The following is a 72,089-nucleotide window of genomic DNA, read 5'->3' on the forward strand; positions in this document are numbered from 1 at the left end:
TAAGTTACAAAGAAGCTATATAGGAGCTTACAAATATTAGTATGATAATTTATAATTGGCTACTAAGAGGCCTAGTTCAAACAGAACCCTTCCTAGAAGGTGGCTGCGTAGATTAGGTGCTCTTCAAAAGAATTATATTTGTATTTGAGATTTGAAAGTTCTATTAATAAAATAAAAGGCTCTAAGCGTTGAATTTTATTTATGAATTGTCTTAGTTACTTAATAGTTAATACTTTGAAATTATATTAAATAAATTATAACTCTATTATAAATTTATAATTACTAGAATATTTCATTACAAGTCTTTTGTTTTAATATTTTATAATTCTTTACTTAGTTTTCTAATTTTCATTTTAACATAGTAACATTTAAGTTTATTAAATAAGTCAAAAATCTAGCCGTTGCAAACTTTAAAAACATAGTAACTTTCAAAAAACTAGACGTTTTAAAAAAAAATACACTTAAGGCCCACAAACCCGTCCCGTCCTGTTCCGTCCCGTCCCATCCCGTTAGTTAGCGGGACGGGATGGGATGAACGTTTCGTCCCGTTTGTCCCATACCGTTTCGTCTCGTCCCGCCTCCATTCCTCTTAAATGTTGTCCCGTCTCGTCCCGTTAATTTGGTCCCGTCCCATTGGACAGCCATAGTGCGGACCGCGGTGCATTTTGTGTGGTCCGCGGTAGCTTCTTGCGGCCACATTTCATTTTGTGCGGTCCGCATTCTGCAATTCTGATTGTCTACAATATTATTCTGCAATGCTTCACTGATTCTGCTGATACTAACAAAGCTCAACTGAATGTGTTCTCTTTGTAGATAATGGTGAAATCATGAGGCAGATGCGATAAACAATACGGAAAAGGAGAGTCCTCCCGAGGTAGAGGAAATGGCATGATTAGATTGACCCCGCAAGCCCGACAAGCCATCAAAAATACCAAAAGGATCATCAGGGCTACTGATAGAGCTATTGACCAATCGAGGAGTGAGTATGTGCCTTCCGGGGAGGCATCCGACAGACTCTGTGCCAGAATATGTTCCTGACTGGCCGAAGAGGAACAAATTGAGGGATACACCTCCGGGCTCTCCTATTGTCCAAGCATCAGTGCACATATCTTCTGAGTCATCTGAGGGCTCAGCTGCAGGCAGTGATAATGAATATTTCACCTCACCTACAACTTCACTATCTAGGAAGGATCCCGTTGAAGAAGACGGATGAGGGGGTGAACCCCAGGTAGGAGGGGTAGAGAGAACCAGGAATCCGGAGGCATGGCAAGACAGGTTTGTGAGTGAAGTGGCCTACCCCAAGTTCAGAGAATAGTGGCCTGAGAGAAAGTTAATACCTGAGCGGAAATTTATCACACGGGACCTTTTGCCTCACAACCCCAATGCGTTGAGGTAGTTCAAAGAGAGAGCAGGCTGAGACTATTTCATAGGCCATGTGGAGGATGCCAATGAGCACTTAGCCAAGGAGTTCTACACCAATATTGCACACATTAAAAAGGGCACTACAGTGACTAAGGTGCGGAACTTGAAAGTAAAATTTGATGGCAAAACGATCAATGATTACCTGGTCTTCCCGGAGGAGGATGAGACCTTGTACTTAGACAAGTTAGCTTTGGGGGAGGATGCCCATTCGTGGCTAGCTAAGTACTTGGAAATCCCAGGTACCACCCCAGCATGATTGACAGCGGGGGTAAAAATTCTGAGGAGGACCCTTAACTTTGAAGCAAAAGGGTGGGAAACATTTGTTTGTAACAAACTAGACCCCACGACTCACGACAACTCACTTTCTATCTCGTGTGCTATATTAGTGGCATCGATCATGGCAGGGTACCCAATCAACATTGGGAATGTGATGTCCAAGGTAATTACACGGGTAGTGAACGAAGGTAAAGATCCTACCCCTTCCCCAATTTCCTGACCATATACTTTGAGGATCTAGACGTGGAGAAAAGGGGATTTGATGTGAAAGTGAAAGCAAAGGTCCCGTTCTCCTGGTACAGCACCAAGGGTCCTGATGACCCCAAGGACCCTAAGGGCAAAGCCACTACTTCAACTGGCCAGTCTGAAGAGCCAGTAGTAGTAGTAACTCCTACTCAGCCTCCCTCATCCACACCAGACATGGCCCCAAGACCCTCCACTTCTACAGCTCCAGATATCCCCTCATCTGCAGCATATTCTTTGACTGCCCACCGCCTGATCCAGATCCTTGCCAGTATCAACAACTGGATGCAGACAACCACTTCCAAGCTGTCTGTACTATCTACTTCGGTGGCAGCCCAGTCTGCACCTCCTCCACCACAGGTCCCACAGTCAGTGGAGGACACTCTCAAGGAGCTTCTGGACAACCAGAAGAAGCTCCTAGAGAACCAGAAATTGATCATGAATGTTGTTGATTCTCATGGAAAGGCATTTAAGGAGCTTACTAAGGGGGCAAAGAAAATAAGAAAGACTCGTGCTTCAAAGGAGTCGGTGAAGGAGTTAGGGGTAGAGGTAGAGAGGTTGAAGGCTGATCACTTGTCTCTAGATCTTTTATTACATGAGCCGGCTCCAGCAGCCCAGCCTTAGCCAAAGTAGGAGACAGAGAGGCCACCCAAGAGGAAGAAGGTGATTCCCCATACGGATGATGCTGTTATAGAATTGGAGGACCCGCAGAGGTTCCTCTAGCCATCCCCAGATTCCAGTATAGGCTCAGGACTTAGTACAGGCCCAGGTCCTAGTGGAGACATAGATTACAGGGAGCCAGTCACTGGTTCCCGAGTAGATAAAGGACCCAGGGACCCAGACTTAGGATCCTATGTGGACGGAGGGCCAATAAGGAGTTTCTTTTTCCTATCTATCTTGTTTTGTGCTTATTTTGGTTAGTTAGGATTGAGGACAATGCTAGCTTTCATTTGAGGAGGTAGCCCTACTTGGATGACTGTATATATGACATTACCGTTTTCTTCATGCTTTCTTTTTACCTTTAGTATGTATATAATTTTATCATTTTATTGCACTTTTCCTACTTTTTACTTTTGGTCTGTATATAAAGTTATGTTCTAATGTATATATGCATTTTCCCTTATGTATATTCGACTTAATCCCCTCTTGTGTATATTCATTTTACTTTCCGCATTTTTTCCTTTCATAGCTTATTGTTTGAATTTTTGCGTGCAATAAGCCTTTGGTTTTCTTAATGCCACAGTTCTTTCCAAAGGTGAAATTTGTGTGAACCAGGTGGTTTGTGAACCAGGTGGTTCTTCCTGATGATGGATGGCATGACAACCTTCTTAAGAGTTTGAGTATGTTTTCTTTTGCTTTTTGTGTAAATAGTAGCTAGTGAGTAATGGTGCCTCAGATAAAGCTTCACTTGGGCCTAACACATTTGCCTTTGATCCTATGGTCAAAAATAAATTGTTGTGTATAGGATGGTGAAAGTTGTGACCTTGAGACCCTTGTGTTGGCCGATAATCATCAAGTGGTTTTTCGGGACCATTGTGTTGCTCAAATCTTAGCTAAGGTTGTTGTGGGCCCCCGACTCTATCTCTTTAGCAATCCTATAGCTTGTGTGGTGAGAAGTTGAATTGCAAGTCCAAGCCCCGAGCCATTAGTCTAGAACTTGCCCTGAATGTTTGTCTAGGCAAAATCCTAAGTGTAATTTCACTTGAGACGTGATTATAGGCTCTCCTTGATCCGAATGATGTCTTGAACACTTCCATAGTCTACCAATGATAATATCCCTAGTCAACCCTTTTGAGCCATAGACCTTTTTCTTTCACAAACTACGATACAAGCCTTTACCCATTCTAAAAATACTCTCTCTTGGCACCCGATCTTTCCTTTGCACAAGGCAAAAGCATAAGTTTGGGGGGGGAGAGACGAGGAATGCAACAAAGTGGAAAAAGGTACAAAATGAAGAAAAGGGAAGGCAATGAAAAAGAAAGAAAATCAAAAAGACAAAAGGAATGATCAATGTAGAAAAAATGAAGGGATTCAATAAAAGTAAATAGATGAAAAGTGTGGAAAGTTGAGAAAGGAGAAAAAAAGATTTGAAATGAACAAAAAAAAGTGACAGTGTGTCTCTCTAACCCCTTAGAAAGAAGTTAAATGACTTAAAAAGTCAAGTGAATATGTGCCAAAATAAAACAAATTGAAGTGCTAAAGGGAAGATGGAACTTACTTAGACCAAACACTTCCTACCCTGAACCAAAAGCCTTCACTATATCTCCACAAAAGTCATATATAATCTTGAGTTGAATGAAGCTTACATTAGTGGTAACTTACATAAGGAGCAAGCTTATGGTACTTAGAGTCGGACTTGTGACCTTTCTTTGAGAGAGATGATTGTGTTTCCACTATCCTCGTTCTGAGTGCTACAATCTAAAAGTGAGGTCTACTTAGGGAGAGTTGAGGAGTATGAGTTTGGGTTCCACAATGAACAAAGTAGTAGAAAGGGTTTCTTTGATGAATTGAGTCAACTCTTGATGCTCTTGTGTCGAACTTAATCCATAGTGTTTAGAAGGTCGAATGTTGTTAATGATTCATTTGAATTGAGGGCAATTGTTAGTCCCAATTGATGCTAGATGAGGTCACTTTAGGTCAGTTGAATTTTCTTGGATTTACTCTTAAGGGATGGGTCTTATTTTGTTTGCTTGAGGACAAGCAAAAGCTTAAGTTTGGGGGAGTTGATAACTAGGGATATAGTTCAATTTACACTCCTTCTTACTTGAGTTTTGATTAAAAATGTGTACAAAATAGTCCCAAATGATTACATGTTGTACTTGTTTGCAAGGTTTGGTCAAAAAGGTAACAATTAGTCAAAACTAGCTCAAAAAGGAGTGAAACATGCACAAGTAACAAGAACAAGTCCAGGCACAGTGCAACAGGTCCACTGCGGTCGCATTCCATTTGGTGCAGTCCGCAGTGAGGTGATTCAAAGAGTGCATAATTCGGAAACTCAAACATTGCGGCCGCAAAGCATTTTATGCAGACCGCAATGGACTCACCGCGGTCGCACTCGATATTGTGCGGTCCGCAATAATGGGGTTCTGAGAGTTGGAGTTAGGAGATTTATTGCCAATGCGGTCCGCGGTCCTCTTTGTGCGGACCGCAAAAGAAGCCACCGCGGCCGCAGTGCATTTTATGCGGCCCGCGGTGGCCAAGTTCAGAGAGCAAAGATTTAAAGCCAAAAGCATCACCGCAGCCGCACACGATTTTGTGCGGACCGCACTACCCCCGCAGGGGTATTTTTGTCCAGAAAATTTGGCCTAGTATAAATAGTTTCTTTTCCCATTATTAGGTCATCAGTTGTATTCTAACTTTCAACTATGCTCGTGAACAGTAATTCTTAACCATTTTGAGTAATTTTAGAGTAGTTTTATCATTGAATCTTTGTAATTAAATCTTACGGGTTTTTCTTCATCTATTTCTCAGTTTTCTTCTATTATTATGTGTAGCTAGACCCATTAGCTAGGGTTGTGGTTCAACCCTAGTATGGGTAATTGATGAGTCTTGAGCTTTAAGGCTTGAATGTCTATGGGTGTTTAATATTAGGACTAATTTGTATTTTCCATGTTGAATTAGTGGTTGCAAATACTAATTTGTGCCTATTTGACTTGGGTTCTTCTTGAGAAAGAGAACTTGAGTCTAGGAAAATTAGTCCAACAAGGAATGAGGTGTATTCAAGAGATTGATAGCCCCAATTAAAGGGTTAAACCTAGAGATAGTAATACCCGACTTGAACCTAGATTGCTTGCACAAATTATCATACCCAATTGGTCTTGAAAAAGTCAATTAGGGCAAAATCACTCAAACTACCGAGAGGTATAAAGTGAGATGTTTAGTGCATTGGTTATATCGTAATCCCCAACATGACAACCTTGCCTTAGATTCGAGAACCCGTCAAGTATCCACCTAGGAGAAAGTCACGTCCCTAGTGCCTCCTTAACCATCTAGACAACCTTTCAAGTATCTTACTCTTAGCTTAATTTAGCATCTTATTAGCATAAAATTAGAAGTAATATCAAAACCAATGATGTTTGGAAGAGTAATTAAGAGCAATTACACATCTCTAGTTTAGATAGAAATCCAATTCTCATTTCTAGCTCCATGAGGATTCGATCCGGACCATCTCGGGTAAAAGTTGCTTCGACCACTCTCGTTACTTTGTAGTGGTGTAGGGTTGGCTCTGATCAGAAGCCAACGATAAAAAAGTCGAGACCTACAACTCCAGGGTCGACCAAATTCCGGGCACACCTCCGGTCCTGAAAGGTATGGATTCGAAGAAGTTCATACAAAGGCCGTTCCTAGAGGAAGCAGCTTCGAAACCCACTCCAAAGAAGTTCAGAATGCTAGACCTCCCAAAATACAACGGGACTGTGAGCACGTGATTTTTTCCCTATATGTATTACTCCAACAAATTCAAAACAAAATAATTTCTTTTAGTGTTTGCAGTTTTGTTAGATTTCATGGCATTTTCTGTTAATTATTTGCATTTGTCTGTGCACATTTATTTTATTTAATTCATGAAAAATACAAAAATATGTTGCATCTACATTTAGGATTTAATTTTATGTTTTAGATAAATTAGCAAATTAGTTTGTTTTATAAAAAATGAAAATCGCAAAAATAATTCATTTTGCCTTTTTTACTTTAAATTTTGAATTGTGCAATTTTTCCTTAAATTTAGGGTTTAATTAATTATTGTAAATACCATAATGAGTGATTAATCTATTTGGGTAGGTTTATTTAGTTTGAAAAATTATTATTAATTAATTTAGGATTTATTTTGATTTTAGGAAAAGAAAAGAATTGTGGATTGAAAAAGGAAAAAGAAAGAATGAAAGAAATCTGGGCTCAAACCCGATTTTATTGCCTCAGCCCAAGTAATAACCACTCAATACCCGGCCCAACCCACGCCTGACCCGGTCTGGATTTCCTCCCCAAACGAAATGACACCGTTTCATTTAGATGGATCCGGGCCGTTGATATCGCCTGATCCAACGGATTAGAACTGGGGGGGGGGGGTTCAATATATATATGTCCTAACGCACCCTACCTCTCCTCATTTCATCGTCCCAATACCCCCGTCTTTAGAAACCTGCCCCTCAAACCCTAGAAGCCGCCGGGATTAACCACCATTGATGGCGACGCCGACGTCCAATCGCCACCAAACTTACACCAAACACTCCCCTCCTTCTCCTCTTCCCGAATCTACAAATCCCCACTCTCGAATCCTAACCCAGCCTCTCAAATCTTGAGTCGAAAGAAATGACCGAAAACCTAACACATCCAAATCACCCCAAATTAACTTCCCAAAATCCCCATGGTTCCCTCTCCCCAAATCTCTAACTCTTTTCCCTCGAATCTATCCGGAATCCCTTAAATCTTAAATCTGAAGTCTGAACCCTAAAAGGCCTATTCTCGAAATTGGTTGCATGCAAGGTTATGTCTCGAGTTTTCTGAGTTTTTCAAGGCCAACGTACCACAAAATAATGATGCTCGCTGGTTCTTGAAAAGGAACAAGCGATTAACATTATCTTGGGTTAAGTTGGAATATCAATATTGATTCCGAGTCTATTTGGTAAGTTTCCACATTTCCTTTTTGTTTTGTTTGTTTTTTTGCGTTATTTCACATATGTTCTTCTCTCGTCTATTATTTCTGTAGGTTTAGGTCTCTTCTGTTAAATTTGTTGAATTTGTTTAGCTTTTGATTTTAGGTTCTTCTTTGTTTTGTTTTCTTTTAGAATTTTCAATAATTTTGTTGGTTTGTGCATTCTACATGTTTTAACTTCTGATTTCTATTTTAGTCGATAACTAATCTAGTTAAATTTGGTGTTAATTTGATAATCTTGTTAATTCTAGCCCATTTATAAGTCATTCATTTAGTCTAGATTTTTAAATTTATTTGAAATCGTTTAAATGCTGCTTTCCTCTGCATTCCATGAGATTATAGAATGATTTGGTTTATTTTGTTTGGGCTTTGGGTTTCTGACCCATTTGCAAAAAGAAAGGCAGCCCGTTCATTTAGTTAAGCCATTGGGTCAACTTGACCCATAGATTTCAGGGTGAAAACAGGGATCCTAAGGGGTAGTTTAGGAATTGTAAGTAGAGAATCTCTCTATAACTGATTGAGGAAGCTTCTAGGAAGCTGGGGAGGGGACTGTTTCGCAAAAACAGAATTTAAACTAGGGGTGTTTAAGCTAAAATGAAAATTAAAAAGGGACCAAAAAGGCAAAAAATGACCTCTTAAGGCCTGCCCTAATGCCTTGCCTATAAAGACATCTCTATCTTGCCTTTCAAGGCAAGGATTGGAAGAAGTTAAAAATACAGACCCAAGAGATAGAGAGAAAAAATACTGAAAATAAAAACAGCTGAGTTTTCTTAGAAAATTTGGAACTTCTGGATTTTGGTTGAAGACTAAAATTTCTACTTCTGGTTCGGAGTTTTGATTCTTTGGTGGTGTAGAATTCTTGGAAATTTCATGATCTTACTACTGAAATTAGGAAATGGCTTGAGTAGTTGAATTGGTTAAAATTCGGTTTGAAAGTCTTTACTGTTCCATTGGCATTCCTGAGTTGATTTCATCTGCTGAGTGGTCGAATCTGGGGCTGACTGCTATTGCCTGTTGCTGACCTTCTCATCTTTCTATTGTTTAGCTTTCCAGGTATTTCTTTGGCACTATGGACATCACCTAAAGTGTAATATGGAGTTTGAATTTGGAAATATGATAAAGTGACGTTATTGTTACTGAATTCCATTTCTTCTCCTTTCAATCTCATCTATGGATGTAATATTTAGCTCTAGAGATATTTGATTAGTATATTTGTCATGAATGGGGTATTATGATATGAGACTGAAGCTTTAAGTGACCTGATTCTTCTGCTTAACTATCAGATTTGTTTGAGAATAGTTGTAGGTTAGGGAAATGCTTAGTTATGTTTTATAGTATCCTGTTGGCCTGTGTTAAATTGTTTGTTGGCGTTCGAATGATATGGTATCAAACTTGATGCCTCAAAGTCATTGTTGCTTAATGTCGACCCCCCATGTCCTGCTAATATGAGCTTTAGTTAAGGCTCGGGCCTTCATGTTATTGCTTAGGTTAGTTAGGTTTTACTTACCAGTTAGAATCACATATTGTATAATTTCCAAAAACTGGATTTTGTCATCACTACAATCTCCTGTGATTGTCCATTGAATGTTTAAAGACTTAGTTAAGGCCTGTTGCATAATGCCGGCGTTGGCTTGTGTCTACATAATCAGTCGTTGCTTGTGTGCCGTGGGGACTCGATCTTGAGTCCTGCACCTACTGATTTCAGCTTCTCAAAGAAGTGGGCTCGTTCTGGGCCCAAGCTCGAAGGCAGCAAGATATTTTCATTTTGTTAGATTTTTCTTTATCTATAATTCAATGAATTGGAAAGTTAAAAGAAGTGAAGGTCGTACCAACTGCTTGCAATTTAACTCGCGCTAGGATTATTCGTGAAACGTGAGTGTTGGATCACATTAAAAGGGATATTGGATTGATTATGTAGACATGAATCCATTTAGTTGCGCTGGCCTGGAATTGAAAGGAATTAAGGTGTGCCGTGCCGAGTAAAACCTCAAGTTGCATGGCTCTCATTTTAGTTAATCATGTATTGATCCTTAGAATTCGAGGTGTGCCGTTTAGTTAAATTCCACGGCCCTCGCAAAGCTGCAAATGCGAAAGACTTTTAGGCGCGTTAGTTAATAATATTACTTTCCTAAACTCGGGTGCGCATTTATGTGACCCAAATCCAAATCCCAACAATGTTAAAATATGTCGAAAGCCACGGGTGCATTTATGTGACGTGGTTCGAGACGTATTTTAATAACGTTGCAATCTTCTTAATAATTAAATAAAGCGGTTAAAAGGTTAAAATGTATGTAGGTCTGAACATGTACTAAATCAGATAATTAAGCCGAATATAACAGTTGAACGACCGTGCTAGAACCACGGAACTCGGGAGTGCCTAACACCTTCTCCCGGGTTACAAAATTCCTTATCCGGATTTCTGGTTCGCGGATTGTTAAACAGAGTCAATCTTTTCCTCGATTCGGGATTGGAACCGATGACTTGGGACACCATAAATCTCTCAAGTGGCGACTCTGAATCTTTTAATAAATATAATTCCGTTTCGATTGTCCTTTAATTGGAAAAACTCCCTTATATACTCCCTTCCGGGGGTGTAGTAGAAAAAGGAGGTGTGACAGGGACCTCAAACCCCAATGAGCACATTACTGCATACACTTGCGCAGTGAAGGGCAATAACATAAAGGACGACGAGATCGAGTCCGTCTTACTAAAGAAGTTCGGGGAAACACTATCGAAGGGGGCCATGATGTGGTATCACAACCTAGCTCCTAACTCCATAGACTCATTTGCCATGTTGGCAGATTCTTTCATAAAGGCACATGCCGGTACCATCAAAGTAGCAATAAGGAAGTCTGACATCTTCAAGATCAAGCAGAGGGAGAACGAAATGCTGTGAGAGTTCGTATCTCGCTTTCAAATGGAACGGATGGAACTACCACCAGTCTCCGACGACTAGGCAGTACAATCCTTCAAGGTCTGAATGAGCGAAGCTTGGTGGCTTCAAAGCAACTGAAGTAGAACCTGGTCGAATATCCCACCGTGACTTGGTCGAACATTCACAATCGATATCAATCGAAAATCAAGGCCGAGGATGACCAACTGGGAGCCCCCTCGGGCTCGGTATACCCAAGCAGGCTTTTGGCGAAGGAGCCAAAGCCAAACGAAGAAAGGTACCGACCATACATCGACGACAAGAGGAACGCCCTAAGGCGCAACATACCCCGCAACGATCGAAGGATGGACTGAGGCCAGAATCCTCGGGGACTCAACAATAGAGCTGGCTTCGATAGGTACACAGGGCTGACGGAGGCATCGCTACAAAAAATAGCATTTAACGATGGATTTTAGCAACAAATTTAGTTCCGTCGCTGATTAGCGACGGGTTGGCTACAAAATAATAGTTTCATTGCAAAAAAAGCCAAAAAATAGTTAGTATATAATATAGCGACGGAATAGCGACGAAATCGAAAATTTGTCGCTAATTGTTGGCACTAGATATTGGCGCCCTCAATTTATCTATGGATTTAGCGACAAAAATGGAGCGACAAAATTTATTTAACTACAGCGACAGAATTAGCAACCAAAAATCCGTCGCTAGCCTTAATTTCTTTATCAAAATTTTTTAAAACACCTTGCTATGGAAATTTCCGTCGATAATGTACTCTTCAATGAAAAATAATATTATTTTTAGCGACGGAAATTGAGGCTTAGCTAAATCCATCGTTGAATACCACTTAATTATTTACCCTAGGGCACAAATAAGTAAAACATCAGTCTTTCTTCTAAAAGAGTAGAAATGCGCTGGGAGCAAAATTAGGACGGCTGGGAGCAAAATCAGTAGAAGACACACCCTGAGGGCAAGAACAAGAGCAAAAATCAGTAGTCAACGTGAATCTAAGGTTTGTAGATTGTAACAGATATGTTTTACAATTAGCAAGACTATGTTTCTGTATTTGGGTACTCTCTATTTGCTGGAAAGTGTTGAATTAACATTTTTGGGAGGTTAAAGACTTGTAATTTTTTGGAGCACTACTGTGAGTACTAAAAGTACTAAAATTAACGATGATGATGCTTTGGGTTCAAGCTGGATTGAACACCTAGTTGATGTCAATCTTCTAGATCCAGAACCTAAGGTTTGTTCTTTAAACTTTAGTGCTAATGTCCGGCATCTGACGCGCTTCTATGCTGACTAGAGGTTACGGTTTCAAATTTATGTTCCCAAGGGGAAAAATTATGGCATCTTTCCTTGATAATATTCAAAACTTGCCCCCCTTGCTAATGGAAGGAACAATTTATTATTCTATCAGTTATATTTCATGTCTCTTTGTCTCTTTTTTCTTTCTCTTGCTACTAGATTTTCGCAAGAATTTAAATAAAAAAGATGTTGCTCTAAAAAATGTATACTATAATTTATCATTTATTAACATAATCGTCAAAGTTTCTTAATTTTTTTTCCGACATGACCCTCCCCAAGATTTTTCATATTTTAGTACGTAAATATTTAATTTAGGCCTAATATAGCTATTTCAACTAATTTTTACTCTCTTATTTCATTCTATTACAAGAAAAATAAAAATTACAAAAATTATTCCATTAATATTTTGTAGTCATTTTTAATCTTGAAAAATACCAAAAAAATAGTTTATTTTAACGGTCAATCTTATTTTAATAGTTATTTTACTTAAGTAGGATTAATTAATAAATGAGATCGTATTTTAATCTCGTTCGCATGGAAAGAATAAACTTAGGCTCGAACAACCCATTTTTAGGCCTAATTTTGAACCTAACCCATAATTCTCAAGCCCATAATTCCTAGGCCCATACTTCTCACTTGATCCATACCCTTATATAATAGTACCTAATCCTAAATTAACCTACACGCCTAAAAAAAACTTGACAACCCGCCGTTTACTCCGAAGAAAAGCAAAAAGAACACAAAAAATACAATTCACCAAAAAAGCCGACAATCAACTGCAAAAAGGGACCTCCCCCATCGATGGTCTTTTCTTCTTCACAAACCTGAAGAAAAGCTTCAGAATTTTCTGAGCTTCAGCAGCCATAAACGACTCCATCTCCCACAACTGAACGAAGCTTCACACACACACACGTTGAAAACAGTGAGGAGTCCAAAAGCTCGTTTAACATTCTTTTCCGGCGAGTCTCGAATTTTTCTGGTTGAGTTTCGATGACTATTCTGCTGGTTCCTTGTCGAGGTTGAATCCATCTTGGAGCTCGTTTGCGAGATCTGTTCAGCGCCATATATTGAAGTGTTGAGTTCGTCGAGGTCCGGTGCATCGAGGTCGTACGGCAAGGAAGAAGATCGATCTTCAGATCTGCTTTGCCCAAGTATTTGAAAGTGAAACGAAAGGAAAAAGGAACAATGCTTTCGACAGTAGCAGGTAAGAGCTTTAATTTGTATTGGTAAAATTCAATTTGAATAACTCAGCTGCTTTAGGAATTAAGTTTTGATCCATATTATTTAGAGGCATGTGCAATTATTGTTGTGAAGGTAAATGCCAGTTGCAGAAGCATTAAGTCCTTTATATGTGGTAGGAAATAAGAAATCAATATGTTCTTTTTTTTAAGTATTGTAATATTGCAACATTACTGACTTTGTAGTTTTGGGGAAAAGTTGAATTTTGGGATCTTATTACATGAAAATATTTAAAATTTTGTCTTTATATACCTAATAAAAAATAAATATTAAGAGATTGTCAATTTTGGCTAACACGATGCATACATATAAAATTTCTTTTTCTCCTCTGTTTTAATGTGTGATATTGTCCATTTGGGTGGAACATAATGGATGGACAAATTTGAATGATTTTTATGACCGACGCATCGTGTTTGTGAAGTTCTTTTCTGGGTCATTGTCTTTTGCTACTATCCTAACTCTTATTCTATTAGACTTGTTTAAACAAAACATTTTCCTTCATAATGAAATAGCTCTTTATCTTCCAAAGTGCATCTGATACAGTTGCAGAAGTTGAAAATTCCATCAAATGGATTTGGTTGTTTTGTGAAGACTTGGTTTATAAGGAAAATTATCCATAGATTAACTCATTTTCGTAGTTCGCTTTAGGTGTGTTAATTAAATAAATTGTTATAGCTATGAGTACGGTTCCCGTGGCATAGTCACGATATGTAAATCTCAATTCGGGTGTGCATTTCATGTGACCCGACTATAAGTTCGATTAATAATGAAATAAACATGCTAAAATTCGGGTGTACATTTCATGTGACCCGACTTCAATTCTCAACAATGTTAAGTAGAACGTGTCGCGAACCGCGGGTGCATTTCATGTGGCGTGGTTCAAGCCATGTTTTAAATAACGTTGAATCTTCCTAAAAATATTTTAAAATAATTAAAAGCAGTTAATAAGTTTAAAAATGCACCATAGGCTAAAACGTGTAATAAATCGGATAATAGGCTAATTTTAATAGTTTAAGCGACCGTGCTAGAATTACGGTACCCGGAAATACCTAACACCTTTTCCCGGTTTAACAGAATTCCTTACTTAGAATTTCTGGTTCGCAGATTTCAAAAGGAAAGTCGAATTTCCTCGATTTGGGATTTAAAATAAATCGGTGACTTGGGACACCAAATAAACTATCCCAAGTGGCGACTCTGAAAAATAAATAAAATAATCCATTTCGAATAATGTCACTTTAATTGGAAAAAACTCCCTTATCCCCCTTCGGGGTGTAAAAAGGAGGTGTGACAGCTCTGGCGACTCCGCTGGGGACCTAAACCCAGAACTTCGGTTCAGGGTTCAAGAATTCGAGCTTATAATAACTGTTACATTTGGCTTTATTTATTATCTGTTTTTTGCATGTTTTAGCCTAATGTGCTAAATGCCGCTTTTTACTGTTTTGATATTATTTGGATTGTATATAAACTGCTACGAAACCCTCTTCTCTCTGAGTCTTCTAAATTATCTGGGAAGTGTGCACTTCGTGTGACTTCTTTTCTGTTAGAGTCTTATCCCAATTTTAGAACGAGGTTCAGACAAGTTGCAAAGCCGGTGAAGTTTTTGTATTCCCGGTACGCTGCCCCCCTCCCCCCCGGCTCGAGCTGTCCGCTCGGGTAAGCCAGGTCTAGAACAATACACCCAGGTTTTAAACTTAGTATAATAAAACCTCATGCCGGATCCCCAGTAGGAACATTTGTTTGCATCACGTGCATTTGACTTTGGAGACTTAAAACAGGGGTTGGGTCTGTCTAGGACAGGTGTACCCGAAATGAAAAGACCATCCTGATTCATTCTACTTGCTACTTGTGCATTTATTTGCTTCGAATTTGCATGTTGACCGACTTCTGAATAATAGGAGAAAAGTTGGAAAAGGAAAAATCAATTTGAGTGCTAGAGAGATAATTACCTGTTTTTGAATAAATCAATGTCCAAAAAATACCAAAACTTTGCCGAAATTTTGAAAAAAAGAGAAAAAGAAAATCTTGTTTTAAAAAATAGTTATTGTTGTTTTTATTTTGTCAAATCTGCCCGAACTATGCCAATTTGATTCTCACCGGATGTGAGATATGTAGGTAACCCCCATCAGGACCAACTTTATTTTTGCAAAAATAGCCCAAAAAGAACAAATTTTTTTATTGTTTTGTCATAAATAAGTAAGGTGATGCCATTCTTGTCTAAAATAGTTGAATGTCCCCAAAAGGGCGCCGAAAGGCTATTTTTGCAAGAACAGCCACCTATGGTCTCTTTTTCAAATTTTTGGCCGGTTAGCAAACACAATCCTAAAATCTTCCTCCCCGAAGTGATGAAGGGACGTATTTGCAAAGCCGGGTGTTTATTTTTTAAATTAATTTTTTTGAAAAATGGTGATAAATTTTCTTGAGTCAAAATGAATCATGATCCTTTAACGAAATCACCCTAATAAAAGTGCAGGATGAGCACAAATGAAAAAGAACCCTTCACAGCTCTTGAGGAAATCCCCCTACAGCTCCATATGTAGTGGAACGATTTAGGAAAATGCAGCAGAGGGACTGTGGTAAAAGTTTTAGGTGGTCTCATGGGACTTCTGAAAATCAAGCCAAGATTGGATGTGATTGAGGCCTTGATACCTTTCTGGGATCCGACTCACAATGTGTTTCACTTTTCTGATTTTGAGCTCACTCCCGCGCTAGAGGAAATTGCGGGCTATGCCGGCCTTAGCGGAAATCTCAAAAGTCGGTATCTGGTGTCACTAAGAACAATGTCTCTTCACAAGTTTCTAGATATGTTGAATTAGCCGGGAGGTTCAGGATGAGAATTTATCCGAAAGGTTTTGCACTTTCCAATTTTTGTACCAGTGCTATGACAATCCTCAAGGTTTTGAATCATCGAATACTGGTTTAACCCATGCAGGTAACAAAGATAAATGGGAGGCATGATGGGGTTTGGCCTTTATAGTGGCATTTTTGGGTGTCATAATCTATCCGAGAAAGGACGGCAACATAGAATTGGGTCTCGTGGGAATGGTTGATGTCATGATCAAGAAAGCTAATGGCACCCTTGTTCCAATGATCTTAGCTGAGATTTACCGAGCCTTAACCATATGCCGAGAAGGGGGAAGATTCTTCCAAGGATGTAACCTACTCCTACAACTGTGGATACAAGAACATCTCTATCACCGTATCGGGTATATGAACTACGACATGACTGGTTTGAATTGCATCGAAGAGTACGAAAACCGAGTGGTGGGTATTGAATTTCCAGAGGGTACAGAGGCTTGGTTTGTGCACTTGAGTTCTTTAACTTCGGACAAAATTGAGTGGACTTTCGGATGGCTCCCTGTCACCGAAGTCACATACATGTCAGCCGAAGTGTGCTATCTTCTCCTAATGGGTCTCCGGAGCATTCAGCCATATGCTCCTCACCGGGTTTTGCGCCAACTGGGCAGGTTTCAAACTATTCCCCATGACGAAGATCTGAGCCGACAAGTCGTCGAATTGGGCCCAAAGGCTGTATTCCCAGAAGGAAGAGTTCACCAAGTTTGGAATGAGTGCAGATTTCTAGAACCTAAAACTCTGGTGTGGGATCTAGTTAAGGGTGAGGTAGAGCCTAATTACATGAATTGGTTCGGTAAAAGGTTTCAAGTCCCTCGAGAGCCCGAAAGGCCTGCAAAAAGACCTCACGTCTAGTAATTCACTAAAGACTTGCGGGAGCAATGGGACTGGTTGACGAAAGAAGCAAGCTATAGGGCCAAGATAAGTAAATTGGAGGGACAAATCAGGAAGCTCAAATTTGACAATAGTGTCCAAGTTGCTGCCGATGAAGGGGAAAAGAAGAAGTTGGTTCAAGAAAACCAAGCCCTTAGAGATCAGATCCAGAAAATGAGAATAGTTGCTAAAAACCAAGAAAGAAGCCGAGCAGATGAAAGGCTCATAAGTGGTCTTCGAAAGAAAATAATTGAGTGTCAAATGACTTAGAAAAATCTGAGGCTAGTCTAGCAAGAGTCCGAGCACAACTGGCAAAGAATGTAGAAGGACGAATGGAATTTGTGCGGCAGTTGAAGAGAAAATATGAGGGGACAATCATCGATTTGAAGAGAAATTTAACTACCCTTGAAAATGAGGCGGCCAAACAAGCTAGGAACTTTAAAGCCGAAAGGGAACCTTGCTATGCTTTGATGGCCCAGATGGAGGAAGATATGCAACAGTTGCAGAATCAAAACTGTCATGACACCCAAGTGTTGGAAGCTTGGAATCAGCAAATCGGGCGTTTGCTCCAAGAAAAGGGTATTATCTGGGAGAGGGTTAGAGCAATTGCCGACTACATCATCATGAAATTCCATGAATGTGAGGACATGACTCGAACAACTTTCTTTGCTGTAGTAATGACATTTGTCCGCCAAATAATGAGTGATCTGGAGCGGCTTCAAGGGGATCTTGCACATAGGCCCGTGGCAAGACCGAATGATGTCCCACGGGCCCCCGGAGTCGAAGCACTTATGTACTCTTGATTTTCACTTATCGAGTCTGTATTTCAGTTTTTAGTTTAAAATTTGTTTTGAGTATGTTTGTAGTCTTTAAAATTACAAGAAATGAGTATGTTGGAGTCTTTTGTAATAGAAAAGTTTAGGAGTTTTTTTAATGAAAATTGAAAATTCCCAAAAATTGTTTCCTTATTGTTCGTACTTATTTTCTTGAACTACATAATGATCTAATTCACGTGGCGTCACCATACATAGGCAATCCTCATCAGATCTTGTCATATTGTTTTTGTAAATAACTCAAATAAAGAGGGATGTGGAAGGAAAGAACCGAAAGAAAAACCAAAAAGAAAGAAAAAGAGAGCCAAAGAAAAACCAAAAGAAAGAAAAACGAAAAAAGAGAGGAAAGAAAAGAGAGGAAAGAAAAGAGAGGAAAATGGGAATAACACAAATAGCCAAAGTGTAAGGAAAAGAAAATTGGGAAAATAAGCAGAGTCGGGATGAAACGTGCAACCGTTGCGAAACATGTAGAAACACATTTAACTGTATAGGTGCATCACACCCCAACGTGCGATTACCTATGTGTTAATTGCTTCAAATTGACCGATTTGTTGTCTACTGTTAAGTTCCAGGTTTTATATTAAAGTGGTCATATCCGTACTTCACAAGGTCAAAAGGAAGTGTTGAAATGTCTTCGGAAAGTCAGCTGCCAACAACTCCTATCCCGGAGGATAGACCGATCTCGCCCATCCCAACTTATGAGTCAGCAACTGCTGAAGAAAATATAATTCTACGTCTCTGCATGATGGAAATGTGGGACGCCTGGGCCAACGGAAGAGAACCACCAAGTGCGATACCTGGGTTCCCTGAGTTATTTCCCAGGGCAAGTGGGACTTCCAACATCCCCATAAGTTATCTATACACCCCACCGGGATATCCTACCATCTTAACCCACTTTGTTGGAACACCTTCTGAGGCCCGCCCCCAGGTGTCAATGTCAGGTGCGGCCTCAAACATATTCACTGCGTTGTCTTGTTCAGCTGCGGCACAGCCCACTCTACCCAGGCCTAGTTTTGACTAGTCATCCTTCACCTTTCAAGCACCATCTTTCCCAATGGAACCAACCCAGTTCACTACTAATTCCTACCCTCAGCAACCCTGGTACGAGTTTACTGCGGGGCAGGAGAAAACCACAAAAAACCCTGAACAAGAGGAGATTACCAGAAAGATGAGGAGCATGGAGCAGAGTCTCAAAAATATACAGGGTTTGAGTGGGCAAAAGAGCGTATCCTACGTTGACCTGTGTATGTTCCCACACGTGGACTTACCCTTGGGTTTCAAAACCCCAAAGTTTGAAAAGTATGACGGGCATGGGGATCCCATAGCCCACCTCAAGAGGTACTGCAACCAATTGTGGGGAGCAGGTGGAAAAGAGGAGCTTCTCATGGCCTATTTTGGAGAGAGCCTAGTCGGCAGTGCTTCTGAATGGTACATGGATCATGATATATCTCGGTGGCATATCTGGGACGACCTGGCTCGATACTTTGTCAGGTAGTTTCAATAAAACATCGACATTGCCCCTGATAAGAATTCATTGTCAAATCTAAAGAAGAAGTCCTCCGAAAGCTTCCGAGAGTATGTTTTCAAATGGCGCAAACAAACGGCAAGAGTCAAGCCTCCAATGGACGAAACAAAGATGGTTAGTGTCTTTCTTCAAGCCCAAGAGGTTGATTATTATTAGAACATGATGTCTGCGATGGGGAAACCGTTTGTCGAGGCCATCAAAATCGGTGAAATGGTTGAGAATGGTTTAAAAACAGGGCAAATCTTGAGTCAGTCTGCTATAAGGGCTACCTCCTAAGCAATTCAAAGTGGGTCTGGAGGTGTAGCAAACCGAAAGAAGAAAGAGGAAGCGGCAATGGCAACTTCAAGTGTAAGAAAACCCCGTCCACCCAGACCTTATTTCTCTGAAAGAACCCCACAACATTATTATTCCATCAGGATGTGGCCTACGCTATGGTTCCTCAGCCATACGCAGTGATGAATTCCCAACCCTACGTTAGGCCACACCAATAATTCAATCAAAACTGTGCTCCATTTCCCAGAAATCAACCTCTTCACCATGCTAAGTATAATCCCCGACCTCCACAGAACAACTTTCGTGCCCGGGAACCACCCAAGATGGCAAACTTCACACCCATTGGTGAGTCATATTCCAACCTTTTCCCCAAACTTGTCCATATGGATTTGTTGTAGCCTGTACCCCAAACCAGGCAAAACCTAGTGTCACCCGCTTACAGAGCCGATATTCGATGTGCTTACCACTCAGGGGCGGAAGGGAAAGATAAAGATGACAGTTGGACCCTGAAGATGGCTGTGGAAAACCTCATAGAACAAAAATGAATAGTGCTAAAAGACGAAGACGTTCCTAATGTAACCAACAATCCACTACCGGCTCACAACAACGAGCCGGTTATTGGAATGATTTGCGAAGACAGGGAGTTTGACCCAACTCTAAAAGCCATCATTGCCATAGCCAATGTGGAAAAGAAGCCAAAGGCTGTCGCAAAACAAGACAAAAGGGAGAAGAAGAGTAAACCCACCCCTCAGAATACAGAAAAGAAGGTGGAAACTGAAACTGGGCAGCGCCCTCAAAAGATGCATTCTCTATGTTCCCCGGGGCCACAAGAAAGAACAAATGTCATTGAGCCCTCCAAAAAGGTTTGAGCTAAACAAGAGATCTAAAATGTATGTGCCTAAAGGGACCTACGTGGTGCGGGGGCCAGTAATTTCACCAAAGCTGAATGAGCCCGTGGTTATTGGCCGCGCACCGTAGAGGACCATGAAAGATCCCACTACCGTTCCATGGAATTACAACAAGGCGGTAGTAACTTACAAGGGTAAAGAGATCTCGGGAGAAGTTAAGGAAAATAACCCGACGGAGAAATACCTCAATCTGGAGGAAGTGAATAATGCCACGAAGAAGCGTTTCCCACTCAAGAAGCCAGTAAGTGCTGAAGAAGCAGAAGAGTTCTTCTGAAAAATAAAAATAGCGGACTACGAGATAATTGATCAACTCCGGAAGTCTCCTGCTCAAGTCTCTTTGTTGTCTTTGCTAATGAATTCAACTAAACATCAAAAAGTGTAGATCAAAACTCTCAATGAAGAATACGTACCCATTGAAACCACTGTGGAACAACTAGAGAGGATGGCGGAAAGGTTTTTTGCAGTCAATCAAATCTCTTTCAGCAAGAATGATTTGCCCCCGGAATTTAAATAGAACAATATTCATTAAGTATAGTGTAAATTTATTCATGCAAGTACACAAAAATGACAAAGATTAGAACAGACCTTTGCTCAATATTTTCCAAAATGTAAAACTCCAAATCGAGTTGGACACAACAAGCTATTGACTAAACCTTGAATCGGCAACCTCGACGGATTGAATTTCGTTACTCGACTGTAACTAAAACTCGAAGGAAAATGGGTTCATGCCACGAATTCTTATTGTTATTTTGGGGCTAATTTTGAGGTATTTAAAGAGCTAATTTTTGGTTTCTTTTTATCTTAAACAAGATAATGAATTGATGTTTTTTTTGAAAGAAATAAGAAGAAATAATAAAAATAGTAGAAATTCTATTTTTGCATAAAAGAAGAAAATATGTTTTCTCTCAATTTCCTCTCCTCTCCCTTTTTCTTTTGTTTCTCAAATATTTCTCTTCTATTTATAGGAGAATTTTTGAAAATTTTCAGATTTGTTTTTTAATTATTTTTTTATTTAAAAGAAATCCCACTTACATTTTGCTTTTCTTTTCTTTTTATAAAAAGAGTTCCCACCTTTCTTTACTTTTATTTTTTAAATTCCAATTTTAATTACTTTTATCTTATTTAAAATCCTACTTTTTTTACTTTTCTTTTTTTTTTCCCACTTATTTTACTTTTTTCTTTAAAATAAATCAACTTTCTTTTACTTTTCTTTTAAAAAATTCTACTTTCTTTTACTTTTTTTTTAAAAAAAAAATTTCAGCCATCTTTACTTTTATTTTTTAATTCCTACTTTCTTTTATTTTTTAAATTCCAACTTTAATTACTTTTATCTTATTTAAAATCCCACTTTTTTTACTTTTTTTTTTTATTTTCCACTTATTTTACTTTAATTTAAAATAAATCCACTTTCTTTTACTTTTCTTTTAAAAAATTCTACGTTCTTTTACATTTTTATTAAAATTTTTAGCCATCTCTACTTTTATTTTTTAATTTACACTTTCTTTTACTTTTTATTTTTTAAATTTTCACAAAACTTTACTTTTATTTTTATAATTTTCCATTTTTTTTACTTTTTAAAAGAGAATTCCACCTACTTTTACTTTTATTTTTTTTAATTGCCTACTTCCCTTTTTCTTATTTATTTAATCTCTCCTGATAATAATAATTAAAAAAAATTAATATTTTCGTTATTTTTTTATTATTTTAAAATGAAAATAAAAATAAAATATTATTAATAGTAATAATTCACCTTTTTCAAATTTCGTATTTTTACCCTATAATAAAAAATGTAACAAAGTTAAAAGTTGTAGACTAAAACCTCTAAAAATATTTAAATAGAAGAAGGTGACAAAAATTAAATATGGTAAAAAATTAGGTGCTCACAGCTGATCTGCCACACCTCTTTTTTTACACATCCGAGAGTGTATAAGAGAGTTTTTCCAATTAAGGTGACATTATTCGAAATGAGATTATTTTATTTAATTTAGAGTTGCCACTTGGAATAGTTTATTTGGTGTCCCAAGTCACCAGTTTATTTTAAAATCCCAAATTAAGGAAATTCGACTTTCCTTTTGAAGTCTGCGAGCCAGAAATTCTAGATAAGGAATTCTGTTAATCCGGGAGAAGGTGTTAGGCATTCCCAGGTTCCGTGGTTCGAGCACGGCCACTTAAACTATTAACAATTGGCCTATTATCTAGTTTACTACATGTTTTATACCTATTATACATTTTTAGCTTTATAATCACTTTTTAATTATTTTAAACCGCTTTTAGAATTTATGGTATTATTTCTTGAACAAGTTACGATTGTCGTACACTTGCCGTTTTGGAACACATCGCAAACACGCTACATGAAATGCACCCGCGATTCGCTACATGTTTATTTTAATTATTGTTAAGAAAAGAATTTAGGTCACATGAAATGCACACCCGAAATTAGTCATCCAAAGAAAATCAATTTAAAGAATGCGCCTAAAGCAACTACGAAAGTCCAAATTAATAACAAAGTTTGTGAGGGACATGGAGAGTTTAATTGATGGCGCACCTCAATTTTTAAAGAGTTAATATTAATTACATGAGGGCCATGAATTATTTAATGAAAATGGCACACCTCAAATTTTATATAAAAAAGCTAACTAGTTTTTTGAGGGCCATGGGCTTAGGGGTTTTATTTGGCATGGCACGCTTCAAATTATTTCAAAGGAGTTTTATTATTCGAAGTTGTTATGATCGGGTCACATGAAATGCACACCCAAATTAGGGATTATGTATCGTGGCCATGCCATGGGTACCGTACCCATAGCCACGATGATTTATTAATCGCGCCTAAAGCCAAACTACGATGTTCATAAATATTTATTCTACATTACTTTGAGATTAATATGAAGGTCATGATTTATTTACTTAAATATTTCAAAAAAAAAAAAATGAAATTATATACTTAAAGATCATGTAAAGGTTTTATAAATTGTATGTCTTTAAGATTAATAAAAACTCCAATACTTAGAAAATTTAAGAATCTTAGTAAAAATTTGAAGAAAAAGAAAAGAAAATACTCAGAAAATTTAAGAAAAGACGAAATGAAAAAAAGGAATTGCACGATCTTTCAAATATTGAATGTCATATGCATATACAACTCATGATAGTGTGTTAATTGTCAAAGTTGTTAAAAAAATGGTAGATGAAAATTATTGAATTATTTTAACTAATTTAACATTTTTTTTAAGAAAATATTCAACCCTTAAATCTTTCTATCTTTGACTAATCTAACATTTATAAATTTAAGATAATAAATATGTGAAAAAACACAAGAAATAGTGTAAATAAAAACAACCTTCATGGATCATATAAAATCTAAAGAAAACAAATAAACTCATAACCCCACCATAAAACATACCCACCAAATTAACACATAAATATCAACCAACCATTATATATATATATATATATATATATATATATATATATATATATATATATTTGTTTCTTACAAATTTTATTATTAAGAAGGATAACATGAAAATATTCAACGAATAATACAACTTAACATATAACTTGCAAAATACAATTTAAGAACAATATTCATTAAGTATAGTGTAAATTTATTCATGCAAGTACACAAAATGGCAAAGATTAGAATGGATCTTTGCTCAATATTTTCCAAATGTAAAACTCCAAATCGAGTTGGACACAACAAGCTATTGACTGAACCTTGAACCGGCAACCTCGACGAATTGGATTTCGTTACTCGACTGTAACTCAAACTCGAAGGAAAATGGGTTCATGTCACGAATTCTTATGCTTATTTTGGGGCTAATTTTGAGGTATTTAAATAGCTAATTTTTTTTTTTTTATCTTAAACAAGATAATGAATTGATGTTTTTTTTTTTTTGAAAGAAATAGGAAGAAAGAATGAAAATAGTAGAAATTCTATTTTTGCATAGAAGAAGAAAATATGTTTCCTCTCAATTCCCTGTCCTCCTCCTTTTTTTTGTTTCTCAAATATTTCTCTTCTATTTATAGGAGAATTTTTGAAAATTTTCAGATTTTTTTAAATTATTTTTTTATTTTTTTTATTTAAAAGAAATCACACTTACATTTTGTTTTTTTTTTTTATAAAAAGAATTCTGTGATGACCCTTTGGTCATCACTTGCTTTTAATTGAATTTGGTGTCTACGAAGCCTTGAAAACCTCATTTAGAGTCACCTTGATTTGCGTGTGCAGTCCGGGCGCGTAACCGGAAAGCTTAAATATGAAATTTTGTGAAAATGATAAGTTTTGACTGTAAAATGAATAAATTTGACTTCGGTCAATATTTTGGGTAAACGGACCCTGATCCGCGATTTGACGGTCCCGGAGGGTCCGTAGGAAAATATGGGACTTGGGCGTATGCCCGGAATCGAATTTCGAGGTCCCGAGCCCGAGAAATGAATTTTTAAAGGAAATTATTTTCTGAAATATTTTAAGGAAATTTGAAATGAAATCTGATTAGAAAGTGATGGTATCTGGCCCGTATTTTGGTTCCGGCGCCCGGTACAGGTCTTATATATGGTCTTAAGTCATTTCTGTAAAGTTTGGTTGAAAACGGACGTCGTTTGACGTGATTCGGACCTAAATTGCTAAATTTGATACTTGATGAAGTTTGAGAAATAGTTCTTGATTTTGAGGTTTGATTCATTGTTATTGAGGTTATTTTGGCGATTTGATCGCACAAATGAGTTCGTATGATGTTGTTGAGTTAGTACGTGTGTTTAGTTAGGAGCCCCGAGGGCTCGAGTGTGTTTCGGGAAGTTTTGAACTTAGGAAAAAGTTGTAGGACTTTGAAGCTAGGCCGCGCGGTCCACGATGGAAGCTTCGCGGCCGCGATAGGGACTCCGCGACCAGGGTGGGATTGGTACGGTCCGCGGTGAGCAAGGCCGAGCCTCCGCAGTCACGCTCGATTTCTTGCGGTCCGCGGTGGAGCTCCGCGGTCGCAGCCTTTGTGTGCGGTCCGCGGTGAGGGTCTGCGAGGGGTATAAATAGACGGGATTTTCAGTCATTTTTCATTTTTCAAAACCCCAAAAATATAAGAGGCGATTTTTTCAAACAACCTTCCTTCTCCAAATCAATTGTAAGTCATTTTTAACTAGTTTTCTTCAATCATTAACATCTTTTAACATGATTTCAACTTCAAATCAATGATTTTCATGGGGGAAATTGGGTGTTTTGGGTAGAACCTAGGTTTTTCAAAACTTGGGGATTTGGACCTCGAGTTGAGGTCCGATTTCAAAACAAATCATATATTTGGGTTCGTGGGGGAATGGGTAATTGGGTTTTGATTCGAACCTCGGGTTTTGACCATGTGGGACCGGGGACGATTTTTGACTTTTGGGTAAAACTTTGGAAAACTCATTTTCATGTATTGGGGTTGATTCATTTAGCGTTTATTGATGTAATTAAATAATTTGTGTCTAGATACGAGCGAATTGGCGGTGGAATCAAGGGGTAAAGCTATAATTGAAGCTTGAGTTGTGTTCGAGGCATCGAGGTAAGTATTTGGTCTAACCCTAGCTTGAGGGATTAGGAGTTGTGTCTTATTTGCTATTTGTTTCTTGTCTAGTACGACATATAGGCATTGTGACGAGTATCTATGCGTTGGTGTCAAGCTTGACCGTGAGTCTTATCTTGTGATTTTCATGATCTTGTTGTATTATTCATCCCTTGGTGAAAATTTCTATTTGTTGTGTAAAGTTGTGGAAAGAGTTGTGACCTATGAACATTGAGGAGCGTTGGCTCCAGTTGTATAACGAATTGTGAAAGTATAAGTGATAATCGAGACTCTAGAGCACTGGCTCGAGTTGTGAAGTGAATTGTGAAGTAAAAGTAAGAAAGAGAAGAGATCATTATGTTGCCCCCTTGCGGGGCTATTGTTGAGTTGAGGTTCCCTTGCATTGTGTTCTTAATTGATATTACAGACGCTTAGGTTGATGATTCTTCGTGTTAGGTGTTGTAACAAGTTTGGTTATAGCTGGGTAGTTAGGTGTTGTAACAAGTTTAGTAATAGCTGAGGTAGTTAGATGTTGAAACTAGTTGAGTTATAGTTGAGATAGTTAGATGTTGGAACAAGTTTTGTTATGGCTGTTTCTCCCTTGCCGGGACGTATATACTTGTACTGTTAAGTTTTCTTGCCGAGATAGTGTAGTCTATTGTTGATCCCTTGCCGGGACGGGTAACTATGATTATTGCTGACTCTATATTTGGAACGGGTTGCTCGCCGTAACATTATTAGATATCATATTGGATCAGGTTGCATGCCGCAATAGTTATATATGTGGATCGGGTTGCATGCCGCAATAGATATTATATTGGATCGGGTTGCACGCCGCAACATATATTATATTGGATCGGGTTGCACGCCGCAACAGATATTATATTGGATCGGGTTGCACGCCGCAATAGTTACATATGTGTATCGGGTTGCACGCCGCAACAATGTTAAATGATAAGGGATCGGGTTGCGCGCCGCATCAGTATTGTCATTGTATTGATTGTAGACATCGAGTGTTCTTTCATACTTTATTAAGTTCTAATAGAATTGATAGAAGCATGTTTCCCCCTCCCATTTAAACTGTTATTACCTGTTTATATTTCTGTTGTATATTATATAACTACACAAGTTTATCTGGAGTCTGGTCCTAGCCTCGTCACTACCTCGTCGGGGTTAGGCCAGACGCTTACCAGCACATGGGGTCGGTTGTGCTGATACTACACTCTGCACTCTGTATAGATACCGGAGCGGCACTTGATCATCAGCAGTAGGGGAGCCAGCCTTCAGTCCACCGAAACACCGAGGTAGCCTTGTAGACGTCAGCAGGCCCGACGTCTCCTCTATCTTTTATTATGTTCTGTTATCTCATGTATCCGAGACAAACAATGTTATTTTTCCTTCAGACTGTTGTATGTAGTACTCCTAGTAGTCCACAGATATTGTGACACCGATTTTTGGGTAGAGGTATGTATTGACTTTCGAAACATTCTAGTTTTATATTTATTTAAGACATCCGCTTAAATCTCATATTCCGCTGTCATGTAGGTATTTATCACTTGTTAAAATGAGTTGTAAAAAGGATTAACATAGAAGAGTTAAAGATTTCTAAGTTCGTGGCTTGCCTAGCTTCTACGAGTAGGCGCCATCACGACTCCCGAGGGTGGGAATTCTGGGTCGTGACAGGTTGGTATCAGAGCTCTAGGTTACATAGGTCTCACAATTCACGGACAAGCTCAGTAGAGTCTGAGGGATCGGTACAGAGACGTCTGTATTTATCCTCAGAGGCTACAGAGTTAGGAAAAACTTCACATTTATTCTTTCCTATCGTGCGGTTTTGTTTCTCAATGCTAATTGAATTTCTACTCTATTCTTTTGCAGATGGCGAGAACACGCGCTTCCTCATCTACCGCTCAGCAGCCCGAGCCCCCAACAGTAGCTCCCATGAGGGGTAGAGGGCAAGGCCGAGGCCGTGCCAAAGGCCGAGGTAGGGGTAGAGCTCAGCCCCGAGCAACAGCCCCAGTAGCGGAGCCTCAGGTTGACTTTGATGACGAGGTTCCGGCTCCAATGGTTCCGGTGGGCCCAAGTCAGGTTCTAGAGGAGTTTATTGCTACCCCAGTTCTTCAGGATGCTCTGGTCCGATTAGTAGGCCTCATGGAGAGTGTTACCCGGGCAGGGTTGTTTCTTGTAGCACCAGTCATCTCTCAGGCTGGAGGAGGAGCCTAGACTCCTGTTACTCGCACTCCAGAGTAGGTAGCTCCTCAGATTCAGACTCCAGCAGTTCAGCCAGTTGGAGCAGTACAGCCGGGTATGGTAGCTCAACCCGGTGATGGAGCGGCTATGTCTGCCGATGCTTTGTGGAGGCTGGATAGGTTCACCAAGCTCTTCACTTCCACTTTCAGCGGTGCATCTATTGAGGATCCCCAAGATTATCTAGACAGCTGCTATGAGGTTCTCAGGAACATGGGTATTGTTGAGACCAATGGGGTTGATTTTGCTACATTTCGCTTGTCTGGATCCGCCAAGACTTGGTGGAGGGATTATTGCTTAGCGAGACCAGTCGGATTTCCAGCCTTGACTTGGGAGCAGTTTATAGTGTTTTTCCTGGAGAAGCTTCTCCCCATTACTCAGAGAGAGGCCTATCGGAGGCAGTTTGAGCGCCTCCAGTAGGGTTCTATGATGGTTACCCAGTATGAGACCAGGTTCATCGACTTAGCTCGCCATGCTCTTATCATACTTCCTACTGAGAGAGAGAGGGTGATGAGGATTATTGACGGTCTTATTCAGCCGATTCGCCTTCAGATGGCTAGGAAGGTTGGGAGTGAGATCACTTTTCAGGAGGCGGCCAATATGGCCCGTAGAGTGGAGATGGTCCTGTCGTAGGGAGGTGGTCATGGGTCGAATAAGAGGCCCCGTTCTTCAGGTAGATTTAGTGGTGCCTCGTCTGGAGGTAGGAATTCATATGGTAGAGGCCATCCTCTTAGGCCCTTTCAGTCAGCTCTTCAGGTCTCTCACGGTGCTTCAGGTAGCCGTGGCCCGCAGATGCGGTATTCCGATCAGCAGTCCTATAGTGCACCACCATCTCCTATCCGTGCACCACTACTCTAGAGTTTTCGGGGTGCTCATTCGGGTCGCTAGGGTTAGTCTCAGTTTCCTCAGCCACATCACTCAGGTGGATGTTTTGAGTGTGGTAAGTATGGTCATATCAGGAGGACTTGTCCGAGGTTGGAGGGTACTCAGTTGCAGCAGCAGGGTTCCTGTGCTATGGTCCAGGCACCAGGTGTTCCATAGACCGCCCAGCCAGCTAGGGGTAGGGGTAGAGGTGCTAGAGGTGGAGGTAGAGGCTGTGCTATGTTCCATAGCAGCAGGGTTCCTGTGCTATGTTATTCCATAGCAGTCTTGCTTATATTCCGGTCGATGAGAGACCGCATGCTTTGGACGTTCAGGCTTTGGCCAATCATTCCATGAGGTTGGATATTTCTGAGCCTAATTGTGTATTGGCCTGCACGGTCACTCATTCTTCTTTATTGGAGCGTATCCATGATCGGCAGTATGATGATCCCCATTTGTGTATCCTTAGAGACACGGTGCAGCACGGAGGTGCCAAGCAGGTTACCCTAGATAATGATGGAGTTTTGAGATTGCAGGGTCGAGTTTGTCTGCCTAATGTGGATGAGCTCCGAGAGTTGATTTAAATAGGAGGCCCATAGCTCCCGGTACTCTATTCATCTAGCGTCGCGAAGATGTATCAGGATTTGCGGCAATATTACTGGTGGCAGAGAATGAAGAAGGATATCATTGCATATGTAGCTCGGTGTTTGAATTGTCAGCAGGTTAAGTACGAGCATCAGAGGCCTGTTGGTTTATTTCAGAGGATAGAGCTTCCCGAGTGGAAGTGGGAGCGGATCACTATGGATTTTGTTGTTGGACTCCCGCAGACTCGGAGGAAGTTCGACGCAGTGTGGGTCATTGTTGATAGGCTGACCAATTTAGCGCATTTCATTCCTATGGCAGACTCCTATTCATCCGAGAGGTTAGTTGAGATCTATATTCAGGAGATTATTCGACTTCATGGTGTGCCTGCATCTATCATTTCGGACTGAGGTACGCAGTTTACCTCGCATTTATGGAGAGTAGTTCAGCGAGAGTTGAGCACTCAGGTTGAGTTGAGTACATCATTTTATCCTCAGACGGATGGGCAGTCCGAGCGGACTATTCAGATTTTGGAGGATATACTCCGAGCTTGTGTCATTGACTTTGGAGGCTCATGGGATTAGTTCTTGCCTTTGGCAGAGTTTGCCTACAACAATAGCTACCAGTCGAGTATCCAGATGGCTCCTTATGAGGCTTTATATGGTAGGTGGTGTCGATCTCCGGTTGGATGGTTTGAGCCGGGAGAGGCTCGATTGTTGGGTACGGATCTGGTTCAGGAGGCTTTGGACAAGGTCAGGATTATTCAGGATAGGCTTCGTGCAGCTCAGTCCAGGCAACAGAGTTATGCAGACTGCAAGGTTCGAGATGTGGCTTTTATGGTGGGAGAGCGGGTATTGCTCCGAGTGTCGCCTATGAAGGGCGTGATGAGATTTGGGTAGGAGGGCAAGCTTAGCCCTAGGTTCATTGGCCTGTTTGAGATTCTTGATTAAGTGGGAGAGATGGCTTATAGAATTGCATTGCCGCCGAGCTTATCAGCCTTGCACCTAGTGTTTCATGTGTCCATGCTTCGGAATTATCACGGCGATCCATCCCACGTATTAGATTTCAGCACTGTCCAGTTGGACAAGGACTTATCTTATGAGGAAGAGCCGGTAGCTATTCTAGACCAGCAGGTTCGTCAGTTGAGGTCGAAGAGTTTTCCTTCTGTTCGTGTTCAGTGGAGAGGTCAGCCTCCTGAGGCATCGACCTGGGAGTCCGAGTACGATATGCGGAGCCGTTATCCCCATCTTTTCCGCCACTCAGGTACTTCCTTCTTCTGTCCATTCGAGGACGAACGGTTGTTTTAGAGGTGGAGAATGCGATGAGGTCATCACTTGCTTTTAATTGAATTCGGTGTCTCTGAGGCCTTGGAAACCTCATTTAGAGTCACCTTGATTTGCGTGCACAGTCCGGGCGCGTAACCGGAAAGCTTAAATATGAAATTTTGTGAAAAATGATAAGTTTTGACTGTAAAATGAATAAATTTGACTTCGGTCAATATTTTGGGTAAACGAACCCGGATCCGCAATTTGACGGTCCCGGAGAGTCCGTAGGAAAATATGGGACTTGGGTGTATGCCCGGAATCGAATTTCGAGGTCCCGAGCCCGAGAAATAAATTTTTAAAGGAAATTGTTTTCTGAAAAATTTTAAGGAAATTTGAAATGAAATCTGATTAGAAAGTGATGGTATCGGGCCCGTATTTTGGTTCCGGTGCCCAGTACATGTCTTATATATGGTTTAAGTTATTTCTGTAAAGTTTGGTTGAAAACGAACGTCGTTTGACGTGATTCGGACCTAAATTGCTAAATTTGATACTTGATGAAGTTTGAGAAAACGTTCTTGATTTTGAGGTTTGATTCATTATTATTGAGGTTATTTTGGCAATTTGATCGCACGGATGAGTTCGTATGATGTTGTTGAGTTAGTACGTGTGTTTGGTTAGGAGCCCCGAGGGCTCGAGTGTGTTTTGGATGTGTTTTGGGAAGTTTTGAACTTATGAAAAAGTTGCAGGTCTCTGAAGCCAGGCCTCGCGGTCCACAGTGGGGACTCAACGACCGCGGTGGGATTGGTGCGGTCCGCGGTGAGCAAGGCCAAGCCTCCGCGGCCGCGCTCGATTTCTTTCGGTCCGCGGTCGCAGCCTTTATGTGCGGTCCGCGGTGAGGGTCTGAGAGGGGTATAAATAGACGGGATTTTCAGTCATTTTTCATTTTTTAAAACCCCAAAAATATAAGAGGCGATTTTTTCAAACAACCTTCCTTCTCCAAATCAATTGTAAGTCATTTTTAACTAGTTTTCTTCAATCATTAACAACTTTTAACATGATTTCAACTTCAAATCAATGATTTTCATGGGGGAAATTGAGTGTTTTGGGTAGAACCTAATTTTTTCAAAAATTAGGGATTTGGACCTCGATTTGAGGTCCGATTTAAAAACAAATCATATATTTGGGTTCGTGGGGGAATGGGTAATCGGGTTTTGGTTCGAACCTCAAATTTTGACCATGTAGGCCCGGGGACGATTTTTGACTTTTGGGAAAAACTTTGGAAAACTCATTTTCATGCATTGGGGTTGATTCATTTAGCGTTTATTGATATAATTAAGTAATTTGTGTCTAGATACGAGCGAATTGGCGGTGGAATCAAGGGATAAAGCTATAATTGAAGCTTGAGTTGTGTTCTAGGCAGCAAGGTAAGTGTTTGGTCTAACCCTAGCTTGAGGGATTAGGAGTTGTGTCCCATTTGCTATTTGTTTCTTGTCGAGTACGACATATAGGCATGGTGATGAGTATCTATGCGTTGGTGTCAAGCATGACCGTGAGTCTTATCTTATGATTTTCATGATCTTGTTGTATTATTCATGCCTTGGTGAAGATTTCTATTTGTTGTGTAAAGTTGTGGAAAGAGTTGTGACCTATGAACATTGAGGAGCGTTGGCTCCAGTTTTATAACGAATTGTGAAAATATAAGTGATAATCGAGAATCTAGAGCATTGGGTCGAGTTGTGAAGTGAATTGTGAAGTAAAAGTAAGAAAGAGAAGAGATCATTATGTTGCCCCCTTGCGGGGCTATTGTTGAGTTGAGGTTCCCTTGCATTGTATTCTTAATTGATATTACAGACGCTTAGGTTGATGATTCTTCGTGTTAGGTGTTGTAACAAGTTTGGTTATAGCTGGGTAGTTAGGTGTTGTAACAAGTTTAGTTATAGCTGTGGTAGTTAGATGTTGAAACTAGTTGAGTTACAGTTGAGATAGTTAGATGTTGGAACAAGTTTAGTTATGGTTGTTTCTCCCTTGTCGGGACGTATATACTTGTACTGTTAAGTTCCATTGTCGGGATAGTGTAGTCTATTGTTGATCCCTTGCCGGGTCGGGTAACTATGATTATTGCCGACTGTATATTTGGAACGGGTTGCGCGCCGTAACATTATTAGATATCATATTGGAACGGGATGCATGCCGCAACAATTATATATGTGGATCGGGTTGCACGCCGCAACAGATATTATATTGGATCGGGTTGCACGCCGCAACATATATTATATTGGATCGGGTTGCATGCCACAGCAGATATTACATTGGATCGGGTTGCATGCCACAACAGATATTATATTGGATCGGGTTGTACGCCGCAACAGTTACTTATGTGGATCGGGTTGCACTCCGCAACAATGTTAAATGATAAGGGTTCGGGTTGCGCGCCGCAGTAGTATTGTCATTGTATTGATTATAGACATCAAGTGTTCTTTCATACTTTATTATGTTCTGATAGAATTGATATGTTTCCCCGAAGCATGTTTCTCCCTCCCTTTTAAACTGTTATTACTTATTTATATTTCCGCTGTATATTATATAACTGCACAGGCTTATCTGGAGTCTGGTCCTAGCCTCGTCACTACCTCGCCGGGGTTAAGCCAAACACTTACCAGCACACGGGGTCGGTTGTGCTGATACTACACTCTGCACTCTGTGCAGATACCGGAGCGACACTTGATCAGCAACAGTAGGGGAGCCAGCCTTCAGTCCACCGAGACACCGAGATAGGCTTGCAGGCGTTCGCAGGCCCGACGTCTCCTCTATCTTTTATTATGTTCTGTTATCTCATGTATCCGAGGCAAACAATGTTATTTTTCCTTCAGACTATTGTATGTAGTACTCCTAGTAGTCCGTGGATATTGTGACACCAGTTTTTGGGTAGAAGCATGTATTGACTTTCGAAACATTCTAATTTTATATTTATTTAAGACTTCCGCTTAAATCTCATATTCATGTTTATCACTTGTTAAAATGAGTTGTAAAAAGGATTAACATAGAAGAGTTAAAGATTTCTAAGTTCGTGGCTTGCCTAGCTTCTACGAGTAGGCGCCATCACGACTCCCGAGGGTGAGAATTCCGGGTCGTGACAAATTCCCACCTTTCTTTACTTTTATTTTTTAAATTCCAACTTTAATTAATTTTATCTTATTTAAAATCCCACTTTTTTTACTTTTCTTTTTTCTTTTTTCTTTTTCCACTTATTTTACTTTTATTTAAAATAAATCCACTTTGTTTTACTTTTCTTTTAAAAAATTCTACTTTCTTTTACTTTTTTTTTTAAATTTTCACCGATCTTTACTTTTATTTTTTAATTCCCACTTTCTTTTACTTTTTATTTTTTAAATTTCCACAAAACTTTACTTTTATTTTTTTAATTTTTCACTTTTTTTTTTTACTTTTTAAAAGAGAATTCCACCTACTTTTACTTTTATTTTTTGAATTCCCTGCTTCCCTTTTTTCTTATTTATTTAATCTTTCCTGAAATAATAATTAATTTTTTTAATATTTTCGGATTTCATTTTTTTAATTATTTTAAAATAAAAAAAATAATATTAATAGTATTAATTCACCTTTTTACAATTTCGTATTTTTACCCTATAATAAAAAATGTAACAAAGTTAAAAATTGTAGACTAAAACCTCTAAAAATATTTAAATAGAAGTAGGTGACAAAAATTAAATATGGTAAAAAAATTAGGTGCTCACAGCTGTCCCTCTTTGCTTGCAAACATGAAGAGTTTTCAGGCAAAGACAAAGTGAGTCATATGACTAATTGTTTGGCCAAATCTTTTTTTGTTAAAAGGGAAAATAAACAAAGGAAAGGGTGCAACTGAGTCCTGATTTCGGACATCCTACATATCTCGGGTCATAAGGGAATCAGGTCGCGTGTAGTTCAAGAAAAATGATGGAGTGATGAGTTCGAGAGTCGAGTGAGGTCCCGTCAAGGCTCCGATCTATGGTCCTGTTATTACATCAAAATCAAAATTTAAAAGACTAACTAAGCCTATCAGCTACGAGTTAAAAGATTCCTATCTATGAGTCTTCTGAAGTTTGATTTTGAGTCTTGACTGGTTCTTCATGTAGACTTTGATCTGAATCTCGATGCTCATCAGCTGTAGGTGCTAGTTCTTTCTTCTTCAGCTTTTCAGATCAAGGCGGGACATGCGAAGCTTGTGACTTCAATCATATCTTGAGCAACTCGCATCTTTATCCGCTTCCACACCTTGAGTTCACTTCTTTTTCTCGAACCCTGTGCCTCGAGGTAAAACTTGCTCAAACACCAAAAACAAACAAACGAACAAAATATTTCTGCCCCAATTTTCACTAGGAAAATTTCGTGAGTTATTGTAATAAACCCTACACTATTTCTCTATTGAAAGCAATAAAACAAGGATCCTATGCCTTTAGGAGAAAGAGATTAAAGAGTGAAGCCCTATATCTATAAAAACTCAACTAGGGAGTGGAGACCCCGTGTTGGAAAAGGCGATTAGGGGATGGACACCCTATGTCTAAAAATAATCTCAACTAGGGAGTGGATACCCTATGTTGGCAAAAGGCGACTAGGGGATGAAGATCCTGTCTAAAAATAATCTCAACTAGGGAGTGGACACCCTATGTTGGCAAAAGGCGACTAGGGGATGGAGACCCTATATCTAAAAATATCTCAACTAGGGATTGGGGACTCTATGTTGGAAAAAAGCGACTAGGGGATGGAGACCCTATGTCTAAAAGTAAACTCAACAAGGGAGTGGAGACCCTACATTGGCAAAAGGCGACTAGGGGATGGAGACCCTTCGTCTAAAAATATCTCAACTAGGGAATGGAGACCCTATGTTGGCAAAAGGCGACTAGGGGATGGAGACCCTATGTCTAAAAATCTCAACTAGGGGTTGGAGACCCAATGTTGGCAAAAGGCTACTAGGGGATGGAGACCCTATGTCTAAAAATCTCAACTAGGGGTTGGAGACCCTATGTTGGCAAAAGGCGACTAGGGGATGGAGACCTTATGTCTGAAAATCTCAACTAGGGGTTGGAGAACCTATGTTGGCAAAAGGCGACTAGGGGATGGAGACCATATGTCTAAAATAATCTCAACTAGGGGGTGGAGACCCTATGTTGGAAAAAGGCAACTAAGGGATGGAGTCCCTATGGCTGAAAATCTCAACTAGGGGTTGGAGACCCTATGTTGGCAAAATGCGACTAGGGGATGGAGGCCCTATGTCTAAAAATCTCAACTAGAGGTTGGAGACCCTATGTTGGCAAAAGGGCGACTAGGGGATGGAGGCCCTATGTCTAAAATAATCTCAACTAGGGGTTGGAGACCATATGTTGGCAAAAGGGCGACTAGGGAATGGAGACCCTATGTCTAAAATAATCTTAACTAGGGGTTGGAGACCCTATGTTAGGAAAAGACGACTAGTGGATGAAGACCCTATGTCTAAAAAATCTCAACTAGGGGTTGGAGACTCTATGTTGGAAAAGCGTAAAAGATTGAGATTGGGGATTCTAAACTACCATTTTTGTTTGAATTTTCTTCTTATATCTTTTTTTTATTTTGTTTTCCTTTCTCTTCCCTTCTTTTTTTTTCAAGGAATGAGTAAACGTGGGAAAGAAAAATTAGAGGGGACTTCCCTTTTTATGATTGTTGCTGCAAAGCTGTTTCTAGCACTTGTGCATTTTTCTTTTTTTGGTTGCACCTGCTTCTTGCATGGTTGCTTTGGATTGCACCTATTTTAAATTTTTCAAACAAAGAACAATCGTAGTTTGAAATGATGGTTGGTTTTGTGGCCTTGATTATTTTTGATTATTTGATCTCGGCCCAACTCTTTTGGTGAGAACCTCTGCTGTTTGCTGACTTTTCTGAATATTGATCTCTCTCCTAAAACCAAGGAACTCAATTTCCAAACTTTCCAGATGACGGTTCAACCATGTGGGGCTTTGGTCTTTTCACCTTATTCTGGCTCTAGGGGCTTTTGACTTTGGATTTCTTTTCATTTTCAATGACTTTGATTTCAAAGCATTTCCCATCATGGCCAGTCGGGATCGACCTGATGCACCTGCTGAGGCTGAGTACTTTTCTTTGGACTTGGCTTTTGTTAAGCAGAACCCTGTAAAACCAATCTTGCTACCTTTTCTTTGTATTAATTTCGGAACAGAGTTAGACCGAAAGGGATTCAAAGAAAATAAAACAAAGGACAAGAAAGTGAATTTAAGGAGAAGTGTCCCTTTCAGGGAGGAAAGAAAGACTTATCTGGAGTGCATGCAAACTTCAATAGACATGACATGTTTTTTGGACTAGATACCGGATCTGCACAACTATCCAACTTCTCATAAACCCATTACGACCCGTGTTTTAAAACCAAGAAACCTTGCTAGGACTCTTTCAGTACCAATGGTGGTGAGGGGTTTCTTCTTTTCGATCAACAACGCCCTTTGCGGGTTTTCGCTAGTCGACCTCTCTCATTTCTCTTCTCACCGTCGCCTTATAGCGCTCTTTACAAGTTTTCACTAACAAGACTCTCTCGTTTTTTAGTTTTTTATACTCACCATCGCCTTACGGTACCCGTAGGTTTTCACCAATAAGACTCTCTCATTTTATTTCTCTCATCTTGATTGCATCGAATCCAAACAACTGCGTTTTCTAATTTTGAACACCTTTCACCGATTGATCGGAAGGACTTGAGCAAGGTTTGGGTAAAAAGAACTTGGGTCGAATTACAACTTTGGAACCATTCAAGCGGGATCATCGCCGAACCATTCTAACATCTACCCCAGTTTCACTTTTGGGGAAAATTGTATTTTTGTTTCGGTGTGACTGAACCCCGGAGAGAGGCTGCCTACGTATCCTTTCGGAATCAAGTTGAACGTAGTTCAGAGAAACATTTTATTTTTGTTTGTTTTGTTGTTTTCTTAGTTCCAAAGAGGGTAATGAAAGAAAGGTAACCGGCTCATATGGCTAGCAAAGGGTTGGATTGTTTTGGGTAGAGAGAATGAAAGCCTTCGTCATCCCAATTGGATAATGATGTTGGTGCAGAAGGATTAAACATAGTACCTTTTGACTGCGTCTGCATTTGCAGCTGTTTCGGGGTCATTCCTTTCGATGTCTCCCAAGTATAACGCTCCTTTTGGCAACGACTTTCTGATAATGTATGGTCCTTTCTAGTTAGGAGCAAACTTTCCTTTTGCTTCCATGATAGGGGAGAATACGCCTTAAAACGAGTTGGCCCACTTCAACGTTTCTAGGCCGCACTTTCTTGTTATAGGAACGGGCCATTCTTTGTTGATACAACTGCCCGTGGTAGACTGCGGCCATTCGCTTTTCATCGATCAGGGTTAACTATTACAGACCGGCTTTGACCCATTCACTTTCTTCAATTTCAGCTTCAACAATGATATGAATAGAAGGGATTTCAACTTTTGTGGGTATCACAGCTTCAGTGCCATAAACCAAAAGATATGGGGTTGCTCCGACTGATGTGCACACAGTAGTGCGGTATCACAATAATGCAAACAACTTTTCATGCCACTTCCCAGAGCTTTGAATCATCTTTCTCAAAATCGTTTTGATGTTCTTGTTTGCTGCTTCGACGACACCATTGTCTTTGGGCCGATAAGGAGTAGAATTTCGATGCATGATCTTAAATTGCTCACATATCTCCTTCATCAAGTGACTATTCAAGTTCACATCATTATCCGTAATGATAGTCGCAGGGATACCAAAACGGTAGATGAGATTGGAATGAATAAAGTCTACCATAGCTTTCTTGGTGACAGATTTGAGAGTAATTGCTTCAATCCACTTTGTGAAGTAGTTTATAGCGACCAATATGAATCTATGCCCATTTGAAGCTTTTGGCTCAATTGGCCCAATGACGTCCATACCCCAGGCAACAAACGACCAAGGTGCTGACATGGGATGTAACTCTCTAGGTGGTGCATGAATCAGATCACCGTGCACCTGGCATTGATGACATTTCCGAACAAAACTGAAGCAGTCTTTTTCCAGTCATCCAGTAATAACCTGCTCAGAGGATTTTCTTTGCCAAAATATACCCGTTCATATGGGGTCCTCACACTCCTGCGTGCACTTCATACATGATTCTTCCAGCCTCTTCGGCGTCAACACATCTTAACAAGTTGAGATCTGGAGTCCTTTTGTATAAGACCTCACCGCTCAAGAAGAAACTGCTTGCGAGCCGTCTAATGGTTCTCTTTTGGTCTCCACTGGCTTGCTCGGGATATTCTTTAGTTTTCAGAAATCTCTTGATATCATCATACCATGGCTGAATATTTGGTTCTACCTCAACCGTATTGCAGTAACCGTGCCTTTAGCGGATTTGGATTTCCAATGGATCAATGTGGGCATTGCCTAGGTATGGCAACATCGAGGCCAAAGTAGCGAGCGCATCAGCTAACTCATTGTGAAAACGAGGAATGTACCTGAACTCAACGACTTGAACCGCCTGCTAAGATCTTCCACGTGTTGCATGTAGGAAATAAGTTTGACATCTCGAGTTTCCCATTCTCCCTGGGCTTGTTGGATAATTAGATCTGAATCTCCCATGATCAATAATTCTTTGACGTCTTGGTCGATTGCCATGTTCATACCCATAATGCAGGCTTCATACTCGGTAGTCTTGTTTGTGCAGAAAAACCAAAGTCGGGTTGTGGCTGGATAATGCTGACCAGTGGGTGAGATCAAGATTGCCCCAATTCCAACGCCTTTTGCGTTTAAAGCTCCATCAAAGAACATTTTCCAAGCATTGGTGTCTTCTGATGTTATCTCTACTACCTCTTCATCCGAGAGGTAGGTACTCAAAGGCTGGTATTCGTCGTCAATAGGGTTTTCGGCCAGGTGATCTGCTAAAGCCTAGGGTTTCATTGTTGTGCGAGTGACATGGACTATGTCAAATTTAGTGAGCAGGATCTGCCACTTTGCTAACCTCCCTGTGGGCATTGGCTTCTGGAATATGTACTTTAAAGGGTCCAACCTGGTAATGAGGTAAGTGGTGTAGGCCAATAAGTAATGCCTCAAATTCTGAGCAACCCAAGTCAGAGCGCAACAAGTCCTTTCCAACAAGGTATATTTAGCTTCATAGCTTGTGAACTTTTTACTCAAATAGTAGATTGCCTGCTCTCTTTTCTCGGTCACATCATGTTGTCTGAGGACACATCCAAAAGAATTCTCCAAGACTGTTAAATACAGAAACAAAGGCCTCCCAGTTTCAAGTGGGACCAAAACTGGCGGGTTCGACATATATTCTTTGATTTTGTCAAAGGCTTCTTGGCACTCGTCTGTCCATTTACTTGCTGCATCTTTCTTTAACAGCTTGAAGATGGGTTCACATGTAGAAGTCAACTGAGCAATGAATCGGTTAATATAGTTCAACCTTCCCAACAGGCTCATAACCTCTTTTTTGGTTCTTGGAGGAGGCAAATCTTGAATATACTTTATCTTTGTTGGGTCTAACTTGATGCCCCTATGACTGACTATGAATCCCAATAGTTTGCCCGATGGAACCCCAAATGCACATTTGGCTGGGTTTAGCTTCAAATCATATTTACGCAGCCGCTCAAAGAATTTTCTCAAGTCCCGAACATGATCGTCCTGGGTCCTGGATTTGATGATCACATCGTCTACATACACCTCAATTTCTTGGTGCATCATGTCATGAAAAATAGCAGTCATGGCCCTCATGTAAGTTTCCCCGGCGTTCTTCAGACCAAAAGGCATGACCCTGTAACAGTAGGTGCCCCAGGGTGTGGTAAAAGCTGTCTTTTCCGCATCCTCTTCATCCATCAACACCTGGTGATATCCTGTGTAACAATCCACGAAGAACTGTATCTCATGTTTGGCGTAGTTATCAATAAGAATGTGATATTTGAAAAAGGAAAATTATCCTTGGGACTTGCTTTGTTCAGATCTCTGTAGTCCACACACACTCGAGTTTTCCCGTCCTTCTTTGGCACTGGAACTACGTTGGCTAACCATGTGGTGTATCGAACAACTCGGATCACCCCCACTTTCAACTGTTTTGTAACATCTTCTTTAATCTTGTCACTGATATCATTTTTGAACTTTCTTTGCTTTTGCTGGACAGGGGGATAATCGGGGTAGTTTGGCAACTTGTGAACCACCAAATCGATACTTAGTCATGGTATGTCATCGTATGACCAAGCAAACCGTCTTTGAATTCAAACAAAAGTTGGATCAATGCATCCCTGGTTTTTTCATCCGTATGAATGCTTATCTTGGTTTCTTTGACTTCTTCAGAACTACCCAAATTAACCGGCTCGACATCATTTAAGTTTGGCTTAGGTTTATCCTCAAATTGTTCCAATTCTTAATTTATTTCCCTAAAAGCCTCTTCTTCATCATATTACGGTTCTTGGTTTATTATTTCACAATTAGATAGCGTGTTTGGATCTGGGCATGAAGACCGCAAGCATGTCATGTTATTTAAAGCCGCATTATTATAACTGAAAGAAGAAGTAAGAAAGGAAAATAACAAATATCAGAAAGAATGAAGAGAGATGAACGATGAAATATTGATTTTATTTCATTGAATTTAAAGATAAAAGGGTTTACATTGGATATTAAAGATAGGAAACTAAAGAAAACATCCGAGTTACACCCTGAAATAACTCGTGATGTTGAAAAAGTGGCAGGACTGGACTACCGGGATTCCCGTCTGATTGGGAATGGAGTAGCCTTCCAATTTTGTAATTTGGCATTGGGTTTCATGTATAGCACCTCAGCGGTGCTTGAGCCTTCTCCCGGCTGGACCATGTGAGTTTCATACAGCATCTGCCTCATAGCCCCATTGATTTCTTCAATTTCCTCGGCCGTGAAGGCCTCATCTTCCTCTTCCTCATTGTACTTAGGCCTGACAAATGCTCTATAAAAATGCTGAATCAGATGAGGCAAGACCCAACCATTGTTCTTTCGTTCATCTGCCCATTTGTCATCAGCAGGTGTGGGCTAGAATCCCACCCCAAAGAGTTTCTTGCTAGCAGCCAGAGTAATAAGTTCGGTGATTCCTTGCAATGACGTATTGAGCCCCTTCCCGGGTTTGTAAACATGCCTGATCATTTCCTTGAAAACCATAATTGTCACATTTGAAAGAAAGGGTTGAGGGCAAGGGTTTCCTTCTTCCCATTGCTCAGCGACCACAACCTCAAAAGTCTGATAAACTATATGTTCACTTCCTTCTCTAGCTTCGAGACACGGGACTGACGGGTCCCGGTAGATCGACTGCTCATCTTCTCCGTGAACTACAATATCCTGATCTTCATGTTCTAATTTCACCATCTGGTGGAGAGTAGAAGGTACATCCCCTGCTGCGTGAATCCAAGGTCTTCCCAAGAGGAAATTATAGGAAGTATCCATGTCCAAAACCTGAAAGGTCACCTCGAAATACACCGGGCCGATAGTTAGAATCAAATCAATCTCGCTTATTGTATCTCTCTTGATGCTGTCAAAGGCACGCACACAGACGTTGTTGGGCCTGATTCTCTCAGTACCGATTTCCATTCGTTGTAGAGTTGAGAGAGGGAAAATATCTACCCTAGAACCACCATCTAGTATGACCCTTTTCACATAATACCCCTTGCATTTAACTGTCAAATGAAGGGCTTTGTTGTGGGCGGCCCCTCCCAGGGGTAAATCATTCTTGCTGAAAGAGATTTAACTGACTGCAAAAACCTTTCCGCCATAATCTCTAGCTGTTCCACAATGGTTTGAATGAGTACGTATGCTTTATTGAGAGTTTTGATCAATACTTTTTGATGTTTAGTTGAATTCATTAGCAAAGACAACAAAGAGACTTGAGCAGGAGACTTCCGGATTTGATCAATTATCTCGTAGTCCGCCATTTTCATTTTTCGGAAGAGCTCTTCTGCTTCTTCAGCACTCACTGGCTTCTTGAGTGGGAAACGCTTCTTCGTGGCATTATTCACTTCCTCCAGATTGAGGTATTTCTCCGCCAGGTTATTTTCCTTAACTTCTCCCGAGATCTCTTTACCCTTGTAAGTTACTACTGCCTTGTTGTAATTCCATAGAATGGCAGTGGGATCTGTCATGGGCCTCTGCGGTGCACGACCAATAACCACGTTCTCATTCAGCCTTGGTGAAATTACTGGCCCCCGCACCACGTAGGTCCCTTTAGGCACATACATTTTAGATCCCTTTTTTAGCTCAAACCTTCTTGGAGGGCTCAATGACATCTGTTCTTTCTTGTGGCCCCGGGGAACATAAAGAACTGCTTCTATTGAGGGTGCTGCCCCAGTTTCGGTTTCCACTTTCTTTTCTGTATTCTGAGGGGTAGGTTTACTCTTCTTCTCCCCTTTGTCTTGTTTTGCAACAGCCTTTGGCTTCTTTTACACATCGGCTAAGGAAATGATGGCTCTAAGAGCTAGGTCAAACTCTCTGTCTTTACAAATCATTCCAATAACCGACCCGTTATTGTGAGCCGGTAGTGAATTGTTGGTTACATTAGGAACGTCTTCGTCTTTTAGTACTATTCGCTTTTGTTCTGTGAGGTATTCCATAGCCCTCTTCAGGGTCCAACAGTCATCTATATAATTCCCTTCCTCCCCTGAGTGGTAAACATATTGAGTACCAGCTCTATAAGCGGGCGACGCTGGGTTCTGCCTGGTTTGGGGTACAGGCTGCAACAAACCCATCTGGACAAGTTTGGGGAAAAGGCTAGAATATGACTCACTAATGGGTGTGAAGTTTTCCATCTTGGGTGGTTCCCAGGCACAAAAGTTGTTTTGTGGAGGTCGAGGATTATGATGAGCTTGGTGAGGAGGTTGATTTCTAGGAATTGGAGATTGGTTTTGATTAAATTGTTGTTGTGGCCTAACGTAGGGTTGGGCATTCATCACTGCGTATGGCTGAGGAACAATAGCGTAGGCCACTTCCTGATGGGGATAGTAATATTGTGGGGTTCTTTCAGAGAAATACGGTCTGGGTGGACGGGGTTTTCTTACACTTGAAGTTGCCATTGCCACTTCCTCTTTCTTCTTTCAGTTTGCTACACCTCCAGACCTGCCTTGAATTGCTTGGGAGGTAGCCCTTATAGCAGACTGACTCAAGATTCACCCTGTTTTTAAACCATTCTCAACTATTTCACTGATTTTGATGGCCTCGGCAAACGGGTTCCCCATCGCAGACATCATGTTCTAATAATAATCAGCCTCTTGGGCTTAAAGAAAGACACTAACCATCTCTATTTCGTCCATTGAAGGCTTGACTCTGGCCGCTTGTTCGCGCCATTTGACAACATACTCTCGAAAGCTTTCCGAGGACTTATTCTTTAGATTTGACAGTGAATTCCTGTCAGGGGCAATGTCGATGTTATATTGAAACTGCCTGACAAAGTCCCGAGCCAGGTCATCCTAGATATGCCACCGAGATATATTCTGATCCATGTACCATTCAGAAGAAATGACGACCAGGGTCTCTCTAAAATAGGCATGAGAAGCTCCTCTTTTCCACTTACTCCCCGCAATTGGTTTCAGTACCTCTTGAGGTGGGCTATGAGATCCTCATGCCCGTCATACTTTTCAAATTTTGGGGTTTTGAAACCCAAGGGTAAGTGCATGTGTGGGAACATACACATGTCAGCGTAGGATACACTCTTTTGCCCGCTCAAACCCTGTATATTTTTGAGACTCTGCTCCATGCTCCTCATCTTTCTGGTAATCTCCTCTTGTTCAGGGGTTTGTGTGGTTTTCTCCTGCCCCGTGGTAAACTCGTACCGGGGTTGCTGAGGGTAGGAATTAGTAGTGAACTAGGTTGATTCCATTGGGAACGATGGTGCTTGAAAGGTGAAAGATGACGGGTCAAAACTACGCCTAGGTAGAGTGGGGCTGTGTCGCAGCTGAACAAGGCGGTGCAGTGAATATTTTTGAGGTCGCACCTGACATTGACACCTGGGGGCGGGCCTCAGAAGGTGTTCTAGCAAAGTGGGCTGAGATAATAGGATATCCCAGTATGGTATTTGGATAACTTATGGAGATGTTGGAAGTCCCATTTTCCCTAGGAAATAACTCAGGGAATCCAGGTATCGCACTTGGTGGTTCTCTTCCGTTGACCCAGGCGTCCCACATTTCCATCATGCGGAGACGCGGAATTCTATTGTCTTCAGCAATTGCTGACTCAAAAGTTGGGATGGCCGAAATCGGGCTATCCTCCGGGATAGGGATTGTTGCCAGCTGACTTTCCGAAGACATTTCAACACTTTCTTTTGACCTTATGAAGTACATATGTGAAACTAGATTACCACAAAACCAACTACCTTAATATAAAACCTGGAACTTAACAGTAGACAACAAACCGATCAGTTTGAAGCAATTAACACATAGGTAATCGCACGTTGGGGTATGATGTACCTATACAGTTAAATGTGTTTCTACATGTTTCGCAATGGTTGCATGTTTCATCCCGGTTCTGCTTATTTTCCCAATTTTCTTTTCCTTACACTTTGGCTCTTTCTGTTTCTCCTCTTATTCACATTTTCCTCTCTTTTCTTTCCTCTCTTTCTTTGCTCTCTTTTTTTCGTTTTTCTTTCTTTTGGTTTTTATTTGGCTCTCTTTTTCTTTCTTTTTGGTTTTTCTTTCGATTCTTTCCTTCCGCATCCCTCTTTATTCGAGTTATTTACAAAATATTTTGACCGGATCCGATGAGGATTGCCTACGTATCACGCCGCCGCGTGAATCATATCATTACATAGTTCAAGAAAATAAGTACGAACAATAAGGAAACAATTTTTGGGAATTTTCAATTTTCATTAAAAAAACTCCTAAACTTTTTTATTACAAAAGACTCCAACATACTCATTTCTTGGAATTTTAAAGACTACAAACAGACTTAAAACAAATTTTAAACTAAAAACTGAAATACAAACTCGATAAGAGAAAATCAAGAGTACATAAGTGCTTCGACTCCTGTGGCCCGTGGGACATCATTCGGTCTTGCCACGGGCCTATGTGCAAGATCCCCTTGAAGCCGCTCCAGATCACTCATTATTTGGCGGACAAATATCATTACTGCATCAAAGAAAGTGGTTCGAGTCATGTCCTCACATTCGTGGCATTTCACGATGATGTAGTCAGCAATTGCTCTAACCCTCTCCTGGATAATACCCTTTTCTTGGAGCAAATGCCCGATTTGCAGATTTCGAGCTTCCAACACTTGGGTGTCATGATAGTTTTGATTCTGCAACTGTTGCATATCTTCCGGGCCATCAAAGCATAGTAATGTTCCCTTTTGGCTTTAAATTTCCTAGCTTGTTTGGCCTCCTCATTTTCAAAGGTAGTTAACTTTCTCTTCAAATCGGTGACTGTCCCCTCATATTTTCTCTTCAACTGCCGCACAAATTCCGTACGTCCTTTTGCTTTCTTTGCCAGTTGTGCTCGGACTCTTGTTAGACTCGCCTCAGATTTTTCTAAGTCATCTTGACACTCAATTATTTTCTTTCGAAGACCACTTATAAGCCTTTCACCTGCTCGACTTCTTTCCTAGTTTTTAGCAGCTATTCTCATTTTCTGGATCTGATCTCTAAGAGCTTGGTTTTCTTGAACTAGCTTCTTCTTTTCCCCTTCATCGGCAGCAGCTTGGACGATATTGTCAAATTTGAGGTTCCTGATTTGTCCCTCCAATATACTTATCTTGGCCCTATAGCTTGCTTCTTTTGTCAGCCAATCCCATTTCTCCCGCGAGTCGTCAGTGAATTGCTGGATGTGAGGTCTTTTAGCAGGCCTTTCGGGCTCTCGAGGGACTTGAAACCTTTTATCGAACCAATTCATGTAATTAGGGTCTACCTCACTCTCAGCTAGATCCCACACTAGAGTCTTAGGTTCTAGAAATCTGCACTCATTCCAAACTTGACGAACTCTTCCTTTTGGGAATACAACCTTTGGGCCCAATTCGACGACTTGTCGGCTCAGATCTTCGTCATGGGGAATAGTTTGAAACCTGCTCAGTTGGCAAAAAACTCGGTGAGGAGCATATGGTTGAATGCTCCGGAGACCCATTAGGAGAAGATAACACACTTCGGCTGACATGTATATGACTTTGGTGACAGGGAGCCATCGGAAAGTCCACTCAATTTTGTCCGAAGTTAAAGAATTCAAGTGCGCAAACCAAGCCTCTGAAAATTCAACACCCACTGTAAGCACGTGATTTTTTCCCTATATGAGAATCACTTCCAAAAATTCCAAAAATAAAACATTTTTTGTTTGTTTGCAATTGTTGTGAATTTTGTGTTATTTTTCTTGTATTATTTGTATTTTTGTCTGTGCATGTTTATTTGTTAAATTAATAAAAATACAAAAAATACATCACATTTGCATTTAGGATTTAAGTTTACAATTAGAAGTAATTAATTTTTTTTACAAGAATGAAAATTACAAAAATATGCATCATTTGCATTTTTAGCATTCAATGTCAAATTGTGCAATCTTGTTTTAATGGGTGTTTAATTATGTATGGTAAATGTTGCTAGGAATTAGTTAGTATTTTTGATAAGTTAATTTAGTTTATAACTTAATTTAGTATTTTAGTTTTATTAATTAGAAAGTAAAAGAAATTAGAGCAAAAAAAATATAAAGAAAATCGGAATTGGGCCTCTTCTTCAATTTCAAACCACATGCCCAAAGATACCCAACCTTCCCCATGACCCGGTCCATTTCAACCCGGGTCGACCTGGTCCGCCCCATAACCCCAAATGACCTAACCCCTCCTAATCTTCATTTCATTTCCTAAACCTAAACCAAAAAACCATCCGCCCCCCTCTCTTTCTCTCCATCTTCTCCAAGCTTCCTCACGCCCCATCCATTGCTGCCCTTGCATCGTCTTCTTCGACACAAGCACACACACACACACAGCTCGAAACCAAAAGCCAAGCAGGCTGCTTTCTTCTTCGTCGTCGAGCTCGAGCTCGAGCTCCCATAACTGCCTTCTTCATCGAGCTCCATGTTCGCCACCTCCATAGCTGCCTCCTGCTACGTCCAGCCATGGACGACACCAAACCACCACCATCATCTTCCTCCTCACGACCAGCTGCTCCACAAAGAAAGCAGCCATGAACACCCTCCACCATCTTCCTCCTCCAGACGAGCTCCAGCCATGTCCGCCTATCGCAGCAGCAACGATGTGAAGCAGCTCGTCGTCGCTCCGCCCCAAGCTTTACCGCTGTTGCTTCTTCTGCTTCACCATCCAAACACTGCTGCTGCTTCATCTTCTTCGCCTTCGTCGAGCTCGAGCTCGAGCTCCCATGGCTGCCTCCGCTCACCACTGCCCAAACCACCACCATTCTTCTGCTTCGTCAAGCTTCGTCCAGCATCTGCTTCTGCTGCGTTGTTGCTGCCTCGTCGAGCATCTGATCCAAAACCAAGGCTCCTCGCAACTGCTTCGTTTTTCAAATGACACCAAACGACCATCTTTTTCGATAGTCCATTCGTGGTCGTCTTCGGCGTCGAGTTATTTTGGTGCGATAATTGTTTCCGGGCAGATTTGTGTTCATTCGAGTTCATCGTCGTTCCGATCCGGTTAGTTGGTTTAAGTTTCATTTCTGTCCGTATTTTGTTTTGATATTCTCGGATCTGAAATCAGTAGATGTTTGATTCTTGTTTTTGTTCGTGTTTATCGTTTCTTGATTATTTCTTCAGTTTGTTTCATTTGTTATTGTTTATTTTTAATATAGAAACTGTTAGTTTAATTATAATGTCGTTAGATTTAAGATGAAGTTCAATTAATTATTTCTTCAGTTTGTTCTTATTAATTTTAAAGGATTTAGTTTTTAATATAGAAATATGTTAGTTTGATGACTTGAATCCTTCGTCTTGACTGTAATATTTTTAGATCTAGTTTGAGGATCAATTGGTTATTTAGTTTAGTGATTTGAATCTGTTTATTTGTTCCGTTTAAGCTTAATTTGAATTTTAAAAAAAAATTGATTGAATATGTTTGTTTGTTATTGTTGTTGAATCTGAAAATAAGATGTTTGTTAAAAAAATATTGTTTAGTCAAAATAATTCCAGTTGTTTCTTTGTTATTCATCATTTAATTTGAATTTGGATTAAAAATTGGTTATAGTTGCTATATTTTGGTTAATTGATTTAAGCGGATTGGATATAGCTGATGGGGTAGAATGGTAAATTGCAGTATTTTCAGGGGTAAAATGGTAATTTCAGTAAGTTCGAAGGGGTATTTTTGGATTTGAAAATTTAAACAATTATTTAATCTGAGTGCTCCGTCCACTAGGCATTAACAATATTAAAATAGTACATGGTGGGGGACAAGACATAAATTAGTGGGGAGGTGATATATTTGTTTAATATAATGGGGGACAAGACACAAAATAGTGGGGAATAATTCATTTGTTTAAGGTAGTGGGGAACAAAGCATGCAATCATGGGAATATTTCGGGGAGTGGTTCAAGACAAGAGTCTTGTTATAAATAGAGTCATTCTTTGATACAAAAGGGAGACTTTTGAGGAGGATAAAGAGAGACTTAGAGGAGACTGATAGAGAAAAACAAAAGTTGAGAGAGTTGACTGAATTTTGAGAAATCATAATTTGAGAGCAAAAAGTGAAAAACAAGCTAAAACTTTACTTGAATAATTTCAGGCTGCTTTTCCTTGAGTGTCATTTAAAAATCAGTAAACTACTGCGTCTTGTATCCGTCTCTCTTCTGCTTTGACTGCGATTGCATTCTGGTACTGCTGTTTTTTTTCAATCTGTTACTGGGTTATTCTACTGGTCGTTACTGATTTTGTTGTGTTGCTGAACCTGTTTGTTGCTTTGTATTTACACTACTGCTGCTTCCACTGATCTTCATCTTCTTTCCTTGCTTTCCAAATACCAGGTACACAAACTGATACACTGGTACATCTTGTAAGCTACTCGAAGCATGAATGCAAAAAATGGGAAAGATTTGAAGCTATAGTTTAATGTAGTCTTTTCTTTCTTTTACTGTCTGTATTTAGAACATTCTATGCGCTGCCCATGTAAACTCTTTAAACGACTCACTTTCGAAACTCAACTATAATAACTCGTGAGCATGTAAATAAATTAGAATTCTTTTTCTTTCATTATAGAGACAAACGAAATAGAAAACATAGTCACTATAGGTCGATCCTTTTAAAACAAAAATGAGGCATGCCTTGCCAAACAAAAATGCAAATTGCGGGGCCCTCAATAATTGGTCATAATAAAATACTTAGAATTTGGGATGTGCCATTTAGCGAATTTTACGGCCTTCCTCAAAGATTATAATGCGTTAGACTTTTAGGCGCGATATTTAATTAAATTACATTCTTCAATTCGGGGGCGCATTTATGCGACCCAAATCCAATCTCAATGAAATCGGAATGTATTAACAACCACAGGTGCATTGATTGTGACGTGGTTCGAGATGCATTTTCATGACGTTGCAATTCCATAAAAAAAATAATATTAAAAGCGGTTTAAACCTAATAAAAGCACACAAGTTATAACATGTATTAAAATCAGATATTTAACCATTATAACAATTTAAGCGACCGTGCTAGAACCACGGGATCCGTGGGTGCCTAACACCTTCCCTCGGGTCAACAGAATTCCTTACTTAGAATTTCTGGTTCGCAGACTTCATTTGGAAAGTCGAAAATTTCCTCGATTTGGGATTCAAGATAAACCGGTGACTTGGGACACCAAAAGCCAAACCTTTCCCAAGTGGCGACTCTGAATTAAATAAATAATCTCATTTCGAATATTGTCACTTAAATTGGAAAAATTCCCTCACGCATTTATCCTTCGGGGTAGGAGCTTAAATAGGAGGTGTGACAGCTCTGGCGACTCTGTTGGGGATGCTTTACCCAGAACCACCGGTTCAGGCTTAGAAATTCGAGCTTGATAAATTGTTGTATTTTGACTTTATTATCTGATATTCTCATATGATCTGTGCTTAATATGCAAAATGATGCTTTTACCGCTTTGATATTTTGTGAACTGTATATAAACTATGTCGAGACTCATCTCCTCTCTGAGTCTTCTAAATCATGAAGAAGGGTGCACTTCGTGTGACTTCTTTTCTGTTTAGAGTCAATACCATTTTCAAAACGAGGTTCGGATAAATTGCAAAGCTGGGTTGAGCTTCTGTATCCCCGGTATGCTGCCCCCCCTCGGCTCGAGCTGTCCGCTCGGGTAAGCCAGGTCTAGAATAATAAACCCAGGTTTTTAAACCTAGTATAACAAGCCTCATGCCGGATCCCTAGTAGGAACGTTTGTTTGCATCATGTGCATTTGACCTTGGAGACTCAACACAGGGGTTGGGTCTGTCTAGGACAGGTACCCAAATGAAAAGACCATCCTGATGCATCTTACGTGCTATTTGCGCATCTTTTGTTTCGGCTTGCATGTTGACCAGCTTCTAGAACAGAGGAAGAAAATAAAAAAAATCAAAAAAATAAAATAATAATAATATAGGAGTGAGAGGTAGGTATTTAGAAAATTCTGAAACTCTACCGAAATTCCGAAAAAAAAGAAGAAGTCATCTCCAAATGAGCCAAAGTTTTCAATTGCCATGTTCTGTCAAAATTAGACCGAACTACGCGGGGTCTGATTCTCACCGGATGTGAGATACGTAGGCAAACCTCATCGGTTCCGACCCCAATTTTCAAAAAAAATCCAAAAATATTTTCTTCCAATTCCTTCTTTGAAAATATTTCCTTAAAAATTAAAAAAAGAAGAAGTAGTTTTAAACTCAAAAACAAAATGGTTTTCTTCTTTCTAATATCTTTCATACAAAAAAAAATCAATAAAAATCAAAATCTAAAAATACAGGTTTCCTTCATTCTGAAGTATTTTTCCAAAAAAAATCCAAAAAAAAATATCAGAAACAAAAATCCAAAAAAACATTGCTCTTTAACTGTCTTTATTTTGTAAATATCCATAAAAACTTTGAAAAACATGAGTCCAAAAATATTTTCGCTTTTCTTTAGAAGTGCTTTTATAAATAAATAAAAAAACTCAAAAATCCAAAATATTTTCTTAAAAGTGCCTCTTTCGAAAATTAAGAGGCAACATCCGAAATCCAAAAAAAATTATTTTCTTTCTTCCTTAGAAAAAGAGAGAACAATTGAAAATTCAAACAAAAATATTTTCTTTTTTACTTCTAAAATTCTCAAAGTTCCAATCAAAAGAAAAGGAATTTTTAGAAGTCTTTCTTTCAAAAAATAAAAATAAAGTCAAATTCAAAAATCCAAAAAATATCCTTTTCTTCTTTTAAAGCATTTTTTTTAGAAAAATCCAAAAAGAAACAAAAATCCAAAAAAACCTTTATTCTTTTAAAGCATTTTATTTTAAAAAATAAATTCCAAAAAGAAAAAAAAAAGAGTTAGTTTACTTACTCCATTCACTATCTCCCGAACTACGCAAGATCTGATTCATGCGGGGTCATGATACGTAGGCAATCCCCATCGGATTCGATCATAGCCATAAATAAATGGAGTGAAGAATAAACCGAAAACAAAGTGAAAAAAAAAATTGAGTTAAAAAGGAAGAAAAAGAAAAGAAAAGAGAGCGACAAAAAATAAAAGAGTGGAAAAAATGCAACCGTTCAAATACATGGTAGAAGCGTTTAACTGTTAGGTGCATTGCATCCCAACGTGTGATTTCCTATATGTTAAATGTCTCAAAACTAACCAGGTTGTTGGTGTGAGCAAATAAGCCAGGTTCTGTTCAGTTGGTTGGTTTTGTAGGTATGCGGTGATGAACGCGCAACTTTGCACACGGCCACAACATTATACACAAAGCCAAGCTCCACTTCCTACAACTACCCATCCTTACCAAGCTCCATATAATCCCCAAATCAGATGAACCCCGAGTCCCCCTCGCACCGATCTGATGCCATATGTAAATACTACTCTGGCGCAATAGGGCACAGTACAGAGGTCTATTAGAACCTCAAAAGGGTAGTTGCAGATTTGATTGAAGCTGAAAGAATAGTTTTACGCGATGAAGAAACTCCTGATGTGATGAACAATCTGTGGCCTGCCTACAACATCGAGCCAATAGTTGGAATGATTTGTGAAGTTGAGGATTTTGATCCGGCATTGAAGGCCATTGCAGCCATTGCTGAGGCAGGAAAAAAGCCAGAAAATGATCGCCAAGCATGAAAGTTCCCCATTAGACGAGAGTCTCGGTAGCCAGTCTTGCTATCCTTTCTGCGTCTGGATTATCTCAAGGTGTGATCCGGATGTTTTACTTTATTGTCTAACTTTTTGATGTAAGCCCTTCTATCTTCAAAAATTAAAACAAAATCAAAACAATAAAAAAAATCAAAAATTCAAATGAAACTAATATTTCATTGTCTAGGAATGTTTCTTTTTTTTAATCTTGTCATTTTCTTTCTTATTCTCTTTTTAGTTCTGTTAAATGCAGATTTCAAAAACATAACATGCTTGCAGACTTCATGCCCAGATCCTGAAAGCTGTCAAACCTCGAAATAATGAATCAATGATTAGATCACAATGATAAAGTTTAAGGAAATAAGACAAAGAGTTGGAACATCTGAAGGAAAATTGGTTCTAGATTGGAAAGGTCCATACATTGTAACAAGAGTACTGCCAAAAGAGTGCATTGTACTTGGGACACGTCAAAGGAAATGTCCCTAAAACAACTGTCAATGCAAATGCAGTCAAAGGTACTCTATTTGATCCTCCATATAACATTAATATTCTCCGATTGGGATGAAGAAGGCTTTTATTCTCGCTACCCAAACACTATCAACCCTTTGCAAACCCTTTGAGCCGGTTACTATTCTTTGACTACCCTCATTGGAACCTAAAAGTGTCATTGAAAAAAAGAAGAGAAAAATGAAAGAATTGGAAAATGAAAAATGAAATAGAAGGAAAAGAAAAAAAGGGAAGAAAAGACAAAGAAAATGAAAAAAAAAGAAAACAAAAAGAAGAAGAGAAAAAAGAAAGAATTGGAAAAATGAAAAATGAAAAAGAAGGAAAAGAAAAAAAAAGAAAGAAAAGAGAAAAATAAATGAAATGAAAAAAAAATAATGAAAAAGGAAAGGAAAAATAAAAAGAAAACAAAATAGAAAAAAAACAAAAAAAAAACACACACAAAAAAAAAATCCAAAAACAAAAGTTGTCTGAACTACGTCTGACTTGATTCTGAAAGGATACGTAGGCGGCCTCTCTCTGGGGTTCAGTCACACCAAAATAAAAATCCAAAGTCCCCCAAAAGTGAAACTGGGGCAGAAGTTATAATGGTTCGGCAATGATCTCGCCTAAAAGGTTCCAAAGTTGTAGTTCAATCCAAATTTTTTTCACCCCAAACCTTGTTCAAGTCCTTCTGATCAATCGGCAAAGCGGTTCAAAATGGGAGGATGGAGTTATTTGGATCTGATACAACAAAATGAGAGGAATAAAATGAAAGAGTCTTATTGGTGAAAACCCACACGGGCACCGTAAGGCGACGGTAAGCAGAGAAAATTAAAATGAGAGTCTTGTTAGTGAAAACCCATACGGGCACTATAAGGCGATGGTGAGAAGAGAAGTGGGGTGGGTCAGCTCGTGAAAACCCATAAAGGGCGCCCATGATCGAAAATAAGATCCTCACAGCTATCAGCATCAATAGAGTCCTGGCAAGGTTCCTCGGTTTCAAGGCAAAGTTGTGATGAATTTCTGAGAGTCAGACGGTTTACACAGATCAGGTATCTAGTCCAAAAGGCATGTCATGTTCATTGAAGTTCGCATGCACTCCAGATAAGTCCTTTTTTCCTTTCCCCGGAAGGGACACTTTTTTTAAACTCATTCTCCATTTCATTGTTTGTTTTCTTTGAATCCCTTTTGGTCTAACACTCTTTCGAAACTGAGACAAAGAAAAGATGGCAAGACTGATTTACAGAGTTCTCATTTGGTGCGGGCTAATGTGCAAATGATACCCGGCCTCAGCAGGTGCATCAAGTCGACCTCGATTGGCCATGTGGGCCGCTGCTCCGGAATTGAAAACTCTTGAAAGGAGAAAATCAAATCGAAGTGCTTATAAAGGCGAAATAAAGTTTAAAGAGGTTAAGTCCCACACGACTAGCCGTTGCAGCAAAGTTTGAGGAGCTAAAGTTCCCCAATGTTCCGAAGAAAAAAAATGACAAAAAGTAAAAAAAAAAAGAAAAGAAAAAAAAAGAAGTCAGAAAGGAAAGGCCTACGAAGGCAAAATAAAGTCGAAAAGGTTGAGTTTCACCGACCAACCATCATGGCAAAGTCTGGAATAATCAGAGGTTCTCCAGGGCCTGAAATGAATCGATCCCAGGGGGCAAATAGTTGTAGTTGAGATCTTCATTAACGAAATTGGGCCGGGATCGAGTGATCAAAACTAATCAATGCCACAAAACCAACCACTGTTTCAAACTAACAGTTGTTCTTTGTTTGAAAAATTAAAACAGGTGCAATCCAAAGCAACCGTGCAAGAAGTACGTGCAACCAAGAGGGAAAAGAAATGCACAAGTGCAAGAAACAACTTTGCACAAGGGAATCAACCCAAAAGGGAAGTTTCCTCCAAATTCTTTCCTGCATTTTTACTGAACAAAAATAATTAAAAACAAAAGAAAAAAAGAAAAGAGAAATAAGAAGAAAATTAAAAAAAAAGGGTTAGTTTAGAATCCCCAATATCAACCTATTTTTCACCAATATTAGGGCTCCAATCCCTAAGTTGAGATTTTAGACATAGGGCCTCCATTCCCTAGTCGCCTTTACCAATATTAGGGCTCCAATCCCTAAGTTGAGATCCATTCCCTAGTCGCCTTTATCAATATTAGGGCTCCAATCCCTAAGTTGAGATTTTAAACATAGGGCCTCCATTCCCTAGTCGCCTTTGCCAACATTAGGGCTCCAATCCCTAAATTAAAATTTTAGACATAGGGCCTCCATTCCCTAGTCGCCTTTGCCAACATTAGGGCTCCAATCCCTAAGTTAAAATTTTAGACATAGGGCCTCCATTCCCTAGTCGCCTTTTGCCAACATTAGGGCTCCAATCCCTAAGTTGAGATTTTAGACATAGGGCCTCCATTTCCTAGTCGCCTTTACCAACATTAGGGCTCCAATCCCTAAGTTGAAATTTTAGACATAGGGCCTCCATTCCCTAGTCGCCTTTTGCCAACATTAGGGCTCCAATCCCTAAGTTGAGATTTTAGACATAGGGCCTCCATTCCCTAGTCGCCTTTACCAATATTAGGGCTCCAATCCCGAAGTTGAAATTTTAGACATAGGGTCTCCATTCCCTAGTCGCCTTTTGCCAACATTAGGGCTCCAATCCCTAAGTTGAGAGCTTAGACATATGGCCTCCATTCCCTAGTCACCTTTGCCAATATTAGAGCTCCAATCCCTGAGTTGAGATTTTAGACATAGGGCCTCCATTCCCTAGTCGTCTTTAGCCGACATTAGGGCTCCAATCCCTGAGTTGAGCGATTTTCTTTTAGCCGGCATTAGGGCTCCAATCCCTGAGTTGAGCGATTTTCGTTTAGCCAACATTAGGGCTCCAATCCCTGAGTTGAGCGACTTTCCTTTAGCCAACATTAGGGCTCCAATCCCTGAGTTGAACAATTCTCTTTTAGCCGACATTAGGGCTCCAATCCCTGAGTTGAGCAATTTTCTTTTAGCCGACATTAGGGCTCCAACCCCTGAGTTGAGCAATTTTCCTTTAGCCGACATTAGGGCTCCAATCCCTGAGTTGAGCAATTTTTCTTTAGCCGACATTAGGGCTCCAATCCCCGAGTTGAGCGATTTTCCTTTAGCCGACATTAAGGCTCCAATCCCTGAGTCGAGTAAGTTTCCTTTAGCCGACATTAGGGCTCCAATCCCTGAGTCGAGCAATATTCCTTTAGACGATATTAGGGCTCCAATTCCTGAGTTGAGCAATTTTCCTTTAGCCGACATTAGGGCTCCAATCCCTGAGTTGAGCAATTTTCTTTTGGCCGACATTAGGGCTCCAATCCCTGAGTTGAGCGATTTTCCTTTAGCCAACATTAAGGCTCCAAACCCTGAGTTGAGCGATTTTTCCTTTAGCCGACATTAGGGCTCCAATTCCTGAGTTGAGCAATTTTTCTTTAGCCGACATTAGGGCTCCAATCCCTGAGTTGAGCGATTTTCCTTTAGCCGACATTAGGGCTCCAATCCCTGAGTCGAGCAAGTTTCCTTTAGCCGATATTAGGGCTCCAATCCCTGAGTCGAGCAATTTTCCTTTAGCCGACATTAGGGCTCCAATCCCTGAGTTGAACGATTTTCCTTTAGCCGACATTAGGGCTCCAATCCCTGAGTCGAGCAAATTTCCTTTAGCCGACATTAGGGCTCCAATCCCTGAGTCGAGCAATTTTCCTTTAGCCTACATTAGGGATCCAATTCCTGAGTTGAGCAATTTTCCTTGAGCCGACATTAGGGCTTCAATCCCTGAGTTGAGCGATTTTTCTTTTAGCCGACATTAGGGCTCCAATCCCTGAGTTGAGCAAGTTTTCTTTTAGCCGACATTAGGTCCCCAATCCCTGAGTTAAGCAAGTTTCCTTTAGCCGACATTAGGGCTCCAATCCCTGAGTTGAGCATTTTCCCTTTAGCTGACATTAGGGCTCCAATCCCTGAGTTGAGCGATTTTTCTTTAGCCGACATTAGGGCTCCAATCCCTGAGTTGCGTCTTTTAGATTTGAGGTTTCCAATCCCCTCATCAATTCTGTAGATTTTTATGGCAATTAACTCACGAAATTTTCCTAGTGAAACTGGGGCAGAAAAATTTCGTTCGTTTGTTTGTTTTGTTGTCTGAGCAGGTTTGACCTCGAAGCACAGAGATCGAGATAACCTACGGAGTGAGTCTCAATCCAGAATAAAGAAAGGAAGGAAAGAACAAAAGAAGATGAGCCCAAATACTGGAGCAAACAAAGTGCAGATCGCTCAAAATCTGATTGAAGTCACGAGCTCCGCCAATCCCGCTTCACTCAATGCTGCAGAAATAAACAAGCACCTACAACTTGCAAGCATCAAGATTCAAATCGAAGTCTACAAGCAAAATCAGCTAAGACTCAAGATCAAGTTGCAAAAGAATTATAGATAAGAATCTTGTAACTAGTAGTTGATAGACATAGCTGGCTTAGTTTTAATTCTCCTTTGGTGTAATAAGGAGGTCGGTAAAGCAGTAGTAACAGCATGCAACAGCAGTAGCAGCAACATTACAGTCCCGTGGTAGTCCCAGCTACCAAAACTTCCCGAACTACATTGACCTGATTCCTGTTTAACCCAGGATATGTAGGAAACCTTTGAAGCAAAGGTTCGGTCAAATCTTTTTCAAAAAAAATGCTTCACACGGAGTACTCGGATGGGCAAAAATCGCTCACTTTATCTTTGCACGAAAACTTTTCGTGTTTTCGGACAAAGAGGGGCAGCTGTAAGCACGTGATTTTTGCCCTATATGAGAATCACTCCCAAAAATTCCAAAAATAAATCATTTTTTGTTTGTTTGCAATTGTTGTGAATTTTGTGTTATTTTTCTTCTATTATTTTTATTTTTGTCTGTGCATGTTTATTTGTTAAATTAATAAAAATACAAAAATACATCACATTTTCATTTAGGATTTAAGTTTACAATTAGAAGTAATTAAGTTTGTTTTACAAGAATGAAAATTACAAAAATATGCATCGTTTGCATTTTTAGCATTCAATGTCAAATTGTGCAATTTTGTTTTAATGGGTGTTTAATTATGTATGATAAATGTTGCTAGGAATTAGTTAGTATTTTTGATAAGTTAATTTATTTTATAACTTAATTTAGAATTTTAGTTTTATTAATTAGAAAGTAAAAGAAAATAGAGCAAAAAAAAAATAAAAAAAATCGGAATTGGGCCTCTTCTTCAATTTCAAACCACACGCCCAAAGATACCCAACCTTCCTCATGACCCGGTCCATTTCAACCCAGGTCGACCCGGTCCGCCCCATAACCCCAAATGACCTAACCCCTCCTAATCTTCATTTCATTTCCTAAACCTAAACCAAAAAACCATCCGCCCCCCTCTCTTTCTCTCCATCTTCTCCAAGCTTCCTCACGCCCCATCCATGGCTGCCCTTGCATCGTCTTCTTCGACACAAGCGCACACACACACAGCTCCAAACCAAAAGCCAAGCAGGCTGCTTTCTTCTTCGTCGTCGAGCTCGAGCTCGAGCTCCCATGGCAACCTTCTTTATCGAGCTCCATGTTCGCCACCTCCATAGTTGCCTCCTGCTACGTCCAGCCATGGACGACACCAAACCAGCACCGTCATCTTCCTTCTCACGACCAACTGCTCCACCAAGCAAGCAGCCATGAACACCCTCCACCATCTTCCTCCTCCAGACGAGCTCCAGCCATGTCCGCCTATCGCAGCAGCAACGACGTGAAGCAACTCGTCGTCGCTCCGCCCCAAGCTCTACCGTTGTTGCTTCTTCTGCTTCACCATCCAAACACTGCTGCTGCTTCATCTTCTTCGTCTTCGTTGAGCTCGAGCTCGAGCTCCCATGGCTGCCTCCGCTCACCACTGCCCAAACCACCACCATTCTTCTGCTTCGTCCAGCTTCGTCCAGCTTCGTCCAGCATCTGCTTCTGCTGTGTTGCTGCTGCCTCGTCGAGCATCTGATCCAAAACCAAGGCTCCTCGCAACTGCTTCGTTTTTCAAACGACACCAAATGACCATCTTCTTCGATGGTCCGTTCGTGGTCGTCTTCGGCATCGAGTTATTTTGGTGCGATAATTGTTTCCTGGCAGATTTGTGTTCGTTCGAGTTCATCGTCGTTCCGATCCGGTTAGTTGGTTTAAGTTTCATTTCTGTCCGTATTTTGTTTTGATATTCTCGGATCTGAAATCAGTAGATGTTTGATTCTTGTTTTTGTTCGTGTTTATCGTTTCTTGATTATTTCTTCAGTTTGTTTCATTTGTTATTGTTTATTTTTAATAAAGAAACTGTTAGTTTAATTATAATGTCGTTAGATTTAAGTTGAAGTTCAATTATTTATTTCTTCAGTTTGTTCTTATTAATTTAAAAGGATTTAGTTTTTAATATAGAAATATGTTAGTTTGATGAATTGAATCCTTCGTCTTGACTGTAATATTGTTAGATCTAGTTTGAGGATCAATTGGTTATTCAGTTTAGTGATTTGAATCTGTTTATTTGTTCCGTTTAAGCTTAATTTGAATTTTTTTAAAAATTGATTGAATATGTTTGTTTGTTATTGTTGTTGAATCTGAAAATAGGATGTTTGTTAAAAAATATTGTTTAGTCAAAATAATTCCAGTTGTTTCTTTGTTGTTCATCATTTAGTTTGAATTTGGATTAAAAATTGGTTATAGTTGCTATATTTTGGTTAATTGATTTAGGCGGATTGGATATAGCTGATGAGGTAGAATGGTAAATTGCAGTATTTTCAGGGGTAAAATGGTAATTTCAGTAAGTTCGGAGGGGTATTTTTGGAATTGAAAATTTAAACAATTATTTAATCTGAGTGCTCCGTCCACTAGGCATTAACAATATTAAAATAGTACATGGTGGGGGACAAGACATAAATTAGTGGGGAGAGATATATTTGTTTAATATAATTGGGGACAAGACACAAAATAGTGGGGAATAATTCATTTGTTTAAGGTAGTGGGGAACAAAGCATGCAATCATGGGAATATTTCGGGGAGTGGTTCAAGAGAAGAGTCTTGTTATAAATAGAGTCATTCTTTGACACAAAAGGGAGACTTTTGAGGAGGATAAAAAGAGACTTAGAGGAGACTGATAGAGAAAAAAAAAGTTGAGAGAGTTGACTGAATTTTGAGAAATCATAATTTGAGAGCAAAAAGAGAAAAACAAGCTGAAACTTTACTTGAATAATTTCAGGCTGCTTTTCCTTGAGTGTCATTTAAAAATCAGTAAACTACTGTGTCTTGTATCCGTCTCTCTTCTGCTATGACTGCGATTGCATTCTGGTACTGCTGGTTTTTTTCAATCTGTTACTGGGTTATTCTACTGGTCGTTACTGGTTTTGCTGTGTTGCTGAACCTGTTTGTTGCTGTGTATTTACACTACTGCTGCTTCCACTGATCTTCATCTTCTTTCCTTGCTTTCCAAATACCAGGTACACAAACTGATACACTGGTACATCTTGTAAGCTACTCGAAGCATGAATGCAAAAAATGGGAAAGATTTGAAGCTGTAGTTTAATGTAGTCTTTTCTTTCTTTTACTGTCTGTATTTAGAACATTTTATGCGCTGCCCATGTAAACTCTTTAAACGACTCACTTTCGAAACTCAACTATAATAACTCGTGAGCATGTAAATAAATTAGAATTCTTTTTCTTTCATTATAGAGACAAACGAAATAGAAAACATAGTCACTATAGGTCGATCCTTTTAAAACAAAAATGAGGCATGCCTTGCCAAACAAAAATGCAAATTGCGGGGCCCTCAATAATTGGTCATAATAAAATACTTAGAATTTGGGATGGGCCGTTTAGCGAATTTTACGGCATTCGTCAAAGATAATAACACGTTAGACTTTTAGGCGCGATTTTTAATTAAATTACATTCTTCAATTCGGGTGCGCATTTATGCGACCCAAATCCAAATCTCAATGAAATCGGAATGTATTAACAACCACGGGTGCATTGATTGCGACGTGGTTCGAGATGCATTTTCATGACGTTGCAATTCCATAAAAAAATAATAATAATAAAAGCGGTTTAAACCTAATAAAGGCACACAAGTTATAACATGTATTAAAATCAGATATTTAGCCATTATAACAATTTAAGTGACCGTGATAGAACCACGGGATCCGTGGGTGCCTAACACTTTCCCTCGGGTCAACAGAATTCCTTACTTAGAATTTCTGGTTCGCAAACTTCATTTGGAAAGTCGAAAATTTCCTCGATTTGGGATTCAAGATAAACAGGTGACTTGGGACACCAAAAGCCAAACCTTTACCAAGTGGCGACTCTGAATTAAATAAATAATCCCATTTCGAATATTGTCACTTAAATTGGAAAAACTCCCTCACGCATTTATCCTTCGGGGTAGGCGCGCAAAAAGGAGGTGTGACACCCCCCACTCGGTTTTCGTACTCTTCGATGCAATTCAAACCAGTCATGTCATAGTTCATATACCCAACACGGTGACAGAGATGTTCTTGTATCCAGAGTTGTAGGAGTAGGTTACAGCCTTGGAAGACTATTCCCCCTTCTTGGCATATGGTTAAGGCTCGGTAAATCTCAGCTAAGATCATTGGAACAAGGGTGCCATTAGCTTTCTTGATCATGACATCAACCATTCCCACAAAACCTAATTCTATGTTGTCGTCCATTCTCGGACAGATTATGACACCCAAAAATGCCACTATAAAGGCAAAACCCCATCGTGCCTCCCATTTATCTTTGTTTCTTGCATGGGTCAAACCAGTATTCGGTGCTTCAAAACCTTGGGGATTGCTATAGCGCTGGTACAAAAATTGGAAAGTGCAAAACCCTTCGGATAAATTCCCATCCTAAACCTCCCGGCTAATACTCAACATATCTAGAAACTTGTGAGGAGACACTATTCTTGGTGACACCGGGTACCGACTTCTGAGATTCCTGCTAAGGCCGGCATAGCCCCGCAATTTCCTCTAGCGTGGGAGTGAGCTCAAAATCAGAAAATCGAAACATATTATGAGTCGGATCATAGAAAGGTATCAAGGTCTCAATCACATCCAATCTTGGCTTGATTTTCAGAAGTCCCACGAGACCACCTAAAACTTTTACCACAGTCCCTCTGCTGCCTTTTCCTAAATCGTTCCACCACATATGGAGCTGTAAGGGAATTTTCTCAAGAGCTGTGAAGGGTTCATTTTCATTTGTGCTCATCCTGCACATTTATTAGAGTGATTTAGTTAAAGGATCATGATTCATTTTGACTCAAGAAAATTTATCACCATTTTTTAAAAAAATTCATTTAAAAAATAAACACCCGGCTTTGCAAATACAGCGCTTCAGCACTTCGGGGAAGAAGATTTTAGGGTTGTGTTTGCTAACCGGCCAAAAAGTTGAAAAAGAGACCATAGGTGGCCGTTCTTGCAAAAATAGCCTTCCGGCGCCCTTTTGGGGACATTCGCCTATTCTAGACAAGAATGACATCACCTTACTTATTTATGACAAAACAATAAAATATTTTGTTCTTTTTGGGCTATTTTTGCAAAAATGAAGTTGGACCCGATGGGGGTTGCCTACATATCTCACATCCGGTGAGAATCAAACTGGCGTAGTTTGGGCAGATTTGACAAAATAAATACAACACTAACTATTTTTTAAAACAAGATTTTCTTTTTCTTTTTTTTTCAAAATTTTGGCAGTGTTTCGGTAATTTTTGGACATTGTTTTTTTCAAAAACAAGTAATTATCTCTCTAGCCTTCAAATTGATTTTTCCTTCTCCAACTTTTCTCTTATTATTCAGAAGCCGGTTAACATGCAAATTCAAAGCAAATAAATGCACAAGTAGCAAGGAGAATGCATCACGATGGTCTTTTCATTTCGGGTACACATGTCCTAGACAGACCCAACTCCTGTGTTGAGTCTCCAAAGTCAAATGCACGTGACGCAAACAAACGTTTCTACTAGGGATCCATCATGAGGTTTTGTTATACTAAGTTTAAAACCTGGATGTATTGTTCTAGACCTGGCTTACCCGAGCGGACAGCTCGAGCCGAGGGGAGTGGCAGCGATCGGGAATATAGAAGCTTCACCGGCTGTGCAACTTGTTCGAACCTCGTTCTAAAATTGGGATAAGACTCTAACAAAAAAGAAATCACACGTAGTGCACACTTCCCATATGATTTAGAAGACTCAGAGAGAAGAGGGTTTCGTAGCAGTTTATATACAGTCCAAATAATATCAAAGCGGTAAAAAGCGATATTTAGCACATTAGGCTCAAACATGTAAAAAATTAGATAATAAATAAAGCTAAATATAACAGTTATTCTAAGCTCGAATTCTTGAACCCTGAACCGAAGTTCTGGGTTTTGGATCCCCGGCAGAGTCTACAAAGCTGTCACACCTCCTTTTTACACACCCGAGGGTAATATAAGGTAGTTTTTCCAATTAAAGTGACATTATTCGAAATGAGATTATTTTATTTAATTTAGAGTCACCACTTGGAATAGTTTATTTGGTGTCCCAAGTCACCGGTTTATTTTAAAATCCCAAATCGAGGAAATTCGACTTTCCTTTTGAAGTCTACGAACCAGAAATTCTAGATAAGAAATTCTGTTAACCCGGGAGAAGGTGTTAGGCATTCCCAAGTTCCGTGGTTCGAGCACGGTCGCTTAAACTATTAATAATTGGGCTATTATATGATTTACTACATATTTTAAGCCTATTGTACATTTTTAGCTTTATAATCGCTTTTTAATTATATTAAACCGCTTTTAGGATTTACAGAATTATTTCTTGAACAAGTTACGATTGTCGTACACTTGCCGTTTTGGAACACACCGCAAACCACGCTACATGAAATGCACCCGTGATTCGCTACATGTTTATTTTAATTATTGTTAAGAAAAGAATTTGGGTCACATGAAATGCACACCCGAAATTAGTCATCAAAAGAAAATCAATTTAAAGAACGCGCTTAATGCAACTACGAAAGTCCAAATTAATAACAAAGTTTGTGAGAGCCATGGAGAGTTTAATTGATGGCACACCTCAATTTTTAAAGAGTTAATATTACTTACATGAGGGCTATGAATTATTTAATGAAAATGGCACACCTCAAATTTTCTATAAAAAAGCTAACTAGTTTTGCAAGGGCCATGGGCTTACAAGTTTTATTTCGCATGGCACGCCTCAAAATATTTCAAAGGGGTTTTATTATTCGAAGTTGTTATGATCGGGTCACATGAAATGCACACCCGAATTAGGGATTATGTATCATGGCCATGCCATGCGAACCGTACTCATAGTCACGATGATTTATTAATCGCGCCTAAAACCAAACTACGATGTTCATAAGTATTTATTCTACATTACTTTGAGATTAATGTGACGGTCATGATTTATTTACTTAAATATTTCAAAAAATGGAATTATATACTCAAAGATCATGTAAAGGTTATATAAAGTGTATGTATTTAAGATTAATAAAAACTCCAATACATAGAAAATTTAAGAATCTTAGTAAAAATTTGAAGAAAAAAGAAAAGAAAAGAAAAGAAAATACTCAAAAAATTTAAGAAAAGACGAAATTAAAAAAAGGAATTGCACGATCTTTCAAATATTGAATGTCATATGCAACTCATGATAGTGTGTTAATTATCAAAGTTGTTAAAAAAAATGGTAGATGAAAATTATTGAATTATTTTAACCAATTTAACATTTCTTTTTAAAAATATTCAACCCCTAAATTTTTCTATCTTTGACCAATCTAACATTTATAAATTTAAAATAATAAATATGTGAAAAAACACAAGAAATAGTATAAATAAAAACAGCCTTCATGGATCATATAAAATCTAAAGCAAACAAATAAACTCATAACCCCACCACAAAACATACCCACTAAATTAACACAAAATATTTAAACATGGCCACAATGGATGATTATATATATATAACCCAATCAATGAATATTTTTTTTCCAAATTTTATTATTAAGAAGGATAACATGAAAATGTTCAAAGAATAATACAACTTAACATATAACTTGCAAAACACAATTTAAATAGAACAATATTCATTAAGTATAGTGTAAATTTATTCATGCAAGTACACAAAATTGGCAAAGATTAGAACGTACATTTGCTCAATATTTTCCAAATGTAAAACTCCAAATCGAGTTGGATACAACAAGCTATTGACTGAACCTTGAACCGACAATTTCGACGGATTAAATTTCGACGGATTAAATTTCGTTACTCGACTGTAACTAAAACTCGAAGGAAAATGGGTTCATGCCACGAATTATTATGGTTATTTTGGGGCTAATTTTAAGGTATTTAAAGAGCTAATTTTTGGTTTCTTTTTTATCTTAAAACAGATAATGAATTGATGTTTTTGTTTTTGAAAGAAATAGGAAGAAAGAATGAAAATAGTAGAAATTCTATTTTTGCATAGAAGAAGAAAATATGTTTTCTCTCAATTCCCTCTCCTCCTCCTTTTTTTTTTTTGTTTCCCAAATATTTCTCTTCTATTTATAGGAGTATTTTCGAAAATTTTCAGATTTGTTTTTTAATTATTTTTTTATTTTTTTATTTAAAAAAAATCCCACTTACATTTTGCTTTTCTTTTCTTTTTATAAAAAGAATTCCCACCTTTCTTTACTTTTATTTTTTAAATTCCAACTTTAATTACTTTTATCTTATTTAAAATCCCACTTTTTTTACTTTTCTTTTTTTATTTTTCCACTTATTTTACTTTTCTTTAAAATAAATCCACTTTCTTTTACTTTTCTTTTAAAAAATTCTACTTTCTTTTACTTTTTTTTAATTTTCAGCCATATTTACTTTTATTTTTTAATTCCCACTTTCTTTTACTTTTTATTTTTTAAATTTCCACAAAACTTTACTTTCATATTTTTAATTTTCCACTTTTTTTTTACTTTTTAAAAGAGAATTCTACCTACTTTTACTTTTATTTTTTTAATTCCCTACTTCCTTTTTTTTATTTAATCTCTCTCCGAAATAATAATTAAAAAAAATTAATATTTTCGGATTTTATTTTTTTAATTATTTTAAAATAAAAATAAAATAATATTAATAGTAATAATTCACCTTTTTAAAATTTCATATTTTTACCCTATAATAAAAAATGTAACAAAGTTAAAAATTGTAGACTAAAACCTCTAAAAATATTTAAATAGAAGAAGGTGACAAAAATTAAATATGGTAAAAAATTAGGTGCTCACAAGGCACCTCGCTTGTCAGAATACAACTTCAATGTCGATGTATCGGACATCGTGTTCGCCATTAGTAAAATCAGAGACGCCAGTTGGCCGAGGCCCGTACAATCAGATCCTTCACAAAGGAACCATAACTTCGTGTGTGAATTTCACAACACGCACGGTCACAGGACCGAAAATTGCCGACAACTTCGGGAGGAGGTAGCCCGACTACTCGACAAAGGTCACCTCCGAGAATTCCTCAGCGATCGAGCCAAAAACCAGTTCTGGGAAATAAAGGTGACCAAAAAGAACAAAGCAAATGAGCCGCAACATGTCACCCATATGATCTTTTAAGGTGTTGGTGCCCTGCAGGAACCCACAGCCAAGAGAACGAAAACATCCCTCACCAGGAAGAGGAAAACTCGAGGCTCTATCTCGGCCCCGTAACGACGCACTGGTAACTTCTTTTCTTGTGAATGCATTTCAAATTAAACCTATGCTTATGTTTCCAGGTAGCTCGGCCACTATTATCAGGTCAAAGATAACAAAGCAGCTTGGACTACTCGACCAAACTATGCCCGCCCCTCGAACCCTCAACGAATTTAACATGGCGTTCATAAGGCATGTTTTCGGCTATTTCCGAATGAACAAATAAAGGGCCATACCGCGCCCTTCGAGCAGATAACTGAAGGCCACCGAGGTTCAAAGCATCATCGCCACTAAGGTACAACCATCTCCTTTTTTTAAGTTACATCTCGTACCCACTTTTATGCAGGTTCCTGATTGAGACGACAAAAGCGCTAACCCGGCTCGAAGACCTTAAGGCTTTAAAGCATCCATTGCACTCTTTTCCTTAGACCGAGTTTTTATCCCGAAAAGGGTTTTACCGACAAGGTTTTTAACGTGGCAACATCCATATGCTACCTAAGGAAGACTCAACAAGTATTCAAGGATTCTTTTGCAATCAACCTCGAATACTGGGAGGCATCCCTACGGGAGGACACCTACTCGGGGAAAGCCAAGACGCATCAAGTGGGGTCTTGATAGGAAGATAATGTGTCGGGCCAAACGGTCGAACGAACCGTGTCCGTATAGAACAACTGAGCCCTTAAACAATAACGATATGTGTACTTACACCAAGTAATCAAAGAATACTTCACAAAAGCATTTTTACTTGTCAAGAAAGCTCGACATTTTTTGCAAAAACGGTTCCAAAGACAAAAGACGACCCCAACACTCAAGGACTGGCGTCAAAAACCCAAATGACCTCCGGGTCAGAAATTCCAAAATTGTAAGCCCTCAATGAGGCAATACCAAGTTTACAAGTAATGGCTCCTAAGTCAAGAAACCCTCGACGACTCGGGGACTGCCGTCAAGCGCCATCTCTATCGACTTATCGAAACTCGAGGTCGTAAGGCCACATGCGGGCAACCTCGGTCTCGTAAGACCTATATAAGGCAACATCAATACATGTAATTACTCAAGCAAGGCATGAATCATACTTGTATCAAGTATCCAAAACTGTAAGACCTCAAAAGCCTAAAATATTTGTAAGACCTTACTAAAGGCATCAACCCGATCTCAAAGTTTCGGCTATATATCGAACTTGTAAGACCCCTAAAAAATATACCCTCGATATAGATGCCGAAACTACTTCACTCGGGACTTAAAGGCTCCGTCCAAATGCAAATCACTCCGGTCACAAGGCTGTACCAGTCAAACTAACGCGACTTGGGGATGCCCGACCATCGCTATAAATCATAGGACTTCAATTACTCCGAATATACTTCGGAAAGAACCAGTTAAATATGCTACCCTCGATACAGGAAAAAGAGCTTTGACCATGTCATCTCCTAAACACCGTATTTGAGATACTCAGCCTCCGAGACAAACCTCCCGAGGTGCTCAATCATCACCATATAACGACTCAAAATCGAGGTTTTTTATTAAACCATCGAAGAGTCAGGCAAACACTATTTCAAAAAAATCCTTATCGAGGGAAAAATAAAGCCTACATAAAAGGTCGCATCGACTCAAGGCGTAAGAGCCACTATCGTCAACCCACATATATAGGAGGTTGTACTGACCCAACACGTAAGAGCCTAAGGGCTAGCTTGTAATTTAAAACTTGAGGGTCAAATGAGCTCGAGTCGTAACCCGATTCGAAGATTGAACCAAAAACAGTTTACTAAATATGCCTAAGGGCAAAAGCGTAAGAGCCATTGTCTCCAGCCCACATATACTAAAAGGTCACATCGACCAAAAGCGTAAGAGTCATTGTTACCAACCCACATATACTAAAAGGTCGCATCGACCAAAAGCATAAGAGCCATTGTCGCCAGCCCACATACACTAAGAGGTCACATCGGCCAAAAGCGTAAGAGACACTGTCGCCAGCCAGAAATTTGACAACTTGAGGGTTAAATAAGTTTGAGTCGATGCCCAACTCGGGGACTGAGCCCAAAACAGTTGGCCTAAATATGCCTAAGAGCAAAAGCGCATAAGAGCCTACGGGCCATCCCAACGATCTTCAAGACCATACCATGAATCTAACGATTCCCTTAGGCTCAAAGACCAGTCCGTCTGGCTAAAATTAAGACAAAAAGAAATGCAGGAGAAACAAAACCGCAAGGTTTCTTCTTTATACATACATGCGGAAAAATACAAGCTCCATTAACAAACGTGCCTTGAGAATGCTATACGGAGAATCAGAAAGAAAAATCTACATTCCCCCCTGGGGGCTATGGCTTGTCGGCCTCACCTTCATTATCCTCGGCGTCAGACAGAAGTAACCGAGCACCACACTCGTCTGCCCTCGCCTGCGCTAACTCTTCCGATAGGTAAAATCCCCTAGCCTGGATCTCCTCGAGGGTTTTCCTCTGAGACTTATACCGATCGTATTCTTTGCTCATATCTTCACGGCCAAGAATATTTCTCAGCTTAGCTTGAGCATCGGCAGCGTCCTTCAAATAGACTGGCACTTTCTGGTCAGCCTTAGTTCAGCTCATTACAGCTTCAGCTCGAGCATCCATAATCTCAAGCCTTATCTTCGAGAGATCAGTCTTGAGCTTTGCAATCGTATCTTTTCAAACCAAGCTATTGTCACGAGCAAAATGAAGTTGAACCTCAAGGGCGGAAGCCTTAGCCAGAGCACCCTCCTCCGTTAAAGCCTGAGCATCCGCCTAAGCCTTTAACTCATCATACTTGCACTTGGCTCGACCAACCTCATCTCGAAGGCACTCCAAGCCCTCCACCTTTCTCTACTACTGATATAAATAAAACATTAGTTTCGGGGGCTAGAAGGAGGAACGTCTTCTCACTCAGACAAAAACTACCTGCTCCTTCAAGTAGCTCTGATAATTTGAGCTCCGACTAGCCTCATACCGTAATCGTGCCCATTCGACTTCCCTTTCATCGCAAATGAGCCTCAAGGATTTCTCCTCGGCTAGAGCTTTCCAAATCCTGGCCTCACGATGAAGCAGCTCAGACTTAAGCTTGTCGAAGGCCTGCAAAAGAAGAATTAGTAAGGAAGGAAAGGCGCAAAACTCGAAAGGCCTGTGCCAAAAACTCACCATAGAGTGAAGTCGCTACACTTCCTCGAAGGTCGAGTGCATATCTACTAACCTAGCTCCCTCAGCTCCAAAAGAGTCAACCCCAGCTGAGGCACGGTCGCTCGGTGCATATGATCCCAGGTTTCGAGTATCCCTTAAAGTAGATCCGACGGAAAAAGAAGACGACGGCAGAGGATAAGCCGTTTCTCCAAAATCAGAAATCACGGATGTAACAGGCTCAATCAATACTTCCACTTTGGTCCCCGAGTCCAGGTTCACCTCGCTTCGAGCACCATTGCCCTGCAAAGGTATCTCCTGCTTATCGTTATCATTCTTTAGCCCAAAAGCTAGTGATCCCTCTTCCCCCCAAAGGGATATGACCTCGCCTCAGAAAGCTCCTTGATGCTTACAATAACATGGTTAGCACGCAGAAAGAGAGAGTGTTTTTTCATCTAAAAGAAAGGAACAGATCACACAACGCATACCGTGGTATTTTGCCTCCCACCTATCCTTAGATAAAGCTTGCTACTTACGCTCGTTGTGAGACGAGTGGGTCAACAACTTCTGAACCCAATCCGGCAAATCGAGAACCTCGCCCGGCATCCACAAACTCACTGCAGAAAAAAAAGGCACACTTACGGAACACCCCTTCGCCATAAATGAAGAACTGTAAGGGAACACGTGTACCACTTATGTGTATAATTCCATTCCTCTAGGAATGGCGTAAACTCCACGGGAATAATATCTGCAGTTCGTACTCGGATGAATCGACTCATCCGCTCCCGATCCCTATCTTTTTAATCATCAACAACGAAAGGCGTTCCCGATCGGCATCGTAAGGCTAGCAGACCTCGATGATAAAAGGGCCGGTATAGTCTGATGAGATGGCTAAGCGTAAATTCAAGCCCTGCATTCTCCGCAAAGAACCTCACCATCAACACTATCTGCTAAAATGACAGGTGAACTTGGGCCAAGGTAACCCGATACTTTCGGCAGAAGTCAAACAAAACCCTGTCAAGGGGGCCCAATGTGAAGGATACGTGAACACATTCAGAAATCCCTTGGCACGGTCCGTAATACCCTCATCCAAGGAAGGTACCTACAATACCACCTCTTCTACCTATCCACAGTCTTTCCTCACCGACTCAAGGTGTCCTTCTCCTATCGAGGAAGTAAACGGCAAGGTATGCTCCCATTGATCCTGAGTATCAAGGCATTTTCTGGTGAAAAGTCCCCTCTCGAAGCAAAATGCTCCGAGCCCACAAGGCGAGAACCGGGGCGAAACTCTTTCCTCCTACCAAATGGATCCTGATGTAGCAGTCATAGCTACATCAAAATTGGAGAACTGGAGTAACAATTTACACTAAAGCATCAATACCGAAATAATGAAAAGTCTAACACAGGAAAAAAGGTTAAAATCCCCAGAATGGTGGAATCTCCAAACAGGCGAAACAACCTTATATATGGAAGAAGCGGCGACGATCTGCTTGCCCAGAGGCCTATTAAAATGTTGGCCGAAATCACTTTGGGAAGATGTGCCGGCGGGGTCACCTCAGTCACTTTACAACCATGTCGCCAATTTGACAAGCTCTATACGACGTTTCAGGGTCGAAAACCCCCACACAAAACAAGTACCAAGGTGGTACCCTACCTCGAAGACCTCCATCCAAAAGAAGTTAGGCTTCATGAAGCCTTTGGCATCATCACCAGTCCAGAGGTGGTACCCGACCTCGAGGACCTCCATAAAAAAGAAGTTAGGCTCCACGAAGCCTTTGGCATTATCACTAGTCCCGAGGTGGTACCCGACCTCGAGGACCTCCATA

General features: G+C 39.7%; 1 long non-coding RNA gene across 1 annotated transcript; it reads left to right on the forward strand.

The window, feature by feature from the left end:
• The first annotated feature begins 12,319 nt into the window (after positions 1 to 12,319).
• Positions 12,320 to 33,712, forward strand: LOC104242347 (uncharacterized). The gene is made up of 4 exons (XR_011401871.1): positions 12,320 to 12,990; positions 25,743 to 25,815; positions 27,055 to 27,119; positions 33,366 to 33,712. It is a non-coding gene; the product is annotated as an uncharacterized lncRNA (long non-coding RNA).
• Positions 33,713 to 72,089: the final 38,377 nt, after the last annotated feature.

The sequence above is a fragment of the Nicotiana sylvestris genome, chromosome 8, assembly GCF_000393655.2.
Source record: "Nicotiana sylvestris chromosome 8, ASM39365v2, whole genome shotgun sequence".
Taxonomy (NCBI): Eukaryota; Viridiplantae; Streptophyta; class Magnoliopsida; order Solanales; family Solanaceae; genus Nicotiana; species Nicotiana sylvestris.